We start from the raw sequence: 72,089 nt of genomic DNA, 5'->3' as shown, positions 1-72,089 counted from the left end.
CGCCTAGCAACTATAACCTTTCAACCCCTTACTTATCAAGAGTCTAACTCTGCCTTAATAGTATTCAAAGACTCCGCTTCCACTGCCTTTCAAGGAAGAGTTCCAAAGACTCACGACCCTATGTGAGAAAAAATTTCTCCTCATTCCTGTCTTAAATGGGCGACCCTTCATTTTTAAACAGTGACCCCTGGTGCTAGATTCTCCCACAAGAGGGAACATCCTTTCCACATCCATCCTGTCAAAGCCCTTTAGGATCTTATATGTTTCAATCAAGTCACCTCACCTCTCACTCTTCTAAACTCCAGCGGATACAAGCTTAGTCTGTCCAACCTTTCCTCATAAGGCAAGTTGTCTTAAATAAGGAGACCAATACTGTACACAGTACTCCAGATTGGTCCCATCAATGTCCTATATAACTGTAGCATAACCTCCCTACTTTTGTATTCAATTCCTCTCACAATAAGTGATAACATTCTATTAGCCTTCTTAATTACTTGCTGTACCTGCAGACTAACCTTTTGGGATTCATTCTAGGACACCCAGATCCCTCTGCATCTCAGAGCTCTGCAATCTCTCACCATTTAGATAATATGCTTCTTTTTTATTCTTCCGACCAAAATGGACAATTTCACATTTAATCACATTAAATTCCATTTGCCAGATCTTTGTCAACTCACTTAACCTACCTATGATCCCTTTGTAGCCTCCTTGTGCCTTCTTCACAACTTACTTTCCTACCTATCTTTGTGTCATCAGCAAATTTAGCTACCATTACATCCAAGTCATTTAAATAAATTGTAAAAAGTTGAGGCCCCAGCACTGATGCCTGTGGCACACCACTCGTTAACCTAGACGGGGGTTTTGGGGATTGTCTACTCTCCCAAAGTATGTTGCTCGAGTCTGTAGTTTCTTAAAAGCATTACTCTATTTAAGGCTAGTATTACACATTTGGACCTTTGCACAAAGCTGGAGTTTCTCCTACCTCAAGATCTCTCTTACTTCTCAGTCATGTGATCTGACATCATTATTACGTCAGCATCATGTATGCTTCTGATGTTAACCCTTTTCTCTACTCACTGTTGTAATGTAGCAGATAATTTGTGCACAGCAAGCTCCCACAAACAGCATTGGGATAATGATCGGATTACCAGGTTTAGTGATGTTGGTTGAGGGATAATATTGGCCAGAGCACCAAGGACAACTCCTCTTCTCTTTAAATGGTGCCTTGGGGTTTTTTTCTGCCCACCTGAGAGAGTAGGCAGGTTCGCAGGTTCAGGTCTCATTTAAATGATGGTACCTCTGAGAGTGGAGCACTCCTTCAGTCATACACTGACCCTGCCAGCCTTGGCTACATGCTCAAGGTCCTGAAGTTGTGCTTGAACTCACAACCTTTTGGCTCAGGGCAGAGAGTGCTACAAACTGAACCAGGACTGACACACATATTAATGGTGAAAACTTTTAATCTTCCTTTTTTCTCAACTCAGACTTCAAAACACAGAGATGATAGAACTGTCGCCCTGTATGTATATTTGATCAAGTTGCTTTTGCTGTGCCAAACAGCTAAGTCATTAAATATTAGTGGAGCACTTTCTGAATTTCACTTAGAAATGTTCATCACTGGATTTTTTTTTATTCATTCATGACATGTGGGCATTGCTGGCTGGGCCGACATTTATTGCCCATCCCTAATTGCCCTTGAGAAGGTGGTAGTGAGCTGCTTTCTTGAACTGCTGCAGTCCATGTGATGTAGGTACATGCACAGTGCTGTTAGGGAGGGAGTTTCAGGATTTTGACCCAGTGACAATGAAAGAACGGCGATATATTTCAAAGTCAGAATGGAGAGTGGCTTGGAGGGCAACTTCCAGGTAGTGCTGTTCCCATGTGTCTGCTGTCCTTGTCCCTCGATGGTCGTGGTTGTGGGTTTGGAAGGTGCTGTCTAAGGAGCCTTGGTGAGTTCCTACAGTGCATCTTGTAGATGGTACACACTGCTGTCACTGTGCATCAGTGGTGGAGGGAGTGAATGTTTGTGGATGTGGTGCCAATCAAGCGGGCTGCATTGTCCTGGATGGTGTCAAGTTTCTTGAGTGGAGCTGCACTTATCCAGGCAAGTGGAGAGTATTCCATCACACTCTGACTTGTGCCTTGCAGATGGTGGACAGGCTTTGGGGAGTCAGGGGGTGAGTTACTCGCCACACAATTCCCAGCCTTTGACCTGCTCTTGTGGCCACAGTATTTATACGGCTAGTCCTGTTCAGTTTCTGGTCAATGGTAACCCCTATGATGTTGATTGTGGGGGGAATTCAGTGATGGTAATGCCATTGAACGTCAAAGGAAGATGGTTAGATTCTCTCTTGTTGGAGATGGGTGTTGCCTGGAACTTGTGTGGCACGAATGTTACTTGACACTTGTCAGCCCAAGTCTGGATATTGTCCAGATCTTGCTGCATTTCAATATGTACTGTTACTCCAAAATAAAACTTTACAACTAGAGAGTGACCAGACATTATGACATTTTATTGGCTTGTAACTGGGATTGCAAGCTAAGTAAACCTGCAATTTGTTGAACTTTCTGAGGTTTTAATACTGTGTCTGTTAATGATCTTTTGTTAATAAACAGTTGTAGATTGAATGAGGTCCCAATATTAAATTGGAGACACGTCAGAAATGGTGGGGAGGGGAGGTGGTGGGCTGTGTTGCCAATATTGTGTGGGAAGCCCGCAAGGAAGTTCAACGTGTCTGTCAGTGAGTTTTTAATTTAGCCAGCTCATTAGCATTTTACTTCTGGACTTAACTTCCAATGCATGACAGTGGAGGTGACGAGGAACTGCATTACTCAACTGCAGTGTTTAAAAACTCAATCCATACGTGGAATATAGAGAAGCTGGGGGCTGGAAACAGAAGAAGACAAACTGTGACAATGGATTCGAGATGGGCAAAGATTGCACTGTGCTTTAACAACACCTTGTTTGACGTGCTGCTGGAGTCAGTGAGGAGTCGGGGAAGGAAGTATTCCCCACCAACGGGAGGAGGAAGCCTGTTACTGACACCGAGAAGGTGTGGCTGGAGCGGGGTGAGGAGGTCAGTAGCACAAGCATAATGCCACGCTCCTTGATTCAGCACAGGAAGTGGTTTAATGACCTAACCAGGTCAGGAAAGGCGAGCACAGTTGCATGTTCACCTATATCTTATTGTGCACATCATCCCACCCCCATACTCAGCCTTCCCAAGCCTGTTCCATCACGTCACTCCTCATACCCACTTACCTTACAAGTGGAACCGACATGCTCCTTTTATGTGCTTCCTTATATCCTCATGTATCCACCCACTACTGCCACTCCCCCTCATCCTTATGCAATTTCATGCTTCTCCCTCTTAGTCACCCTCATCAAACGCACTCCAACCATTCATTGGGTGCTTTCCCATTCTCCCTCATAGGTCTTTTGTTTCTTTTTTTGCAGCAGAAGGGAGCACAGAACACGAGGGAAAGGGAAAGAACTAGAGATGAGGCTCCATAGCTTTCCCAGCTCACGAGTACAAAAGAGGAGAGGCTGGAACTCAGTGGAGTTTCAGCATTCCTGGCCATTGGAGACGGGGAGCTGCAGAGCAGACCTTCCAACTACCTAGGGACCCAACTAAATATTAGTGACCTGCATATCATACGGCACTTAATCACATTGATGTATTCAGCAGGGGGTGAAATATGATCATCTTTATAATGATTAATTGCAACATTCTCACTTTGCGAATACTAATTCATATCGCTTATCTCTTTCAGGACCCTTACGCGTGCTGCAGCAGTCATTGGAGGTTATAAATGATGAATCCTCAGGAACTCACTCCTTCGGAGGGGGCACTATCATAGGACTCATGCTTACCATGCCTCAGCACAGTTATTTGCAATTTTGGTGGGACCGAGGAGACAGATAGGCAAGTTTTCACCTGCTGGCTCTTGCTTCACCAGTGAGCCAGAACAAAAGGTGCTGGCAGGGACAGCAGTGGATAGTTGATGTCGGAGGACATAGTCCCATCCAAGCTCTGCTCAGCTGGAAAACAGATGCTGCAGCCTGGGGACCATCAATGGAGAATCATTGAGCAGCAGCAGTGAAAGCTCAATGCCCTGGCAGGTCTTCCAAGCCTGTTGACCACGATTGAGGGGAACGTGGAAGAGTCTACCTCAGGCACGAGTGGGTTGTTGTTGCAAGGCATGGTGATAACGTGTCCTTCCATGGATAGAGTGGCCAGCCCTATTGAATATCAAACACAGCAATCAAATGAATCCAGGAAGACCACAACCGCAGCCATGCAGGCTCTGGATGCCAAACTGTATGCCACTTTACATAGAATGAGAGATACGCTGGCTGTGGCATTACAATCCACGTTGATCCACACCAGGCAGAGTGGCAACAGTAAAATGCGGCTGGGCCATTGGAGGGATGATGGGAGTAGGGGACATGGAAGTAGGAACTCCATTCAAAGCATACCTACTTCTCACTTGCTAACAGCTCCCCACCCCCTGCCACAGGCCCAGTCACTACCCAGCATGCTGCCCCCTGCACAGATTAAATTAAATTGGGGCCCTCACAGCCCCCAAAACCCACAGGCTGTTGGCCAGGTGTATCTCAGCAGCCAGGGCAGGGATCTGAACAGCCTGACTCTGCTCAAACCACAGAGGCTGCACCATGTAGAAACAGAAGGAAAAGAAAGAGTAAAGCTTTGCGTTTGCACATAGGTATGAACATAGATATGTCATAAAATCTAATGTTAAGTTTCTCTTGTTTTATTCAAGCACGTTAATATTACTGAATGGAACCCCTTTCCTGTCCTGCCCATTCTTAGTTGCTGGGTGTCAAATCGCACTTTAGTTTGCTTGATGATGAATGGGAAAACATGAATTGATGGGGGCCGATGTGGTGGATGTACAAGGGGTGGTTGGTTGTTTTCAGGACTGCCTTGATTCAGTGGTATTGGTGGGCTGGGTCGAGTGGCTGTTGCATGTCCTTCTGACATCAGCCCACTGGTCCAACCTAGGTGAACTTTGCATTCATGGGGGCATCCCTGGCATCTGGGTCAGTGCTGCCAGCAGCTGGTGAAACTTTGCCCTCGTCACCTTCCTCCTCCTCCTCGGAATCATCCCAAGAGGAGTTGAGGTCTGTATCCCGATCCTCCTGCAGGTCCAAACCTCACGGCTGCTCAATGTTGTGCATAACAGGGCATGCTACGGCAATTCTGAGGGCCCTGGCTGGCGGGTACTGAAGGGAGAACCTCCAGATCTGCCGAGGCACGAGGTCCACCGATGGCTCGTTTGATCATCCATTTGATGGCCATGTGAGGCCATTCATTGTAGTGCTTCATTGGTCAGGTTGCTGACGGGTATCAGTTTTAGAGTGGGTATCCTTGTCTCCCAGCAGCTGTTGATGGAAAGGGGAATCGTTGGGCAGCAGCTGGAAATGTGCAATGTCCTGACAGGCCTTTCAAACGCACCGACCATGATTGCAGAGAAAATGGAGGATTCACCTCAAGATGAAAAGATAAAATGTTTGCAGGTCTGAAGATGCCAGGAAATTGGACTGCTGCAGGATGAAAGCGTTAGGCCAGACCCCTGGGAACCTCGCACAGACCTGCAGGAATGTCTTTTTGTGGTTGCACACTAGCTGCACATTGATGGAGTGGTGCACATTGATGGAGTGGTAGCTCCTGTGGCTGACAATCACTTCTGATTGATCTGGGGGTGCCTGGATTGCCATGTGTGTGCAGTTACTGACACCCTGTACCTGTGGGAAACCAGTGGCACAAATGCAAGCAACCAATCACTCTGATTGTTATCATCGCAGGAAAGGTTCACTCAATTTCTGAAACAAAAACAGAATTACCTGGAAAAACTCAGCAGGTCTGGCAGCATCGGTGGAGAAGAAAAGAGTTGACGTTTCGAGTCCTCATGAACCTTCCGCAGAACTGAGTAAAGTTAGGAGAGGGGTGAAATATAAGCTGGTTTAAGGTGGGTGGTGGGGGGATGGGGAAGAGAAGTTGGGGGTGGGGTTGTTGTAGGGACAAGCAAGCAGTGATAGGAGCAGATAATCAAAAGATGTCACAGATAAAAGGAACAAAGAGGTGTTAAAGGTGGTGATATTATCTAAGAGAATGTGCTAATTAAGAATGGATGGCAGGACACTCAAGTTACAGCTCTAGTGGGGGTGGGGTGGAAAGACTGACAGGGCATTACAGATTTAAAAATAATGGAAATAGGTGGGAAAAGAAAAATCTATATAAATTATTGGAAAAAACAAAAGGGAGGGGGAAGAAACGGAAAAGGGGTGGGGATGGGGAGAGAGTTTAAGCTCTAAAGTTGTTAAATTCAATATTCAGCCCGGAAGGCTGTAAAGTGCCTAGTCGGAAGATGAGGTACTGTTCCTCCAGTTTGCGTTGGGCTTCACTGGAACAATGCAGCAAGCCAAGGACAGACATGTGGGCAAGAGAGCAGGGTGGAGTGTTAAAATGGCAAGCGACAGGGAGGTCTGGGTCATTCTTGCGGACAGACCGCAGGTGTTCTGCAAAGCAGTCGCCCAGTTTACGTTTGGTCTCTCCAATGTAGAGGAGACCACATTGGGAGCAACGAATGCAGTAGACTAAGTTAGGGGAAATGCAAGTGAAATGCTGCTTCACTTGAAAGGAGTGTTTGCGCCCTTGGACGGTGAGGAGAGAGGAAGTGAAGGGGCAGGTGTTGCATCTTCTGCGTGGGCATGGGGAGGTGCCATAGGTGGGGGTTGAGGAGTAGGGGGTGATGGAGGAGTGGACCATGGTGTCCTGGAGGGAACGATCCCTACGGAATGCCGCCGGGGGGGGTGAAGGGAAAATGTGTTTGGTGGTGGCATCATGCTGGAGTTGGCGGAAATGGCGGAGGATGATCCTTTGAATGAGGAGGCTGGTGGGGTGATAAGTGAGGACAATGGGGACCCTATCATATTTCTGGGAGGGAGGAGAAGGCGTGAGGGCGGATGCACGGGAGATGGGCCGGACACAGTTGAGGGCCCTGTCAACGACCGTGGGTGGAAAACCTCGGTTAAGGAAGAAGGAGGACATGTCAGAGGAACTGTTTTTGAAGGTAGCATCATCAGAACAGATGCGACGGAGGCGAAGGAACTGAGAGAATGGGATAGAGTCCTTACAGGAAGCGGGGTGTGAGGAGCTGTAGTCGAGGTAGCTGTGGGAGTCGGTAGGCTTGTAATGGATATTGGTGGACAGTCTATCATCAGAAATTGAGACAGAGAGGTCAAGGAAGGGAAGGGAAGTTTCAGAGATGGACCATGTGAAAATGATGGAGGGGTGGAGATTGGAAGCAAAATTAATAAAATTTTTCCAGGTCCCGACGAGAGCATGAAGCTGTACCGAAGTAATCATCGATGTACCGGAGAAAGAGTTGTGGGAGGGGGCCAGAGTAGGACTGGAACAAGGAATGTTCCACATACCCCATAAAGAGACAGGCATAGCTGGGGCCCATGCGGGTACCCATAGCCACACCTTTTATTTGGAGGAAGTGAGAGGAGTTAAAGGAGAAATTGTTCAGTGTGAGAACAAGTTCAGCCAGACGGAGGAGAGTAGTGGTGGATGGGGATTGTTTGGGCCTCTGTTCAAGGAAGAAGCTAAGGCCCCTCAGACCATCCTGGTGGGGGATGGAGGTGTAGAGGGATTGGACGTCCATGGTGAAGAGGAAGCGGGTGGGGCCAGGGAACTGGAAATTGTTGATGTGACATAAGGTGTCAGAGGAATCACGGATGTAGGTGGGAAGGGACTGGACAAGGGGAGAGAGAAGGGAGTCAAGATAACGAGAAATGAGTTCCGTGGGGCAGGAACAGGCTGACACGGTCGGTCTGCCGGGACAGTTCTGTTTGTGGATTTTGGGTAGGATGTAGAAGCGGGCCGTCCCAGGTTGGGCGACTATCAGGTTGGAAGCTGTGGGAGCAAGATCTCCAGAGGAGATGAGGTCAGTGACAGTCCTGGAAACAATCGCTTGATGTTCAGTGGTGGAGTCATGGTCCAGGGAGAGGTAGGAGGAAGTGTCTGCAAGTTGATGCTCAGCCTCCACGAAGTAGAGGTCAGTGCGCCAGACAACAACAGTACCACCTTTGCCCGTGGGTTTGATGACAATGTTCGTGTTGGACCTGAGAGAACGGAGTGCAGTAAGTTCATGAGAGACAGATTAGAATGGGTGAGAGGAGCAGAGAAATTGAGACGACTAATGTCACGCCGACAGTTCTCAATGAAAAGATCAAGAGAAGGTAAGAATCCAGAGGGAGGGGTCCAGGTGGAGGGAGAATATTGGAGGTGGGTAAAAGGATCCGTTGAACGGGGAGAGGACTCCTGCCCAAAGAATTTTGCTTCCAATCTCCACCCCTCCATCATTTTCACATGGTCCATCTCTAAAACTTCCCTTCCCTTCCTTGACCTCTCTGTCTCAATTTCTGGTGATAGACTGTCCACCAATATCCATTACAAGCCTACCGACTCCCACAATTACCTCGACTACAGCTCCTCACACTCCGCTTCCTGTAAGGAGTCCATCCCATTCTCTCAGTTCCTTCGCCTCCGTCGCATCTGTTCTGATGATGCTACCTTCAAAAACAGTTCTCCTGACATGCCCTCCTTCTTCCTTAACCGAGGTTTTCCACCGACAGTAGTTGACAGGGCCCTCAACCGTGTCCGGCCCATCTCCCGCGCATCCGCCCTCACGCCTTCTCAACCCTTCCAGAAACATGATAGGGTCCCCCTTGTCCTCACTTATCACCCCACCAGCCTCCTCATTCAAAGGATCATCCTCCGCCATTTCCGCCAACTCCAGCATGATGCCACCACCAAACACATCTTCCCTTCACCCCCACCCCGGCGGCATTCCGTAGGGATCATTACCGCCGGGACACTCTGGTCCACTCCTCCATCACCCCCTAATCCTCAACCCCCATCTATGGCACCTCCCCATGCCCACGCAGAAGATGCAACACCTGCCCCTTCACTTCCTCTCTCCTCACCGTCCAAGGGCCCAAACACTCTTTTCAAGTGAAGCAGCATTTCACTTGCATTTCCCCTAACTTAGTCTACTGCATTCGTTGCTCCCAATGCGGTCTCCTCTACATTGGAGAGACCAAACGCAAACTAGGCGACCGCTTTGCAGAACACCTGCGGTCTGTCCGCAAGAATGACCCAAACCTCCCTGTCGCTTGCCATTTTAACACTCCACCCTGCTCTCTTGCCCACATGTCTGTCCTTGGCTTGTTGCATTGTTCCAGTGAAGCCCAACGCAAACTGGAGGAACAGCACCTCATCTTCCGACTAGGCACTTTACAGCCTTCCGGACTGAATATTGAATTCAACAACTTTAGATCTTAAACTCTTTCCCCTATCCCCATCCCCTTTCCATTTCTTCCCCCTCCCTTTTGTTTTTTCCAATAATTTATATAGATTTTTCTTTTCCCACCTATTTCCATTATTTTTAAATCTGTAATGCCCTGTCAGTCTTTCCACCCCACCCCCGCTAGAGCTGTACCTTGAGTGTCCTGCCATCCATTCTTAATTAGCACATTCGTTTAGATAATATCACCACCTTCAACACCTCTTTGTTTCTTTTATCTGTGACATATTTTGATTATCTGCTCCTATCACTGCTTGCTTGTCCCTACAACCACCCGCCCCCCTCAATTTCTCTCCCCCCGCCCCCCCACCTTAAACCAGCTTATATTTCACCTCTCTCCTAACTACACTCAGTTCTGTTGAAGGGTCATGAGGACTCGAAACGTCAACTCTTTTCTTCTCCACCGATGCTGCCAGACCTGCTGAGTTTTTCCAGGTAATTCTATTTTTGTTTTAGATTTCCAGCATCCGCAGTAGTTTTTTGTTTTTATCACTCAATTTCTGGCCTTATCAAACAAGTCATTAATGATCTGTCTTATGCATTTATGGGTCACTGACTATGCGATCCTGAATAATCCTCTGGCAGAGTTTCTGAAGGATCCGGAGGTTAAAATGTTGAGGGCAGTGGTAGCTTTGGCTATCGGGTCCAACAAGCAGCAGTTCCTCTTTTAGGAGGTTGCAAATGTTTGCCAGCACCTGGCATGATAGTCTGAGTCAACCGAGATACGGCTATTTAGACATGTCAAAGAAACTCCACCTCTGCCTGTACCCCTCCTGTTTCCTGTGAGCAGCTCCTCTCTAGTGTTCTTTGTGCAGCTCCCCACTCTCTACTGTTCTCTCTGCTTTTCCCCTCTCTGCTGCCCCCTCTCTGCTACTGTCCTGTCTGCTGCCCCTTCTCTGCTGCCCCCTCTCTGCTTTTCCCCTCTCTGCTACTGTCCTCTCTGCTACTGTCCTCTCTGCTGCCCCTTCTCTGCTTTTCCCCTCTCTGCTGCCCCCTCTCTGCTGCCCCCTCTTTGCTACCGTCCTCTCTGCTTTTCCCCTCTCTGCTGCCCCCTCTCTGCTACTGTCCTCTCTGGTTTTCCCCTCTCTGCTGCCCCCTCTCTGCCACTGTCCTCTCTGCTTTTCACCTCTCTGCTGCCCCCTCTCTGCTACGGTACTCTCTGCTTTTCCCCTCTCTGCTTTTCACCTCTCTGCTGCCTCCTCTCTGCTGCCCCCTCTCTGCTACTGTCCTCTCTGGTTTTCCTTTCTCTGCTGCCCCCTCTCTGCTACTGTCCTCTCTGCTTTTCACCTCTCTGCTGCCTTCTCTCTGCTGCCCCCTCTCTGCTACGGTCCTCTCTGCTTTTCCCCTCTCTGCTTTTCACCTCTGCTGCCCCCTCTCTGCTTTTCCCCTCTCTGCTTTTCACCTCTGCTGCCCCCTCTCTGCTTTTCCCCTCTCTGCTTTTCACCTCTGCTGCCCCCTCTCTGCTTTTCCCCTCTCTGCTTTTCACCTCTCTGCTGCCCCCTCTCTGCTACGGTCCTCTCTGCTTTTCCCCTCTCTGCTGCCCCCTCTCTGCTGCCTCCTCTCTGCTGCCCCCTCTCTGCTTTTCTCCTCTCTGCTGCCCCCTCTCTGCTACTGTCCTCTCTGCTTTTCTCCTCTCTGCTGCCCTCTCTGCTACTGTCCTCTCTGCTGCCCTCTCTCTGCTTTTCCCCTCTCTGCTGCCCCCACTCCTTCGCTCTGCTTTTCCCCTCTCTGCTGCCCTCTCTCTGCTGCCTCCTCTCTGCTGCCCCCTCTCTGCTTTTCCCCTCTCTGCTGCCCCCACTCCTTCGCTCTGCTTTTCCCCTCTCTGCTGCCCCCTCTCTGCTGCCTCCTCTCTGCTGCCCCCTCTCTGCTTTTCTCCTCTCTGCTGCCCCCTCTCTGCTACTGTCCTCTCTGCTTTTCTCCTCTCTGCTGCCCTCTCTGCTACTGTCCTCTCTGCTGCCCTCTCTCTGCTTTTCCCCTCTCTCCTGAGCCCCCCCTCCTCCTCTCTGCTTTTCCCCTCTTTACTGCTCCCCTCTCTGCCATCCAACCACACATCTCTAAAGAGTAGCTGTTGATCATATTGCTTCTCCCACCTGCACACAACCAGTGAAAGCTCCCCCCACAGGATGTGTCAGTGACATTTGTCCATGAGCTAGAAGGAACAGGAAGTCTTGTTCCTGTTGTTAGGAAACATCACCTTGGTGGTAAAATCAGGGCACTACCACTACTTTAGTACGACGTGTAAAGCTTAGTTGAGTTTGGCTATCCACTCGATGGCCTCTGGAGACGCTGAGTGGAGAAATGAGGTGTTTCTCACAACAGATCTTAGTGAACAGGTTGATGTGATGTATTCCATGGTCTGAGTCTCAGGGCCACAATCGCACTTCAGGATGTCCCACATCTTCCACTGCGGAGCAGGTGGCCTCATTGTCCATGTTCCATGCAGATTTGGTTGAATGTTGTCCACTGTCTTTGAGGGGGGTCAAAGTCAGGGAACTCTACTGCTGGGTCAGTGATGGGAAGTTGTTTCTTTATATTACATTCTTCTCTTCGACATAAACATATCAATCATATGACACAGACTGATAAAACAATAATATGGTAAAACAATAAAGTGCGTTATTTATTTGAGGATAAGACTATATACAAGTACTGCTAACTAGGGGGCTGAGTGTATGTATCTGACTCCCATTGTTGCTCATTGTAGACTGAATACAAGTCATGTGACTAGTACATCACATCCTGTCGAGGTGGTAGTGATTGACAGCAGTTTAAGACATGCTCTCTTAAAGGCGCATATATATCATATCACAACATTTTGTGCTGCGTGCATTCCATTATTCCATCCATCTGGAGGGAGGGTTGATACCAGTTGCTGTTTCTCAGCATGGCCAGTGTGATTTTAAGCTTGTTCTTTATAGGTTTTTCAAGTCTTTTTGAATGGGAAGGTTAGTGTTGCTCATGACTTTTCCATCTCATGGAGTGCGATGGTTCTGCAGCCAATAGCGAGTGGGGCAATGTGGGACAGCAGCAGGAGCCATGCACCCGGAGTGGAGTTCAGAATCTCTGACACTGTCCTCATGGCAGTGTTTAGCTGCACATCCACGATCTTTGGACCATGAGGCAGGGGAGTATTCTGGAGTAGAGTAGACTAGGGTCGCTGTTCTGTTGCAAAGTGTTGTGGCTGTGCTCCCCCACGATCTTCCAGTGAGGTTCTGAACCAGGTTGACCCCGCTTTTTGCTTTTTAGTAGTGTTGATGAGATGGGGCCAATAGGTGAGAGTCCTGTCCAGGGTGACACCCAGGTATTTTGGATGGGGGTCATGGACAAGTTGCCTTTCGCAGAAGGGAACAGAGTTCTTTCCTGGCAAACACAACTGCCTTCATTGGATTGGGGCAGAGGTGCCAGGTCTGGAAGCAGAATTCCAAATGGTCTGGTTTGCTACCGAATGGCCTACCTGTTTGCTTTAGCCTTAATGCCTGGATCAGTAGGGCCAGATCATCAGCATTGATAAAGTCCTGGGCTTGGTACAGGTCATGCCTGGTGTATGGATGATGAAAAAGGCCAGTGTGAAAACTGACCTTGTGACAGATCATTGTTAAGTGTCCGTGTTTGGCTGGTCTTGTCACCAAGTTGAACTCAGAACTTAAGGTTGTTGAGAAGCCTAAGATTTTTGTGGCATTGATCGATTGATTAGCGTTTGGGTGAGAGAAGGGATCTAGAACATTGCAATGGAGACCTTTAACAGACCCTGAAATTAATGAAAAGCCCTTGTAAATGACATGATCCCAAGGGCAGCAGATAGATGGGAACACCACCACCTGGAAGTTCCCCTCCAAGTTTCTTGCCATCCTGACTTGGAAATGTATCACCATTCCTTCACTGTCGCTGGGTCAAAATCCTGGAACTCCCTGCCTAACAGCACTGTGGGTATATCCACACCATATGGACTGCAGCGGTTCAAGAAGGCAGCTCAACACCACCTTCTCAAGGGCAACTATGGGTGGGGAATAAATGCTGGCCTAGCCAGCGAAGCCCACATCCCATGAATGAATTAAAAAAAAATTGTACATTCCCTTCAAAGTTGGTGCTGGATTTTATGTGTTTAGATCAATAATGAAAACAAAATCAATCATTGCAGTTTTCCATTCAAATCAATGTGAAACTGAATTAAAAGAGAGTTTCCATTTATATTTCACACCTTCAGGATGTCCCAATGCACTTTATAGCCAATGAAGGACTTTTTGAAGTGTGATCACAATTGCAATCTAGGGAATCACAGCATCCAGTTCACAAACAGCAAGGTCTTACAAACAGCCGTGTAATTATAAGCAGATCATCTGTTTGACTGAGAGATAAATATAGGGCAGGACACTTGGGAGGGCTCCTCTACTCTTCCTCCAATTAATGCCATGGTAAGTGTGAGAATGGTCTGTGTGAGCGACATATCCATTAAAGCATGAATACAAGAATGCTCATCTGGTAAAAGACATCCTTGTCCTTATTGCCTGGGTCTCAAGGCATCACCTGAGCGGACGAAGAGGAGAATATGCTGTGGAAGTTTGAGGAAATAGTTGGATTTTTTTTGAGAGAATTTACCAGATTTTACTTCCCTGGGCTCCATTCAGGCAAAGCAGGTTACAACAAAACGAAGAAACTGAGTGAAAATACTGTGACTGCCTAACAATTATACGTCAATCAGACTTCTATGGTAGATAATTCAATGAGGTAGTCATGTCCTTGTGCCTTTATTTCTTTTTATTCATTCATGGGATGTAAGCATTGCTGTCAAGGCCAGCTTTTTATTGCTTATCCCCAATGGCCTTTGAGAAGGTGGTGGTGAGCCACCTTCTTGGCCTGCTGCTGTTCTATGGTGTTGTAAGTGGCGGGGAGGGGGGCATTCCAGGATTTTGACATAATGACACTGAAGGAATAGTGATATGTTTCTAAGTCAGGGTGGTGCATGACTTGAAGGGAAACTTGCAGGTGGTTGTGTTCCCAAGCACCTACTGAACTTGTCCTTCTCGGTGTTAGACGTCATGGGTGCTACCAAAGGATCCTTGTAAGTTGCTGCAGTGCATCTTGTAAATGGTGCGGGAGAAGATAGCACAGATGCCCAGGCATAGGCAGAGAACTGGATGCATTTGTATGCATTGTGCCAATTTATAGATTTGGATTGGAATGTGCATCTTCTGATGGTTTTTATTTTTGTCCTGTCTATATGATGGTCAGTGATAGAGGAAAGGTAAGGAGTGTGGGTCTGTTGGCGAATGGAGTGATCTGGCTGTGGTCACTGGTATTGCTCATGAATGATTTGATCATGGAGAGCCTTACAGAAAGGGTATGTCCGTATTGTAGCCTCCTTTCCTCGTCCTGTTCCTTCACTTTCTCCTCAGCCTCTCACCTGCCAGGCAGTGTCATCAATGGATAATTCATGTCGCTCAAGAGCCATCCTTTGACTCGCCAATGTGGGTCACACAAAACTGGCACAGAGGACTGTCACAGAGTGAAGGATTTGTGACTGCTGGCAGAATAATGGGCATTCACCCACAAAGACGCACTGCCCATGGTCACACACCAGCTGTATGTTGAGGAAGTGGAATCCCTTTCCGTTCATGAAAATGGATGAGCTCACATGAGGTGCACACAAAGTCAATGTGCGTGCAGTCAATGGTCCCTTGTATCATGGGGAAGTGTCCAATCTGTGCAAACCCTTGTGCTTGCTCCACCTGTTTGTCACTTACAATGAAGTGAAGCCGTATCTATTTATCTAGGCAGCCCCTTATATAGCAGAACATGGCAAACTGGGAGATGTTGTATATAACTTCAGCAGCAGCCTCAAAGGAGTCAGGTGCATACAAGTTAAAAAAACATGGCCACCTTGGCAGCCACAGGCAATACTGCCCTTGCCCTGGTTTGCAATTATAGTTTGGACGCTGTAGTTGGCAGATTTCAATCATAATCTCTCATTGCTGGGCCTCATTGAATTTGAGATAAGAGAACTGCTCCCTAAAGACGCTTGGTGGGCATGGCCTCCTGCTGAGGTACCTTCTTCCCCCACTTCTTCCTCCCTCTCCTAGAAGCTTGTCCTGCTGTGTGACCTCAGTTCATTCTCCCATCATGTTCAATTTTAAGAGGAAGGCCTACCAGGTCACCTATGTTTGGAGGGAATTTTCTTTAAGCACAAGCTTTCAAACCAACCAAAAATTGTTTCAATACCAGCCGAGCAAGTAGACTAGTGAAAATTTAGGCAAGTATAGGAAAACTTCAGAAAGGCACACGCTTGCACCAACATCTAGAAGAAATAATCCAACAACTAGGTTGTGAATTGTTCACTATCTCATTAAGTGGTGCTTTTTGGGAGTGCGAGTGCTCTTTAACATCATGTTCAGCTGTGTGAGTGTAAGACAGGGTGCTGGTCAAAGCTTGGCATTCAAAAATGACAGTACTGGCATAAAAACTGTGTTGCATACCGACTGGCTTCATAATTTGCCTGCTCTGCATGCTGCCGCTTGTTCGTTAGGTGCCCGGATGCAAACCTCTTTATTAAGATGCTGTCTGCCACACTTCCAGTCAGTAGCACTTTTATACATCTTGCACGTCATTTTTGAGCATCAGCAGGTGGCATTGTGCCTAAAAACAGGTGCTACAGCCCAGTTCCACCACCCCCATCTTGAGTCATTCAGGGAACTCGAGCTTTGAATGTACTTTGTTGGAATGTGTCTACTCTGTACCTTTTCATATCTTTGAAGCCCGCGCTTGTTATATTTCAGTTGTTTCAATTTTTGATTCCAAACTAACTGGACCAGAGCCATTTTAACTGGCTGAAATGAGTTATCCTCCAGTTAAGTATTTTTATGCTGGTTTGTCAGTACTCTTTTCCATTACATCACCAGGTTTAGAATTGTTATTACTCCTGTTCCCCAAAACCTCTTTGACCGAAACATGTTACTTGCTTCACATGCCCCACTTCATTCCCAAAACTAGGTACAGCACTACTTCCTTTTTTGTTGGGCTGAATGTACACTGACCAAGCATGTTCTCTTTTCCACAATTCAAGAATGCCTTCCTCCCTTTATATTTTTGCTGTCTCAGTCTGTATTAGGAAAACTGAAATCTCCCATTATCATTTCTCTATAGTTTTGCATCTTTCTATAATTAGACTGTGAATTTGCTCTTCTGTCTCTTTCCCACTATTTGTCGGCCTTTAATATAACCTAATAGATATAGTGGAGTAATAGCTAGTATATTGTTGCTTAATTCTAACAAAATTGATTGTCTTTAACCCCTCAAAAACATTATTCTTTTCCAATGCTATGGTTGGCTCTAATCATTACTGCCCACCACCCCAACCCGCTCATTTTAAAATTCAGAATCTTTTCTAAATACCTGCCGGCTTGTATTATTAAATTCTCAATCATCCCCTTCTTTGATCCATAATCCCTAGTAGCAACTTGTTCCTGCAGCTCACCTGTCATCTTCAGCCAGAAGCGCTGAGTGGATGATCCATCTAGGCCTCCTCCTGAGGTCCCACCATCACAGAAGCCAGTCTTCAACCAATTTGATTCACTCCGCGTGATATCAATAGTTGAATGCGCTGGACACAGTCAGGACCCCTCGTCTTTACAACATCCCAGCTGTAATACTGATGAATTGTGCTCCAGAACTAGCTACTAGACAAACTGTTCCACCACAGCTAAAGCACTGGCAACTCCTCGACAATGTGGAAAATGTGAACAGGATATGTCCTGTTCACAAAAAGCAGGACTAATCCAACCTGACAAATTACCATCCCAGCCTACTCTCAATCATCAGCAAAATGATGGATGGTGTCAGTGACAGTGCTATCAAGTGGGATAGCTCAAAAATAACCTGCTCACTAAATTCTAAGTATGGGTTCCACCAGGACCGCTCGACTCCAGGTCTCATTGCAGCATTAGTCCAAACATGGTCAAAAGAGCTGAATGATAGAGGTGAAGTGAGTGTCTGCCCTTGACATCAAGGCAGATTTTGCTCAAGTCTGACATCAAGAAGCCCAAATAAAATTGAAGTCATCGGGATTCAGAGGGAAAAATCGCCACAGGTTGGAGTCATACTTAGTCTGAAAGGAATTTGGTTTTGGTTTTGAGGCCAATCATTTCAGCCTCAAAACATCACCGCAGGAGTTCCTCAGGGTAGTTTCCTGGACCCAACCATCTTCAGCCGCTTCATCAATAACCTTGCCTCCATCATAAGGTCAGAGGTGGGGATGTTCGCTGATGATTGCACTGTTCAGTACCATATGCAACTCCTCAGCTAGGGATGCATGCTCATACTGTGCTTGAATGCAAGAGCTGGATAACATTCATGCTTGGGCTGCTAAGTGGAAAGTAGCACTCGTGTCACATAAGACCTAGGCCGTGACAGTCTCCAGCAGGGAATCTGACCATTTCCCCTTGATGTTCCAGGGTTGGCAATCCTGCATCAGGCTCTTCTGTGGACCCACAGAAGACAATGAAATCATTTACAGCTTGGACACACTCAAAACAATGGAGGAGTCTATCACAATATGATATGGTGTACATACACAACATGCACTACAGCAGTTGAGAAGGCTGCTCACTGCCACCTTCTCAAGTGCAATTAGGGATTAGAAATAAATATTTTCCTTGCTAGCAACACTCAGGTTGGACTCATGGACAAATATACATTTTTTTAAAAAGTATGCTCTGCATATTTATCCACAGGTAAACTAATTTTAACTCCAAACTAATTCTAGAATACCCTGCATTTGTGTGATTTCTGATCCCTCCCATTTCTAGATTGTTTGCTCTGGTGCTTTGCCTCTCACAGTCTTAACTGCACCTTGTTTGTCCTGTTAAAATGTTTCATCCTGGTGCTCAGCACCTGCCAAATTAGTTTGCGTCCTCCCTGTTGTAATATGGGTTCTTTAGGTATCTCCATGATGAGATCTTGAGACTTGTATATTTAAACATGAACCGTTTATTGATAGTCTTTAACTTCTACGCAGGCTGGTTCCAGAGTCTTCTCTCTAGACCGTTCTCTCATTCCTCCACCATGTGACTCTATACATCATAGCTTGGGTGATGTAAATCAGTTATTAATCAGGAAATGGGAGGAACTCGGGAAAATTAAAGCCACCAGGGAAGTGGTACTGAGCAAATTGTTGGGGCTGCAGGCTGACAAATCCCCGGTTTGGATGGGCTTCAACCTAAGGTTTTGAAAGAAGTGGATTTCCCATGCTCGCCAGCGTCGGGCATGTTCAGCGGCGTGAGCGGACAATATGGCGAGAAAGCCAAATATCGATTTCACGACGTCGTGAAACCAGTTTGCGATTGTCCGCTCCGCATGGCGGGCCATGTTTCCCGCCATCAGACATCGGGATCCTCATGGTAATAGATCAACATATCATTACAAGGCCAGCTGCCGGGCTCATTCCCCACCCCCCTCCACTGGTCATCCGCTGGTCGGCAGGAAAACATGTCCACATGTTTCACAACGACACATAAGAGACGTGCACCTGGCGGGCTACACTTGACTCAGGACTTCAAGGTTTTAGTGGGGTTTACAGGTAGGTCTCTGCCTACCAGGTCAGCCATATGTGGGTGACCTCTCAATGGCTGCAGGGGAAGGTCTTTCTTGGAAGGGGGAGAAGTGGTCTCAAGCAGGGGAAGAGGCTGCAGGGTGAGAGCTGTACTGGGGAAGGAGGGTATCCCAGGGTGTATGTGAGGACACATGTTAATCTGTGCAAGTAGCCTCAAGTTGGTGATGCCTGAGGAGGCAGTCTCCAGAGGAGATGAGGCCAGATGGAGATGTGAGGGTGTGTGTATGAGAATGGGTGGTAATGTCCCTTGAGCTGGCAGTGAGTCAGATGCCAGTGAATGTGTGAAGGGCTTGAGCGTGTGAGTTTAGACTGATGAGATGGTTGCCATACCCTGGTTGCACAGATGAGATTGTTCATTATCTATCTGCATTGGATGGCCAACCTCTTCTGTGCAGCATTGGCACTGACCACCGCTGCTACTGCCTGCCATGCTGGATTGGTGATGCCGCTGCCTGTGCCACGGCCAGAGCGGGAGCAGAGGACACCGCAGCAGGCCTCCATGGCATCCAAATGGCATTCCAGTGATGCATCATTAAACGTGGGGGCTGCAGTGTTTTTGCACTGCAGTAGTCATGGACTAGAAGCACTGAGATGTGTGTGCTTGGCTTAACTTAAAATACGGCGCCCAGTATGATGAAGCGGCGAGGAGAAGGGGGCCAGTGAGTGAGGGTCCCCCTACCATGGAAATGGCGTGTTTCTCAGGAATGCATAACTAACGTAGTGGGTTTGGGACGATACAGCAGTAAACCCCCCCCGCCCCACCCCCTCCCGGCTGGCAGGTAAAACATTGTTTTAGCTGCCTGTTTGGGGAGAAGGCAGGAGAATGGGGTTGAGAAACTTATCAGCCATGATTGAATGGCGGAGCAGACTCGATGGGCTGAATGGCCTAATTTCTGCTCCTATGTCTTATGGTCTTATGGTTACCACACCTACCGCCAATCTGAGACGATTCCGCCCATTGGTTTTAATTTTCCAAAATTCACTAGATTCGCGGAAGATTCCATTGGATTAGAAAATAGTAAATATAATTCCTTTATTCAGAAAGGAAGGGAGGCAGAAAGCAGGAAACTACAGGCCAGTTAGCTTAATATCTATCATAAAATAATGTTAGAAGATATTATTAAAGTTATAGCAGGGCACTTGGAAAAAATCAAGACAATCAGAGTCAACATGATTTTGTGAAAGGGAAATCACATTTAACCAATTTATTGGAGTTCTTTGAAGGAGTCACATGTACTGTGGATAAAGGGGAACTGGTGGATGTACTGCACTTAGATTTCTAGAAAGCATTTGATAAGGTGCCACATCAAAGGTTATTGCAGAAAATAAAAGCTCATTGTATAAATGGTTAACATATTGGCATGGATAGAAGATTGCCTATCTAACAGGAAGCAGAGAGTTGGCAGAAATAGGTCTTTTTCTGGTTGGCAGGATGTGGTGTGCCATAGGGATCAGTGCTGGGGCCTCAACTTTTTACAATTTATATAAATGACTTGGATGAAGGGACTGAAGGTATGGTTGCTAAATTTTCTGATGACAGAAAGATAGGTAGGAAAGTAAATTGTGAAGAGGACATAAGGAGGCTGCAAAGGGACATAGATAGATTAAGTGAGTGGGCAAAAATCTGGAAAATGGAGTATAATGTGGGCAAATGTGAAATTGTCCATTATGGCAGGAAGAATAAAAAAGAAGCTTATTATCTAAATGGTGAGAGATTGCAGAGCTCTGAGGTTCAGAGGGACCTGGGTGTCCTAGTGTATGAATCACAAAGGGCTCGAACGCAGGTACTGCAGGTAATTAGGAAAGCTAATAGGATGTTATTGTTTATTGCGAGGGGAATTGATTACGCAAGTAGGGAAGTTATGCTTCAGTTGTACAGGGCATTGGTGAGGTCACATCTGGAGTATTGTGTACAGTACTGGGTTCTTTATTTAAGGAAATATGTAAATGCGTTAGAAGCAGTTCAGAGAAGGTTTACTAGACTAATACCAGGAATGGGCGGGTTGTCTTATGAGGGAAGGTTGGACAGGTTAGATTTGTATCCATTGGAGTTTAGAAGAGTAAGAGGTGGCTTGATTGATACCTTTAAGATCCTGAAGTGCCTTGACAGGGTGGATGTGGTGAGGATGTTTTCTCTTGTGGGAGAATCTAGAACTAGGGGTCACTGTTCAAAAATAAGGGGTCTTCCATTTAAGACAGAATTGATGAGAATTTTTTTCTCTCAGAGGGTACTGAGTCTTTGGAACTCTTCTTCTAAAGGCGGTAGAAGTAGACTCTTTGAATATTTTTAAGGCAGAGCTGGATAGATTTTTGCTTGACAAGGGGGTAAAAGGCTATTGGGGGTAGGCGGGAATGTGGGGTTGAGGTTACAATCAGATCAGGCATGGTCTTAGTGAATGGCGAAGCAGGCTCGAGGGGCTGAATGGCCAACTCCTGCTCCTAATTCATATGCTTGTGTGTATGAATGCTTAATGCTATTCTCCAATCCCGCATTAACCCTTGCTCAGCCGAGACCTTTACATTACAGTGGCCTGCAGGCACATACAACATCATACAACACCCCACTTTCTTCACCAAAGAAAACTTTCCTGCCTTCCAACGGGGTATTACAATACAATCTTTACTTGCTATCCTTTCTACCCCACCTCAACTTTCTGACTTTATAAATTCAAATGGTCTTGAGGTTTGACAGTTCTTCCACATCTCGGTCTGTCAGGTTTGGAGGAATGGTAGTAGTACTCTGTGTTTCTGGCACTTGGCTATCTCCATTTGATTCACTTTTGGTGCTCCTTTGAGTTTCTTTATTTACTGATTTTTTTGGACATTGTGTGTTTGTCCCATTCCTTCCAAAAGGAATGTGCACTCCGTTCAGTTCTAGAGAGGGATTTGAATTTTCTTTTTCTGTGGTTTCCGCCATGTTCTTGCTGGACGTCTCTGTTTCGCAAAAGGAACCTCCGTTTCCACTTGTCTCACAATTTCAGCCAAATATTTGTTTGCTGTCTTATTTTCAAATCATAGTGTAAGCCTACGAATCTTTTCATTCAGCTCAGCTTTTTCTTCTCCCAGCGCCTTGCGCTTCAGTGTCGGATTTACATTTTCCGATCTCATTTCTGTCTTTTCTTGTCCTGTCTGCAATAGAACTTTATCCTTGTCCTTCATTTTGGTTTCACTGTTAGTCAGGTCCCTCTCTGGTGAAGTGTTAATTTCTTCCAGCTCAGCAACTATGCTACTCATGGGTCCATTATCTTCTCACAGTTTGGAAAGTTCTATGGCTTTTCCTTTCAATGTCTCAACATTTTTTCATTCAACTGCTTCATCAGCTCTTCAGCCAATTTCTTGTAGCTTTTGGCTTCTACCTGGAATATAAAACATTGCTGAGTCTTCTCTGCCAACTGCTTCTTTGGTTTATTCAGAGTGACTTTAAAGTAATTTCTTTTCTCTTTGTAATTTTCCCGAGGGATAAACTTTGTCCTAAGGAATTCTTGTAGCATTTGAAGGTCTGTTAACAGGTTTTCCTTTTCTTTGTGAAGTTTGCTTGCTTCATCTTGAGATTTCCTGTAATTCAGCATAGTTTCCAGTTCCTTCTGTTCTTTTTTTTTCTGCTGTTTAAGACTATATTCATTTCTTCATGTTGCTGAATGACTACACATTCCTTTTGAATTTGATCTTGAAGGACAATCAGTTGTTCTTTCAACTGTTTATTTTCTTGTTGACCTCTTTCTAACTCACTCTGGGCTTCAGTGCATTGTTTTGTGGCTAAAGATGATTCCAATGCATCTTTTTCTGAAGTAATATTCAACATCCTTATTAGCTCCTCATGTTTTTCCATGGCTATATATTGATCCTGCAAGAAGTCTTTCAGGGTTGCAACTTCCTTGTGTGCCTTTTCTGCCTACTGTTTTGCCTGGCTGTACATCTGGTTGAGTTTTCCCAGCACCTACTTTGATTTGCCAACTGTGGAATTGAGAGTTGTTATCTCCTCCTGTTGCTTGTGTCATCTCTGAAATGTATTTGTTCAGACCTCAAACAACTTGGTTCATTGAAGACTTCAGTTTACCATGCGTTTTCAAAGGTATATACTCAGCTTGAATCGTGCACTTCAAATCTTCCAGTTCAGCTTTGATATGAATATTTTCTTCTAGAACAGCTTCAATTACACATTTTGCTCCTTTTCAGTTACCTCAGATAGCTTTCCTTCATTCTTAGCCATTTGCTCACTCTGGGGTATTTTGGTTCCTTCTCTCTGGGGTTGTCTGTTGCCCCCCCTCTGGGGTGTATTGTTGCCTTCAGTGTTTAATTGGGAGTTGCCTTCTTTCTGGGGGTCTCTTGTTGATGCCCTCAGTGCTTTATTGGGGGTGTGCTATACCTTCTTCTAGGGTCTGTGCTCTCCACAACTTGGAGTTTAAAATAGCTGTCAAAGCCATTTAATATCTCACTAAATGTTATCAAGTATGGATCTATACATTGGCTGTGGAGTATTTCACCAGCAGATGAGCAAAAATGAATAATAACTTAATCAACTTGTACTTCTTCTGGTTCCTTATTTAATTTTGTAATTCTCCTGCAAACTAAAGATTGTCTTCTTCAAGGCTCTCACTCTTGGGTCTGGCTTAAACCTTTCCATAGCAAAAATGCTCCTGGTTCTTCTAATTTTCTGTTCATGGCTGTTTTTGTTTTCTTGTAGTTACAGCTTTAAATTTTGTTACCTCTTTAAGACTGCCAGTGCAGTAACTTTTTTTTTCACTTCAGGCTATCTGCAGCCATCCGTTCTGTCACTCTGATTTTCTGATTTTGGCAGGCTCCCCAGCGATTGTGGCTACTGTTTTTTTTAAAAAGAAACTTTTACAAACTCCTGCACTTCTCTCTTTCTCTTCTTTTTGAACTCTGCAGGTCCTGTTTATTTTGAACTTTTGGGGCTGTTGGCAGCCTGCTGCTTTTCTCCCAGTAACTTTCCTTCAGGATCCCCGTGATCGTGGGCTGTCATTCAAACATTTAAAAAAAAAATCAAAACACGGCAGATTTTATTTTCTGGACAGTTCTTTTTTCAAACTCTACAGGTCTTTTTGAACTTTGCACTTCGCGAGTTTCGGCAGGCATGCTTTTTTTGAAAGCCGCAAGCTGTCAACTCTGCAGGCTTTTTAAAAACTCTCAGTGCCGTTTGTTTTAAACTCTTGAGAACAGCAGCAATTCTTTTCTTCTTTACTGAAAATCACTTAACCTTCACCGACTGAAAGGGGTTCCCTGTCTCCGAAACTCTACAGGCTTTTTGGTTTTTCTTTTTACTGTGCCCTGCGGGATTCTGTCTTGACTCTGCAAGCTGATTTGTTTTCCTTTTAAGCTTGCAGCTGCCTTCCAGCTTCTCTATGGATATGCCGAGTTGTGGGACTGCCACCTATTCTATAATGTAAGTACAGTGTCCTTTTTTTATAATTTGTGCTCACCGTTTCATGAACAAACCAGGTCCATTGACTCTGCGTCACTCAGGGTCTTACAATTTTTGTCTTTGCCATCTAAGCAGTTTTTTTCTCTGCGCCACTTAGGGTTCTTGCAATAAAACTCCACTCATTCTGGTGGATTCCTTAACTTTTAAGGCTGAAAAGAAGCTTCTACAATTGTTTCTTCAAGTTTTCTTCTTAGGTTCCTCTAGTTTGGCTTCAGCTGCTTTCAGCCTTTCATACCTTAGGATACTGTTCTGGGTTCGTTGTTTAAAATGCTGCCGCCTTTCAGATCGCTGCTGATGTGATATCTTTCAGGGGCTCCCACGCTGCCAGCCAGGGTGTAATATGGGTTCTTTAAATGTCACAATGGTGAGATCTTGAGACTTGTATATTTAAACATGAACCGTTTATTATTAGTCTTCAACTATTTACAGATCCAGGTTACTGTCATCTGTGGTGCTGTTCCCTCCATGCAGGCTGGTTCCAGTGTGTTCTCTCTAGACAGTTCTGTCAGTCTATTACCATGTGACTCAATACATCATACTGTGGGTGGTGCTATTCTCCCGTCCCACATTAACCCATGCTCTGCCAAACACCTTTACATTACAGTGGCATGCAGGTACATACATAGAAACATACATAGAAACTAGGAGCAGGAGTAGGCTATTCGACCCTTCGAGCCTGCTCCGCCATTCATTATGATCATGGCTGATCATCCAACTCAATAGCCTGCTCCCGCTTTCTCCCCATATCCTTTGATCCCTTTCGCCCCAAGAGCTATATCTAACTCCTTCTTGAAAACATACAATGTTTTGGCTTCAACTACTTTCTGAGGTAGTGAATTCCACAGGCTCACTACTCCCTTGTGAAGAAATTTCTCCTCATCTCAGTCCTAAATAGTCTACCCCGTATCCTCAGACTGTGACCCCTGGTTCTGGACTCCCCCACCATCGGGAACATCCTTCTTGCATCTACTTTGTCTAGTCTTGTTAGAATTTTATAGGTTTCTATGAGATCCCCCCTCATTCTTCTGAACTCCAGTGAATATAATCCTAACCGGCTCAATCTCCACTCATATGTCAGTCCTGCCATCCCAGGAATCAGTCTGGTAAACCTTCGCTGCACTCCCTCTATAGCAAGAACATCTTTCCTCAGAAAAGGAGACCAAAACTGCACACAATATTCCAGGTGTGGTCTCACCAAGGTCCTGTGTAATTGCGGCAAGGCATCCCTGCTCCTGTACTTGAATCCTCTGGCTTTGAAGGCCAATATACCATTTGCCTTCTCTACCGCCTGCTGCACCTGCATGCTTACCTTCAGCAACTGGTGTAGGAAGGCACCCAGGTCTTGTTGCACATTCCGCCCTCTCAATTTATAGCCGTTCAGATAATAATCTGCCTTCCTGTTTTTGCTACCAAAGTGGATAACTTCACATTTATCCACATTATATTGCATCTGCCATGCATTTGCCCACTCACTCAGCTTGTCCAAGTCACACTGAAGCATCTCTGCATCCTCCTCACAGCTCACCCTCCCACCCAGCTTTGTGTAATCTGCAAATTTGGAGATATTACATTTAGTTCCCTCAACATTGTACAGTACTCCCCACAGCCCAAATTAAACTCCACATGAGGACACTGTCCCAGCTCTAATGAGGTGCAACCTGCCCATCTTGATCAGGTCCCTCCTGGTCCCAATGCCTCAGGAATCTGAAACTCTCTCCCTTGCACCACATCTCTAGTCACATATTAATCTGTCTTATCCTACTATTACTATGCACACTAATACTTGTTAAACTTCTGTCCCAACTCCTAAAGCTCTAAACATTAACTTTCTATTGTTACAGGCGGGGGAGAGATGATAGGTAAGGTTCCTCTTCCTTTTGTTAACCTATCTCTTGACCAAAGACAGCATGTTTAATTGTCAGCGACAGGCAAGTGACAGTTTTTGTAAGTTTTAAAAGAGAGACAAATGTATATTGTTCAAAATATATACGCAACTACACCCATGCTCACACTCACACAGGGGATGATTGCAATTGTAAAAGTAGCATGTGTTTATGTTTTATGATTAAGAGTTTTTTGTTACCCGTGATGAAGACTTGAAATGATGCAGGTCTGTAATCCTTCTTCTCCACTGAAAAAAAGCTCTGGTAGTTTAGAAGGATGGATTTTCTGTTGTTTTGTATTTGCCATAGCAGATTCCTCTTACTATACTCCAGTCAAGCTGTAATTGCAGAGCCCTGGTATGGTTCCTCAGGTAGAGAGTTCAAGGCCAACTCGGGTGTCGGCCAACATGTGGCTTAACAGCAGGTGTTCTTAGGCAGGGCCCTTTGTTGGCATGGAGGTTTCTGCCTGTCTGACCAGAATTTGTAATATTAAAACCCGTATTCGAAATCTTGTTCATCATGTGACCAGAGCATCTATTTCCATTGTCCTCAAATAGTTTGATGGTCAGGCCATTGTCAGACAATGGCGTCTGAATATCACTCATCCACATACCACCTCAATAAAATATAACTTTTCTGGATTTCAAGTTTGGAGTTGCAGAGGCTGCAACAGCATTGTGAACCCAATCTTTTCAATTAGTTGGAGAAATGCAGCCATTATCACAGGAAGGGCCATTTGCATTTTAATAATTAACTTCTCCAGGATTTGTCCAGACATGAAAATTAGCTCAGCTCCAGGTATTGGCAAGAATAAAATGTCACCTGACCTCTTGACCCCATCTTGCATTACAGGAAAGCATCCATTTTCAGGTTTATACTTAGATTCATATTTATAGTTCATAAGTTCATGTTGTATGAGCATGGCAACATGTCATTGGTTCCCATTTGGACCATGCCTTTTGGCTGTTCCCCTTTCCCTCCTCAAAATATTCTGCACTCTCTCAGCGATACTAGAACAGATTATCTGGTCATTATGTCATTGCTGTGCACCAATTGACTGCTTCTTTTCCTCCATTACAATGACTCAATTTCTAAAGTGCTAAATTAGCTGTAAAGCTTGGAGGTGTATTGAGGTCATGCAGGTTGAGATATAAATGCATGGCTTTATTTATCATCTTCAAGTGTTTGTCATCTTCAAGTATTTAACACTTCAAGTGTTAACTCTATCTCTCCACAGATTCTGCCCGACATACTGGGTGTTCCCAGAATTTTCTGTTTTTACTTCAGATTACAGGCAACCATAGAATTTTACTTTTTGGCCTGGTATTAATGCTGCTACTAGAGCTGTCTCTCAAGGTGCAATCAATCCTGTGCTCTGAACAAATTGCCACTTTATGATGGCCCTAATGAGTGGATATAAATCATTAATCTATCACTGGTCTCATGACAATATTTCAACGCTCCCCATGGCAGGTCTGTTCCAGCAGCAAAGGTGGATCCAGCTGAGATGGTTTTGCTTTCTTGAATTCTGTAACTGCAAATTGTTTCTGATCAGTGTAATAAATCTTCATTGACTAGCAGTTTGACTTTACTTCTTTCCACTGAAGTAAGTCAGAATTCAGAAAGGAGCCCTTTTCCATATAACTAGCGCTAAAATCAATGGAATTGTTTCAAAACAATTCTGTGTCCCCCCCCCCCTCCCCCGCAAAACAGCCTCGCTTAACTGATTAGGATTGAGAATTGTATTTGATTTCAAACGAAAGGCTTATGCAAGGCCTTTCTTTCTGTCAGCTGCGGCTTAGTTGGTAACACTCTTGCCTTTGATTGGTTCCTGGTTCAAGTTCCACTCCAGAGACATGAGCACGTAATCCAGGCTTGCATTCCCAGCGCAGTACTGGGGGAGTGCTGCATTGCTAGGTGTGACGTCTTTCAGGTGAGACGTTAAACCGAGGTCATGTCTGCCATCACCAGCGGATATACAAGATCCCATGGTCCAGTTCAAAGAGTAGGAGAGTTTTCCCCAGTGTCCCGGCCAATTTAATCCTTCAACTAACATAATCAAAAAGATTACTTGGTCATTATCACATTTCTGTTCATGGGACCTGCTGTGTAAAATGCAACTTCAGGACCCCCAAAGTGTAAGGCGATATATAAATGCATGCATGTACTCAAGTTGGTGCTCATTGAGGCAAAATACTGTTCTGATAGCCATTTTACTTGAATTTTTGGCAGATTTGAATGGTGTTTATGGTTAATAAAATGAAACAGCCTTCATTAATGAGAGAAAAATAGTAAAACAGTCAGTTTACTGTAAATTCAAATGGAATATTAGTGAATCGCTTCTGCCTATTGGAATAGAGGACTTTGCTGGTTAAAACACTCAGCTGTCTCTTCACTCTTTATTTTTCAATCTATGTTTTTCGAGATATGTCTCTCATAAACTGCAACCTCATTAATCCCTCTCATGCAGACTGAGAGTTTGAAACATGTACTAATACATATTTCACTTTTAAGTACCAGTAAATTTGGCTGGAAGATAAGAAACATTTCAAAACCTCTCTCCTAAAGAACTAGCAGCGGATTCTTGCTGCAATTGGAAATTTCCTCGGAGGGATAAAGGAAAAGAAAATCAATCATTCTGGAGGAGATACTAGAAAGGCACCAGGGATGAAGGAGTTTAATTACATTGAGAGACAGGACAAGGTAGGATTGTTCTCCTTAAAGCAGGGAAATTTTAGGGAGATTTAATAGAAACATTCAAAACCATGAAAGGCTTTTGATAGAATAAATAACGAGAAAATGGCATTAAATTTGCCCACACTTATGGAGGTGGCTTTAGAGGCAGGGTAATTTAGAATGTAATGCGTCGCATCAGCTCCCAATGTATTCTCACTGCCTTGTGCCTCTCCCAGAGGCAAACACACAGGGGCAATGGCTACCCACCTGGCAGCAGAAAGATCTCACAACAGCACTGTGATCATGACAAGATCATCTGCTTTCATGATGTTGGTAGAGGAATAAATACTGTTCGGCACACCAGGCAGACTGCCCTGTTCTACTTTTAGGTGGTGTCATAGAACCTTTTATGTCCAGTTGAGGGAGCAGAAAGAGCCTCGGTTTAAGGTCTCAGCAAAAGTATGGTGCCTCCAACAGTGCAGCACTCCCTTGGTACAATGCTGAAGGAGCAAACATTAACCCCTAAACAGTGTGAACCCTTCAAAATGGGTGGGTTCAGATCAGGCGAGTTGATCAATGTAAAAAATCTCAAATCCAACCCCAACCACCTACAGCCCATCCATTTTTGGGTTTAACCGAGCTGGGACAATGAGTGACAGGTCAGCAGCCTCTGATTTAATCTGCTTTGTAGGTTTAACAGTGGCTTCGGGATGCCTGGCAGCTGAAGGGAAGCATTGAGGACAGCTTTGCGAAGAAGAGCCTTTCTAGCACTAGCCAGGAGGAGCAAGATGGCTTTTTGCCTGGTTCCTCATGCCCCCTCCATCAGAAGCCCATCCCCCACCCCGGGCCCATGGATCGAATTCTTCCTCCAGCGCCATGAGGTGGGTTCAGACCCCACCCCACCCACCCCAGCCCCGCCCAACCCCGCCCAACCCCCATCCAGCCTCACCCCTCCGGTATCAGCTGCAGGTTCCCTACCTGCTCTGGACTCCTCCCTGTCTGCCTGGAAGCCAAACCTGTCAGTCAGGCTGACCTGCATGTTGGGAACATGCCAAGGAGAAAAGTCACACGCAAGCGCGATAACATGCAGGAAATCATGGAGTCATCCAAACTCCAGCCCAACTCCTGGCTCACGCAAGCCACCCGTGGGCTGAAGAGTATGTCCTGAAGGCTCTGGCATGGATCTGCTTCAAGAGACGAGTGTGTTACCAACAGGGCCGCGGCTGACACTGTGAAACCATTGAAGCTGCCAGGGGGAAATACATAAAACAATTTCTCACCCTGAGGAGACAGCAAACAGTTTACAACTGCAAACAAGAGGTCCTGATTCACAGCAGCAGTTCATTACTACATGAACTGTAAAAAAAAATTCCACTATTAACACAGAGACAGAGAGACTCATTTGAAAGGAAGGATTCCAACCTATTGATCCAAAATGAAAAGTGAAGTGGGGGGGCCTTTCAAGATAGTAATTCATTTTTAATTCATTTTCAGGCCAGAATCTATTGCTCATTATTGGAGCTTTGATAAAACTGAGTGCCTTTCTCAGCCTCCTAGATGCAATTGCCTTGATGTGGTTCCGGAGTAACATATAGGCTTTGACCAGGAAAGGAGAGCAGGTTTCCATCTCAGAAAACAGTGAACCAGCCGGACCCCTACAACAATCCAACAGCTTCATGGTCACTTTTACTGGTGTCAGCTTTATACTCCAGTATGGTTTTAAACTGAGCTAAACCTCTCCAATGGCCCTAGTTGGTGGGACCTAACTTATATTTTATGGACTACTAGTTCAGTCACACAATCACTATACACATTTGGCAAAAATAAGTACCATTTTCTAATTACAGCAGTGATCAGCAGTCATGAAGGAACTGAAACTCGAGTTCAGCTTCTGCTGAATCATGGATCTATGGGCAAATGAAAAGGAAGGAGAGATAGGTTAGAGAAAGGGGGTAAAACAGTTAGTGAATCTTAAAAATTGTTTGAATGCAAGCAGTAACATGGAGGAACACAAATCTACAGTTACACTGTGTAAAATTTTGCTCTGAAAAGAAGTTGTTATTATCTTCAAAGAGTTCCTCAGAAGAACTGATAGGTCTCAACATTTCTAGCAGCAACATTCTACCCATCGCCTGAAGGAATAACTGAACTAGGTGAGAGGTAGTTATACAGAATGGGGAATGGGATTATGGGCGGAATCTTACTGCTGATTGGTCAGGCTATCATGTTTGTAATAGGTCAGTACATGTTAACATTCTTAAAGCTGATTGGTCAGTGCATGTTAACATTCTTGCTGCTGATTGGTCGACTGTATGAATGGGCCAACTCTAAACTTATCTCATCCATCATGCACTGGCATACCAGACATGTCAGGGAGGCTATGGAGATCCACCAACACCACACTGTCCCCCTTCTCATCAGTGACATCTGGCTATCCATTCTTAAGAAACACATTACCATCAATGCTGCACAGTCAACCAATCAACAGCAAGAATTGACATGTACTGGCCAATCAGCAGCTAGAACGTTAACATGTACCGGCCAATCAGCAGCAAGAATGTTAACATGTACTGACTTATTACAAACACAATGGCCTGACCAATCAGCAGTAAGATCCTGTCCATGAAGTATATGAGTTCTTTCAAGGAGCTCTTGTGAGGTAACAGCTGGTCTTTTACATGGTGTAACTGGGCATCTGATGAGTGTCTTTCCCTCAACAGCCACTGCCATCCTTGTTGGTGCTGCTAAGCAAAAGAGCTGGTGGCCTCTAATTGGCTGGCAGCTTTTGGTGGCTGGGACTTGCTTCCCTTAGGGTCCTGATCCTGTGGAAGGCCTGCTGGTGACCTCTCAACTGCCTGATTGACCTGTAATATGGTGGGCTTTCTCAGGGGAACACAGCATGAGTGTCTTGCCAGCTCTCCAGTGGCTGAGGCCCTCGTTGCCTCCGTAACACTCCCCCCATGTCGCTACTGAATCTTCCATACCACTATTTATTCTAAAATCAAAGAACATTACAGCACTGTGGTAGGTCATTTGGTCCATTGCGCTTGAACTGGCTGTTTGAAACATCTTTTAATTATACCTGCTCCCCTTCTCTTTCCCCCATAGCTCTGTAAGCTTGTAGTCTTCAAGTATAACCATATTTCAGTAGTAGCACTCTCACCCCTGAGTCAGAAGGTTGTGGGGTTTAGCTCCAATCCAAAGATTTGAGCACATAATCTAGACTGATATTTCACTACACCATTGAGGGAGTGATGCACGTCTTTAGGCTGAGATGTTAAACTGCGGCCCCCGTCTCTTTCAGATGGACATAAAAGATCCCATGATACCGGTCAATTAAGAAGAGCAGAAATTCCTGGTGTCCTGGCCAATATTTACCCCAAAATCCACACTGTTAAAAACAGATTATCTTGACATTATCTCATCACTCCTTGTGGGAGCTTGCTGTGTACAAATTGACTGCCACATTTCCTACATTACAACAGTGACTACACTTCAAAAGGAATCCAGTTGCTGTAAAATATTTTGGGACAACCCAAGGTTGTGAAGGGTGCTATATAAATGCAGTTTTTTTGGAAGTTATTAATTCTGCTTCCATTTTATTTTCATGCAGTGCATTCTAGACCAGAGCTAGATGCTGCATTGACATAAAGATCTGACGTTTCTCCTCTGGTCCTTTTGCACGGGTCTCTGCGAGGCTACTGGCTGGAGCACTCTGGAGCACTCTGGAGCACTCTGGAGCACACTGGAGTACTCTGGAGTGCTCTGGAGTGCTCTGCCAGTATGCTGGTTCATGTCACCAAGCAAAGTGAACCCATTGCCCAATGTCTATGGGTGTGGTGTTGATAGACACACACTGAGAAGTCAGTGCCTGCGACTGAGGTGCTGATGTTCATTGCAGATGTCAATTGGTATGACATTAGAGGATCCAATGAGATTCCGATGAGCAGAAAAACACAAGGGGGCGGTTGTAACTCACAGTGGAAAGGTAGCGCTGGTGGAATTAAAATCAAGGTGCCATTTTAACCTGGGTCTTCATCTGGGTTGCAGAGAGCTTGCCTTGATCAGGCAGTGGGCCCTGTCAATCTACAAAAATCTCCTGGGCACATCTGGAAGGCAGGTTACCTTGGGTGCATCTGCTGTGAACCAATGCATGTCCCTTGACACGCAAAGGACCCCACCCCATTGTGGCGCAGTTTTGAGGGCCTGTTGGACTTGTTAAAATGGCCAAGGGAAAGAGATCCCCAAAAGATATATATGTTTGGATTGGCTAGCTAATTGGGCAGTTGTTTCATGGCTCCTGCCATGATTCTATGTTTTATGGGGTTGCAACCCCCCCACACCCCCTCACGCCCAGCCTGTTGGACAGCCTCCAGGCCTGTCAGAGCGTCCTGCCATTTCTCCTCAGGGCCTCCCAATGGGACTTTACTCGCCTTTCTCCTCCAAGGGCCTGCTGATCTCCAAGGTTGTCCGATGGGGCTGGAGACAGAAAGCCTTAGCGGTAGGCCCATAGTGGCACTGCAGAACCTGAATAAAAGGCATGGCCTCAAAATGTCACGTTGAATCTTCTGACTGGAAATGAATAATAATTTGTAAACTTTTTTCTTACCTCGAGGAACATCTATTATGGGCAGGTTGATTTTTGCAGCCCTGTTAGCGTTTGCTTGGCTCGCTTTGATAAATTGGATTGTGTTCACTGTGGTGGAAATATTGCACTTAAAAGGCAAACATCAGGAACAAGCCTCAGAGAATCAAGAGCTGCGACTCCTTGTACCTTCGGCTGTGCGGGCTAATGCAATTCTCCGGCTCTTTGTTGCCTGGGAAGGGTCACAGTTCACAGAAAAAGCAAAGGGAAAACCGAAAGTGGAACAAACGTTTTTCCCAGGATGCGATGCGAAAGCTTTGCTTGCTGGAAGATTGTATTGGGGAGACGCCTGGAGCATTGATTGCTTCCCAGGAGGTGAACTTGGGAGTGAAGTGCTGCGGAAGAAGACATATTAGGAGGTAATAGTTGGTGGACACAAAAGCCCTTGGGGAGCCATCTTGCATTAGAAGCACCTTCAATTTCTCCTTCAGCACCCAGTCATAATAGTGTCAGCTACGGCTCAGTGAGTTAGCACTCTGCCTGCTCCGAGTCTGATGGGTGAGTCTGAAGACCCATAACAGGGATTCAAGCACAAAACCTAGCCTGGCATATCTAGCGCGGCGTTGGCGGAAGTGCTGCACTATCAGAGGGTGCCATCTTTCGGATGGGATGTTAAACTGAAGCCCCCGCCTCTCCTCTCAACTGGATGCAAAATATCCCATCGAGTTATTTTGAAGAAGAGCTGGGCAGTTCTCCAATATTTGGCTAATGCCGCCCTTGACAAAATTTAGTCCCCCACCGCGCCCAGTAAAAGAGATTATCCGGTCATTATTGCATTGCTGCTTCTGGGGCCTTGCTGTTCAAAAATTGGCTGCTGCTTTTCCTACACCAGTAACTACGGTCAGGATTTAATGGTGGACGGGGTCCTCTCACTCCCTGGATCATGCTCCCACTTTGCTCGTAGCCATTTAATGCAACCTGCCAAGAGGCTGGCAGCTGTCTGGTCCCAGCAGCGCCACCAGGAGTGGTGGCCACTGCTGGGACTGCACCCAGTCCTCAAACTGCAATCATCAATGGAGCTGGATGCAAAGGTTCCAGCGAGGGGGCGAGGTGGTGGGTAAAGGGTGGGGAAACGGAGGGGGTGGGGGGAAGAAAACCTCGGAGGGGGTACAAGGTGCCTGTAGTAACTCGGTGTATTGTCCTTCCCTCCTGTCAATCACTCATCATGTGATGGGATTACTGAGGCTGCGACCAATAAGCTTATTGTTAGGGTAATCCTGTAGGCGGGGCTTCCAACAAAGAGATCGTGTCCATCCTGCAGGCACCTCTACATGTCTCCTAAATAAAGTTTCGCCTTTTCTTCACTAAACCTGCTGCCCCATCAAGTTATTACATTTGGTGACGAGGATAAAACCGTCTTCTTCTGTGTACTTCGGCCTGGTTGATGTGAGTAAAACGAAGTTGAACAATACTTCCCAGTCATGCCGCTGTTTGGACTAATCGATTTGTACGATGCTAACATTGAAGATCAGAGTCAGTATGTCGAGTGACTCACGTTCTATTTCGTTGCAATCGAGATTATTGCTGAAGAGAAATATAAAGTGATCCTGCTGAGTGCCTGTGGAAACAAAACGCACAACCTGATTCATACCCTGACTGCCCCAAACACGCCCAGTTCTAAGTTGTACCACGAGTTAGTGAAACTCGGGAAATCGCACTTTCAACCCAAACCGTCTGTGATCATGAAGCGCTTCAAGTTTAATTCGAGAGTTCGTGCCCCGGGAGAGTCCATTGTTACCTTTGTGGTGAATCTGAAACAGTTAACCGAATACTGGGAGTTTGAGGATGCCTAGAATGATGTGCTGTGGGACAGACTTGTGTGTGGAGTCAAGAACGACACCTTCCAGCCCCGCTTGCTAGCTGAATCCAATATCGATTCCAAGCACGCGCTGGAACTTTCTCACACTATGGAAAGTGCCGGGAAAGACTGGCAGGCTTTGCAACATGTGGATAATGGCGCCGTACCCCATGTTGGGTGGGAACCTGCCGCTGAGCATGGCAGGATAAACAGAACAGCAGATTTTAAAGGAGATTCTATGCCCACTACACGAAGACTTAGGAAGCCTAATGGTAACACGTCAGCTAATAAGATACACATTTACTACAGGTGTGGAGGAAATCATGGAGCTGACGTTTGTAGATTCAAAGAGGCAGAATGCAATTATTGCCACAGGAGAGGACAGCTGGTTAGGCAGCGCAGAACACAGGACAGGCAAACAGCAAAACAACAAACCAATCTGATTGAGCTAACCGATACAGCAAAGGCCATGGCTGCTATTCCTGCTGTATACTCTGTATCATGTGACTGCTGTTAAATCTGAGCCCATTACAGTGGCAATACAAGTGAAAGGCAGGCAACTGCAGATGGAGGTGGATACCGATGCTTCAACTACTGTTGCTGGGGACCACACGTTCAAGTCTCTCAGTGAAGGGTGTCAGCCATTGACATTGGAGCGGACGCCCGCCAAGCTGAGAACTTACACTGGAGAATCCATTCAGGTCGAAGGCATTGCTGCTGTCCCAGCCTACTGCAAACAACAGACAGCCCAACTGCCTGTGATAATCGTAAAGGGGGAAGGGCCCAGTCTTTTGGGTCAAGATTGGCTGCAGAAAATAAAACTTGACTGGTCAGAAATATTCTATTTGAAGTCCAATGGAATTCTAGAGCCCTTGAAGAAATATGACACTGTTTTTGAAGACGAATTGGGAAGACTGAAGAGCATGCAAGGTAAAATGCACATCGATCCCCAGGCAACACCACGTTTCTTCAAGGCCAGGCCAGTGCCTCACTCACTAAAAGAAAAAGTGGAAGCAGAGTTTTGCAGGTTGGAAAACCTGGGAATAATTCAGCCTGTCCAGTTTTCTGAGTGGGTCACACCCATAGTCCCAGCTGTCAAGCCAGACCAGACCATACGTATACGCAATGACCACAAACTGACAGTCAATTGAGCAGCAAAGTTAGACAAATGCCCCTTTCCTAGAATTGATGACTTGTACACCAAGTTAGCAGGAGGCAAGTCGTATAAAAAACTAGACATGAGCCATGCCTATCAACAATTGGAATTGGATAGCACATCAAGAGAATACATGACAATTAATACCCATAAAGGCCTCTAACCAATACCCAATTACCTTTTCCAGTTTCATCAGCGTGTGCTGTTTGTGAGCAAACCATGGAGAGTCTCCTGCAGGGACTTCCACGTGTAGTTAGATGACGTTCTCATCACTGGACTGACCGAAGCTGAACATTTAGCCGACCCTGAGGAAAGGCTGAGAGGATTTATGGACGCAGGCGTGTGTTCGAAGTAAGACAAATGCAGTTTTCAAGCGTCAGACCCAGGTCACAGAGTGGACGCTATGGGGTTTCATCCTGTGGATGAAGACAAGGTCCAAGCAATTAAAGATGCACCATCACCCTCTAATGTGACAGAGCTTAAATCTTTCCTAGGTATGATGAATTACTATAGCTGTTTTTTTACCTAATCTGTGCACTGTACTGGCGCCACTACATTTGTAGCTGAGGGAGAGCCATCGCCGGTCATGGGGTCCACAGCAAGAAGAAACCTTTGTAACAGTGAAGAAACGGCTTCAGTTATCATGCTTGTTGGTACATTATGACCAATCCATTGTATAGGAGCCATCCTACCCCATCAAATGGGGATTGATCAGAAAGACCCATTGGCTGCGTTTCATGAACACTTTCCCAAGCTGAAAAGGGCTACTCTCAGTTGGAAAAAGAAGGATTATCGGTTTTATTTGGTGTCAAGAGGTTTCACCAATACCTACACGGGCGATGTTTTACAGTTGTGTCTGACCATAAGCTGCTGACAGGTTTGTTCAGCGAAGATAAAGCTATTCCGCCTGTAGCTTCAGCGAGAATCCAGCATTGAGCTTTGACGCTATCAACTTCTTCGTACCAGCTTTAAAGGTCTGGACAGCTCTGTCGACGAGACCATTGGATGATGGATGCCAGGGAGTGACCAGCAACACCAGAAGCTACCTGTTTCAGCTCCTCTTCACTCATGGGAATGGCCTGGTCGACCTTAGGTTAGACTGCATGTTGACTATGTGGGACCGTTTCTAGGCACCATGTTCCTATCAATCATGAAGAAGTTATGTGGAGGTACTCTGGAGTCTCGCCTTACCAGGTTTCTCCTAAATTACCATACAACACTACATACACCATGGCCTCAACACCGTCAGAGCTACTGATGAAATGCATACGCATTTACTCTTGGTGTTTCCAAATCTAGAGGGGAAGGTAACACAGAGCCAGAACAATCGAGAATTTAACCATGACCTACACAGCAAGGCTCATACGTTCTCTGTAGGCGACCCTGTGTACGTGGGTAATTTTTGAAGTGGACCCTGTTGGACTCCAGGAGCCATCTTTACAGAGACTGGTCCATTATCTTTTCAAGTGCAAGTCGAAGATAGAATTATAGGTAAACACGTAGATCATATTCAGGCTAGAGCAACATCCCAATGAATGCAAGATCAACCTGTGATTGATGTTCTGAGGCGTGTGATTGCCCTAGAGCTGATATTCCAGACGTATCTAACAAGTTGCCAAATACAGAACTGCTCAGTTCCCACGATGTATCTCCTAGTGCAGATCCAGATCCCGTTAATCCTGTTAAGAAACCTCCTTTGGTAGAGCTATGCCACTCACCACCGAGCTCCTCAGAGGCTTGATTTGTAACCACCAGAGACTGTACAAACGTTTGCTGGTTTTTCTGAAATTTTCCTATTGTAAATGTAAGAAACAGAAAGGTGCAATAACTAGAAGTATTGTCCCTCCCGGCTGTCAATCACTCATCATGTGATGCATTTAAGGGGGCTTCAGACACAACTGTAAAACCTTGTGGGTGGGGCTTCCGATGGAGAGATCGCGTCTAATGTGCAGGCACCTCTTCATGTCTCCTAAATAAATTTTAGCCTTTTCTTCACCAAACCTGATGCTCCATCAAGTTATTACAGTGCCCTTAACTGAGGGGCCACCCCATTTCCTGCCAACAGCCCGAGCTGATGGTCTTTAGACTTGGTGTTGAGCTCTGCCCACCGCAGGTTAAATCCTAGAGGAGAGGGAAGAGGCCCTTAAGTGGCTGTTTATGGGCTTCACCAAGGGTGCTGGGACTCCCCCAGCGCAGGGGCAATTGCAGGGGTGGGTGGGTAAGTGCTGGGAATGGCCCCCATGGTATTGCACCTAATTTTACGCCCTCCTGCCTGCCAACCTCTCCCACCCCACCCCGCCCACCCCAGTAAAATTCAGCCCTACACTTCTAAAGTACTTCATTGCCTGACAAGTCCTGAAGTTATGCGGAAAGCTATATAAATGCAAGCCCACTGTTCCTTCTCAGACGAGAGATTGCAAATGCTATGAGGTGATTCATAACACCATGGGTCCATCTAGTGTTCAGTTAATGAAGTGCAAGTACTGCACACACTGGGATTCTTTCTGTGGTGAAGACAACTGTAAGCTGATGAATTCACCAATCCTTCTAAGCCCTTCTTTTACTCTTTCATGGGATGTGGGCATCGCTGGCAAGGCCAGCATTTGTTGCCCACCCCTTGAACTGAGTGGCTTGCTCGGCCATTTCAGAGGGCATTTAAGAGTCAACCACATTGCTGTGCTGCCAATTTGCGATAGTTTCATGGTCACCATTACTGAGGCTAACTTCTAGATTCCAGGTTTAATTAATTGCATTTCAATTCCATCAGCTGCTGTGATGGGACTTGAACCTGTGTCCTCACAGCACTGGCCTGGGCCTCTGGATTACCAGCCCAGTGATGTTACCACTATGTCACCATCACCCCACTCATATGTGAAATAACATCAGGAATATTATTAATATGTTCCTATGCTCTTTTGATTATATCAGTAAAATAAAATAATTGCCCAATTAAACAATCCAGTTAAACGAATTGACAGTCATTAAAGGGGCACTGTAACAAAAATACAAAACTTTAAAGGAACCTTATCTAATTAAATTAAAATGTTGTAGTGGGGGCTGATGAAGCACTCCAGTCCCTGTGGGGCCTCAGGCAGACCAGTAGACACTGTGTGCACCCCCTCCAGGGACAGCTGGGTGTGAATGGAGCCTCGGCAGAGGGACAGACAGTCGGGCTGGGCAACCCTGTCAGCTGGCCTGCTGTCTGGACCTACTAATGAGCACCAAGGCCAGCCCAGGAACAGGCCCCTCCGCCCGGCCCCTCTGCACCAGGTGGCCAAAGATCGGGAGTGTGGGGCTGAAGTACAACCGGAAGTTGAGGAGCAGCCCCCCTCAAATAACGAAAGAGAGGCTGCAACCTTGCACAACCCATGTCCACGTGGAACACGCACTCCTCAAAGCCACAGAAAATGCAAGCAACCTGGGAGCCCGTGAACCATGGCAGCCTGTGGTTGTACTGATCTGCTGCGATAGCCTCCATTGCCAGAGCCCTGATGGAAAAAGGGGAGGAGTCCCACACAGAGAGCCCTCCACTAGGGACCTCGCCACCCTCTGGACGGCAGAAGGGAGTGCCACAGCCTTTGGGGACGGTTGACGAGGACGAGGAAGTGAAGGGCGTGCAGCAGCAACAGACCCAGACAGGAAACCCCTCCTTGCTGAGCGAGAAAGGCACGGAGGGAATTTCCACAAGGCGGCTCAGATCACGGGGCTGGAGTTCCCGAGGGAGGTTTCGGGACATGGGGGCCGATGTGAAATTCCGACCCAATGGGGGTCAGTTCAGATGGGAGTCCACCGCACGCTTGTGCCACCTCGATTCCTCGGGGGACGGCTTCCTGAGCAGCGGCACTCTCATGGTAGTGGCCACTCCTGATGGGAGAGAGCTCCTCTGGTGTGAGGCAACCACGTTCCAGACTTTGATCAGTTCCCGGTAAAAGACAGGCAACTCCTGCAAAGAAGCGCTAGACCTCCCAGGCTTATAAGCAGGAGCTGCAGGTCATAATTGAGACTGTGCACCTGGCGGAAGAAATAAATCACCAGCGTACACCATCGGGGAGGGGGCTCGATGTGATGGTGTCACCACAGGGTCTGGAGGTGGAAAGTCGCCACTTGGGTGCGAAGGCACACCGCTATCTGAACCTCCTCCCTGAGGGGGGGCGATATAGTCTCCCAGCAGCAACCCAGTGCGTCCTTTTGTCCCAGAAGAAGTCAATGAGTTTCTCCTGTAGCCCTGTCCTGTGCCCTAGGCAAGCGGTGACTTTAGCCTCAAACTCTTGCCAGTTTGCCGACCAAGATCCCTCAGCAGGGCTAAGATAAACTCCCTGGTAAAGCAGGTGGGTGGTGCTCCAGGAGAAAGGCCTGAGCTCCTCTGGTAGGAAATCCATCCGCCCACTGAACAACCCGGAGTCTGGAACATTTGGTCTAGTTGATCCTGGCGGAGGACATCGCAGAGTAGATTTGTTGGCACTTGCACATCCTCCGCAGGTCAGCTGGGTCCGTGGGCATGAGTGTTATGGCAGGCGGATAGAAAATGCCAAGCTGCCCAAATCCCAGAGGGAAACTTGAAGCAGCTGCCACAACTATTTGCAATTTGTATTTATTTCGAGATGCGGGCTTTGAATTCAGTAAAAAGAAACCAACAAGTCTCATAGGTTTCTTACAAAACTAAATTAAACCTTTATTAATAGAAGGAATGATTTTAAGCACATTCATAGATCTAGAAAATACTACTATGATAACTTCTATATCCCCTAATTAATCTAACCCCTAGTTACACCTCTGTCAAGGCAACAGTAAGAGACACAGATTTTAAAAGACCAAGGCAAAGTGACACACAATACTCTGAACAGTCAAATTCAAAGTGAACTTTTCTCAGCTTCAGTTCCTTGTAGACAGCAGTTTGAGGCTTAGATGCCGGAAGCTTTTCACACTTGTGTTAGACCTTGGAATGCCTTCCCTTACACACAGCCTTCTCTCCTTTATACATATTTCTCCCTTTGAATGCAAATTCCCATTGTTTCACTGTGTCTTTGGACTTACACCTCTCTAATAATAAAAATCTATCATAGTACCAATTTTACCAGTAATCTTTGGGAAAGATAAACATACTGGGTGGTAACGTTCATACCCCACAGCGTTGGATTTGGGGGATACCCCAAAGATGCGCTGGTGAATCCCTCTGGCAAGTTCCCCGGCAAGGATTTGCACGGCAGAGAAGTGATAACTTCCTCTTGACAATTGCCCTGTGCTGGGAACCATCCAAAAATGCGATTTAAATTGCAAACTTTGGATGGTTCTGCCGGGGTTAATTCAATAGTCACCCAGAAAAAGTTAGAAGAATTAAAACCTCTTCTAACTTCTGAGTAACTATTATAAAGATCCAGACCAAACCCATGGGACTCTGCCCATCCCCCGCTTCCAGACACCCCCACCTCCCCTCATCGGATCCCCTCGCACCCCCCCTCTGGACCCCTCTAACCCTCGCCAGACCCCCCCACCCCCCACCAACCACCCTAACCTCCAAACCCACCCCCCCCAACCCTGACCTCTGGACCGCCCCCACCCTGACCTTGGGACCCACCCCGACCTCCGGACCCCTACCCACTGCCCCAACCTGACCTCTGTACCCCACCATCTCCCCGACCTCCAGACCCCCCACCCTTCCCGACCTCCAGACCTCCTCACCCACACCCCGACCTCCGGACCCACCACCACACCCCATGACCTCCAAATATCCCCACTCCAACCTCTGGGCCCCCCACCACGCCCCCCAACCTCGAAACACCCCCACCCATGACCTCCAGACCTCCCACGGCAAAATCCGGACCACCGACCCCCCTCCACCCCGAGCTCCACACTCCACCCCCACCACATCTCTGGGACCCCCCCCCCTCCCTTGAATACCCCCAACCCACCTCCCAAAATTCCCCATTCTGACCAGCCCCACCCCCCAAATCCTATTCACTTACCTTAGGTATTTACCTTCTCCCTGGCCTGCAAATTTCCCAGCCCTTTAAACTTACCTGCTTTATGGCAGCAAGTGCTGTAAAAAGGAGGCGTGGCCTCCTTGAATATGCTGGAGCCACACTTTGCTGGGGCCTGCGAGTATTCTTTCGATCCAGGCCCTAAGCAGCTCTGGTGAATGGAAATGGCAACGCAGTTTTCAAGACCAGGTAAGTAGGCGTTTATCTCTTCTAATTCCTGGGGGCCAGCACTTTCCGTTGATGGTCAGAAGTTACGGCTCAATGTTTCTTAACTTCTCCTGGCTAGGTATAATATTTCACCCCCTCTTTTGAATTCAAGCTAGCCTGGTTTATTTAAAAATGCAAACGTTCCCTTTACACCTTACATCCCCCCTGTTTCATAAGCTGAGAGGACGAGTGGCCTATGCAGAGTCAGTCCTGACAACCTCCCCTGCAAGAGGCGCAGGAAAGGCTCCACCCAGACAAAATACCGCTGGCCAGACAGGAGGCAGCCCTGACGCACTCCTCTACCAAAGCGAAGGGACGCTGTCAGGGACACGTTAACTTTAATTAGACACTCTGCGGCAGCGTACGGAAGTCGGCTCTGCACATCCTGGCACTACAGTGAGGAGATGCATGTGTAATGAAGGCACCCAGGAGCACGATGCCTCCTCCAACAATACGGATATGGTGGGAGATGATGAGCAGACACAACAGGATGAAGATCCCAAGAGACAGCAGCCAAGGCACAATGAGACCACCATCTGGAAGTTCCCCACCAAGCCGCTCACCATCCTGACTTGGAAATATATCGCCGTTCCTTCACTGTTGCTGGGTCAAAATCCTGGAACTCCCTTACTAACAGCACTGTGGGTGTACCTACACCACATGGACTGCAGCGGTTCAAGAAGGCAGCTCACCACCATCTTCTCAAGGGCAATTAGGGATAGGCAATAAATGCTGGCCCAGCCAGCGAAGCCCTCATCCCTTCAATGATTGAAAAAATGTGCAAGGGAGGGGCCTGATGGTTCCATGCCTGCCCCTGGGAAGCGAACTGAGAGTGGCCGTGGTATGAGGAAGAATGAGAATGACTGAGAGCAGAGTGAGATGGTAGGCTGGGAGAGTGAGGGTCGGGCAGTAGTGGTCGAAGGGACAGCGAGAGTGGTTGATGGGGACTCAGAGGCAGACACGGGCCCTGGGGGTGAGAAGGAGGAGGTCGGGGAGGTGAATGTGCTGGGTGTGGGACTTTTGGGAAGGAAGGGAACTTGCACGTTCACCTGGACATCCCCAAACGAAAAGGGTAATGGCTGGTAGGTCATGGAGGGGAGGTGGAAGGTTATGCCAGGAGGTCAACTGTGATGGAGGAGAAGAAATATGTGACTGGAGGAGGTTAAAAGATGAGTGAGTTGATGAAAATGCTAATCTGGACCATGCTGTTAAAATCAAAAGTGAAACAACAACTCCTGGTGGGTGAGATCAGGTGCTGCATGGGAGTGTGATGTGCAGACACTATGGGCCCAATGGCCTCCTTCTGTGCCATTAAAATTCTGTGATTCTGAGATCAGTGGGTGGGCGGAGATGCAGCTCAGATGGACACTGAAAGCCAATCCCAGCAGGCAGCATTGAAAATGCTCAGGACATTGAGGTGAGTGTGATATGTGAAGGATCCACATGTGTGTGAGTGTGCTTGCACGAGGCTCCGAAGGGCCCTTCCACACACACACCTTTCCCTCCCAGAATCACTCGGGGGCCGGCTGCTCCCTCTGTGGTGACAGAGAACGAGGCTGAGGGACTCACAGGCAAAGGGGATTCGGAGGGAGAGGACAGCCTCTGAGATTCCTGAGTGGATGGCCCAGGGGTGTCCAGCTGTGGTACTCCTCCCTGCGGGTACCCGGGGGCCCCAGCCTGACTCCTTGAGGGGAACGAACACCTGGAGGGATGTCAAGGTGCCTCATTTCCCTCTCATGTTGCCACTGCAGGAACTCACCCATGGCTCCGGGGATGGAGTGCAGGTCTGCACACATCTCTGCGCTCTGCTGGACCAGGGTTTCCATGGCACCCACCATTGTCCCCATGGAGACGTCCATACACGCACATTTGGGCACCACTGCATCAGAGAACAGGTGGACACACTCCTCTGTCTCGCGAGCAACTCTGTTGAGGGCTCCCAACAGCTCTGTGTAATGTTCCCCCGCCTTCTGCCAAGTCTCCAGGATCAGTTGGAAGGCCAAATCCAGCTTCATCATCTGACTCGGGCCTCACAGATGCCTCTCCCCCAGCAGTCCTCCAAGTGCCGGGGAGCTCAGTAGAATCTGCCTCCTCCTGCTGTGGACACGTGTCTGTGCAGTGACCACCAGTTTGTGAACCCGAGCCTGCTCTAGATCTAGGTCCCACTGGGGTGTGTGTCTCTGCGCTGGTGGAGGGTGTGGGTAAGCGCTGAGACGGGTCTTCCAGGCTGCTTATTTCCAGCTCTTCAATAGTGGGGGTAGGTGTGTTCGTGGTTGGAGGTGAGGACCTGGATGGAGCTGAGGGACTGGCTGGCTGAGGGTGTCAATTGCTTGGCAGAGCTCCCTATGAACCAAAGTAGAGATAATTAGTGCCTGTCAGCAGAGTCAAAAGCCGGAGAAGGAGCATTTACATTTGCATTGCAAGAGGGATGATGTGGTGCAGGATCCTCACGAGGGTGTTCACCACCATCCTCACCATCACCACAGGCACAGTCCACATCCTCACCAGTCAGCGCAATGGCACGTTGCTCAAAGTGAGTGAGGGGCTAATGTGGGCCACTCAACCCCTGGTCTGGGACCTCTCCCTGCTGATGTGAGCAGGCTTGTCCTGCATGAAAACAGGGGAAGAGAGTGTGAGCAGGGCACATGGCACTGCATGGAATGTTTGGTGGGCGGACCCATGGACAGGATGAGGACCCGAGCTCCAGAGGATATGAGCCTGATGGAGATGTGAGGGTGTGTGTGAGAGTTAGTGGTGTCGTCCCTTGAGATGTGAGATCCCTGTGGGTGTGTGAGTTTAGAGTGATGAGAAGAGTGAACTACCTGGTGGAATGGATGAGATCATTCATCCTCTTTCGGCACTGGGTGGCTGTCCTCTTTTGCAGAGCATTGGCACTGACCACCGCTGCCACTGCCTCCCAAGCTGGGTTAGTGAGGCTGCTGCCCATTCTGCAGCCTGAGCTGGGGTAGATGACATCACAGTGAGCCTTCACGACGTCCAAAAGGTGCTCGAGGGACGCGTCATTGAACCTGGGGGCTGTGGTCTTTTTGCCATTCAGGGCCATGTCTTCTTTGCAGCAGTCATGGCCTGGAAGCAATGAGAGGTGTGCGCACAGCTGGACTTTACATATGGTGCCCGACGGGCTGAAGCAGCGAGGTGATGGCGTGGCGGGAGAATGAGAGCCCGCCCGCCATGGAAACGGTGTTTCCTGGGAATGCACCATTAATGCAGCGGGTTTGGGATGATACGGCGTGAAAAGCCACCATCGCGGCCGGTGGGTAAAACGTCGTTAGTGCTTATCTGGCATGTTTCTGCCCCAAATATGGCTGTCTCACCATGTGACTTGTACAAGTTTAAAGTCCGTTTCCAAATAAGGTGAGCGCTTAGGTCAATTATATGTCCAATGTTGCGGATTTCAAACCTTGAGAATTTTGAGACAGCCAGTGTGTTTGTACTTGAAAGACCCATTCAATTGATACTAGCTTTTGAATTAGTTTGAAGAAGGCATTGAATTAACATCAGTCTAGAAAGTTCCTTCCTGTTCCCTTCTGAGACAGGGGACTGGTTTCAATCCAAAAGAAAAGTCGGGTGATCCTCATGTGGCCATCTTTTTTGCAGTCTTTTGTGGTAGGTTTTTAAGATATAAAAATTAGTTTGAAGTTCATTTTGAAGTGGATCTATGGAAAATGGACACTTTACTTTTTAAGGACAGGGTGGAGAATGGCTGATCTGCTTTTAAATAAAATGGAGTTGAGAGCTCAAGTGACCTCTTTTCAATCCTGCCAACACACATGGAACCACACAAGGCTGGAAGTTAGCCCGCTTGTGCGGACAGGGCATTAAAATGCAAACCACCTTTTGGAGCATTTCATTGAGAAGGCATTAAAATGTAAAAGATCGTTCCATAAGACCATAAGACCATAAGACATAGGAGCAGAAATTAGGCCATTTGGCCCATTGAGTCTGCTCCGTCATTCAATCATGGCTGATAAGTTTCTCAACCCCATTCTCCCGCCTTCTCCCCATAACCTTTGATCCCCTTACCAGTCAAGAACCTATCTATCTCAGTCTTAAATACGCTCAATGACCTGGCCTCCACAGCCTTCTGTGGCAATGAATTCCATAGATTCACCACTCTCTGGCTAAAGAAGTTTCTCCTCATCTCTGTTCTAGAAGGTCTTCCCTTTACTCTGAGGCTGTGCCCTCGGGTCCTAGTCTCTCCTACTAATGGAAACATCTTCTCCACGTCCACTCTATCCAGGCCTTTCAGTATTCTGTAAGTTTCGATCAGATTCCCCCCTCATCCTTCTAAACTCCATCGAGTATATACCCAGAGTCCTCAAACGTTCCTCATATGTTAAGCCTTTCATTCCTGGGATCATTGTCGTGAACCTCCTCCGGACCCTCTCCAGGGCCAGCACATCCAGTGGATTGAATGGCTGCCATTGCCCAAGTACCTTCAGAAGCTCGTTCACAATAGCCCTATTGAATTGGCTGCAGAATGGAATTCCAGAGAATGGGTGTGAGAAGAAACCTATTCTATCACAAGGAGATGCAAAAGGATGAAATTCAAGTCATCAGAAACCATTTGTGTGGGCAATAGAAAACAGTTATTATGGTCGCCTGACAGAAACCAGGTTGTGATAAGGAACATTTATGAACACACATTTTGAGAACTATCAGTCAGTCTGGGCAGACAGTGAGACACCAGCAAAAGAATGACCCTGCCTAAATCCCGCCAGCAGGCAGAGAATTGGGGCTAGCTTTTACCTTGACTGGAGTGAAGCCAGAAACCTATTGCTGCTAGCGGTGAGCCACTGCAAATCCATAATCGTAAACTTCCAACTTACATTTCTTCAGTGAACCAAAATGAAATGATCAGGCCTGTAACATTCCAAACTTCCATCTCAAAAGAATCAAGTTTAACAATGAACCTTTGGACTTTTAAGACCTGAGTGCATGCTACCTCTATTGTAATCACAGTTTCTCATCTGTGTGCTTGTTTTGTGTGTATATGTGGGTGGGTGTTTTCGAGAGTACATTCAGGTGTTGAGAAATAAACATGTATCCCCCTTTTTTTTTGAACTCACGAGAAAGCCTGTCTTTTATCTGTTCTTGAGAGTCACGGCACTCGAAGGGTTAAACGCTTTTTTTCTTAAAAAACACATCTATCTGTTGACAGTCATGAATTGGAAAAAAAGGGGAGCCCCCCTCACCATTTCTCCCCTGTCCATAACATTGACATAAGCCTTACTTACACCTACTCAATCCAATAAATCTTTCAACTCCTGCGGGCCTATTATTCTGTCCTTGATTGCCACTTTCCTGGAGGCATCATCACAAGAGGTGGAAAAATGGGGAACCATCCTACCACCTCTCCCCTGCCCATAACAGTTTTGTGACTCGTGTCTGTGATTTGAAACATTAGATAACAAGTCAATTGGAAGCAGGGGGTGAAACCGATCACTGAAATTGTTTAAAAATCCATCAGCCGGTTTTCTCACAGTTTCACCGTCTTAAGTACTTAAGATGGTCACATTCGATACCAAAGCATTTGTAGAACAGGGTGACGTAACTTGGGCTTCATGAAGTGCATTAACTGCTGAGGAACTAAGAGCTGTGTTTAAGCGGGTAGGAGTAAATATAAGGCCAAAAGCAAGGAAGCCCGAGATCATTAAAATTCTAGCTAATCATTTTGATATTTATTCAAACACAGGAATAGAATCAAAATCTGACAGAGTAACATTAGCAAGAACTCAAACAGATGAAGAATTTGCAGTGCGAACGATGGAATTAAAGTTCTAAAGGGAAGAAAGAGAAATGCAAATGGAAAAAGAGGAATGAGGAACGCAAAAGGAGAGATCAAACAGTTTGAGCTGGAAGGAAAAAAAAACTGAATTGAATAATAAGGATGCCACTCGCGATTCAAACACTGTTTCTGATTCAGAAAAGAGCTTTCATCATCTGAAACACTTGCACCTAGTGCCAAAATTTAACGAGGAGACAAGTCGAACTTTTCTCTTTTTCTTTGAGAAAATTGCTAAGAGGTTAAAATGGCCAAAGAGTCTTGGACCCTCCTTTTACCAGGTGAATTAGCTGGGAGAGCCTGTGAAGCTTATTCCATCTTGTCAGAGGAAGGCTTCGTAGATTACAAACGGATTAAAACTGCCATGAGTTAGTACCTGTGGTATACCGTCAGGAATTCAGAAATTCCCGAAAAAGGCCTGCCCCCCAGGCCTGCATTCAATTTGAGAGTGAAAAACATGGCTTTCGATTGCTGGATGAGACCTCTGAAATTTAACCCCTCTTATGAGAACTTACAGGATGTAATTCCACTGGAGGAATTTAAATAATATCCCAATTAATATTAGATGCCACATTGAGGAACAAAGGGTGAGAGATGCTGCTATAAGGCAGGTGATTATTAACTCATCCACAAACTCTTTAATCAAAGAAAACCCTTCCCTAATAATTAGGGTTGCCAACCCTCAAAGATTGGCCTGTGTTATGACGTGGCAGATGATGTGTGCCAGGCAGACCAAATCCACAAGGGGAGCTTGGCCACGCTGTCACAATGCTTTTGCAATTTATATTTATTATGCGATGTGTGCAATGAGTTTAGAAGTAATGAGTCCACTAAGATCTCTAGAGATTTAAAAAATTAAATCAAAATATTTATTAACAAAAGAAAAGATTCCAAGCACATGCGTAAGGCTATAATTATTTAATATAACAAATCCTAAAATTCCTAATTAACCTGATTCCCAATTACACACCCCCTTTAAGGCAACAGTCCAAAATAGATTTTAAATTTAAAAAGCAAGCCAGCAAGTTACCACAACCTCCACTCAACAGTGAAATTCCAAAGGTTTTTCTCCAACTTTAGTTACTGGATGCACAAATGGCTGGAGGCTTCCTGAAGGCTGCTTCACGCATTCCTGTTAGATCTTACATTGGCCTCCCAGCATAGCCTTTCATTCTCCTTTATATATGTTTCTCTCTCTATAATCTGTAAATTCCATTGTTCCATATGTCTTCAATAATGTATGTTTCCCATAATATAAAAACTTTCATGTTGTCAATATTGTCAGCAACCTTGTGGAAGAATAAACATACTGCTTGGCCTTGCTTACCTGGCTAGTTGTAAACATCCTAACATCCCTTTGGAATCCAAACAACTCCTTCACTTATCTAAAAATGCAAATTCCCTCCACATCTTATATGCTAAGACAGATTCCATGTTTACTCATTAGCATTTCAAGTGCATTTCTACACCTAACTTCTTCTGATAATTTCAAGCTTGTAGTCTACCTGACTCCAGTGTAAATGAATCATGCAGACAGAACCAACTACACTCAACCGATTTTACAATAAACCAGAATAATATTATGAAAATGATTATACTTTGATAATGCCTGGAATCTCCAGAAATTGAAGCTCAATCTTCAGCACACTGCTGTGTGCAACCCAGGAGAAAAATCATCAGGACATTAAAATAGATTGTTTCCCTTTGTCATTTTCTTTGAACATTTCTCCTTATCAGATATAAAAAATATTGAAAAAGGGAAAAAAAGGACTGTTTGGCTGACAGTCAAATGTCATCCAATTGGGTAATGAATCTTTTTGCTTTCCGATTAGTGTAGGAAGGTAGTGTATCCCAAAGGCAGATGTGTTGGCTGACTAATGGCTGGAGTGTGGTTGGGGAGTTGGTGGTGGTTGGGTGGAGTCATGTGGTGAAACCTCCAGGAATACATGTAATCACAGTTGGCAGCCCTACTAATAATCCCCGGAGGTCTGGGAGGGGCAGGAATTGGGATGATGATAAAAGATGGTCTAGTAGTGAAAGGGGGAATAAAAAGGCGGACTTAGGGAGCCCTCCTCAGGTCAAGAAGGAAGGTGCAGAGGGTAGGAATAATTCGTAAAGCCTGTGTTTTCACTGCAATACAGCAGGGCGCATTAAAGCCAACTGCTGGAGGCTGAAGGGGAAGCCAGTGGGTTTTATTGCGGTTCACAAGGCCAGTACAGGAAAGGGCATCCTGACAGGTGGCACAGAGGACAAGTCTGTGGCCCTAAACACAGTGATTGACCCTTCCAGGAATACCGCCATGGGTGCGGTAGAGTCAGACAAAATCCCCGAGGGTTACTAGGGTTTTGTGTTTAAAGGAAAGGTGTTCCCATACCCCTATAGTGAAGCAAGCAAGACCATTCTATTACTCAGGGATACAGGGACCACCAAATCACTAATGTTGGATAAAGGCATGACCTTCCCACCAGAGAATGCAGTGAATGCGAAGGTTTTAGTAAAGGGTATTGAGGGTGGGTTCGTGCCCAAATCCCTGTATTGGGTCCAACTAGAGTGTGATCGAGTTTGTGGTGGGGAAGGTTTGCCTTTGGTTGAGGCAGACTTGCTTCTGGGTAATGAATTGGCTGGGGTTAGAGTGGTATCCCCCCCTGTAGTGTTAGATAAACTCAGTGAGGTCAGGGAGATGGAACAGTTACAAGAGGAAGTCCCTGGTATCTTCCCTGACTGTGACCTCTGGTAACCTGGTCTATGGCTAAGCAAGATCCACTTGAGGGAGCTGAGCCAGCACTTCATACAGATGACCCAGTAGTCTGGCAGTCTGAATCGTTCTTTGAAGATTTAAATGAACAGAAGGAGGTCTTCAGCAGATCTTCCTTGGGGCAGTGATGGGGAAGTGGCGACCTCCTTGACGACCTGCAGAGGAGGAATGGACAGATGTTCACCAAACTGTAATTCCTTCTGGATATCATTGGGAAATCCTGGGGATTGCCCATGAAATCCCAATGGCTGAGCAGATGGGTATCTGAAAGGCCCAGGCCTGGATAAGCCTGCACCTCGATTGGACTCACCTCCACATTTTGCAGAACTCGCCATACCGGTCAGGCTGTTGGGAAACCACAGCCAGCAATTACGCCTGCCCCAATAACCCCTGTACGAACATTCGATGAACCTTTAGCAGCGACCAGGTAGATTGTGTGGGACCCTGACCGAAAACTAAGGTGGGCAGTCAATACCTCCTACCCATTATGGATATTGCCACCCAATTCCCAGACGATATGCCTAAGGAAAATGTCGGCCAAAGCGGTGATTGAGGAGCTGAGCCAGTTTTTTACCCATTAGAGACTGCCTCTGATCCAATTGGTTCAGGGCTCAAATTTTATGTCTCATATATTTCAGGAGGCTATGCATAATCTCAGCATTGATCAGTTAAAATCCTCAGCCTACCATCCACATGTCACAATATCACCAGACCTTGAAAACCATGGTCAGATCCTATTGCTGTCAGTACCCCCACAATTGGGAAAAGAGGTCTGGGGGGGCTTTCTATTATTTGCAACTAGAGATTCTCCAAATGAATCGATGGGCTCTGGTCAAACTGGCCTGTGGACATGAGAGGATCCTTAAATTGATGAAGAAAAAATTCCCGGCTCAAAGGAAGGAAACCTCATTGTTAGATTACGTGTCTGCATTCCGTGAGTGGGTCATAAATGCTGTGGCTAAAGAACATCTTAAAGCCTCTCAGGCGGCGGACAGACAAACATTTAAACGAGGGGATCAGGTCCTAATGCTGTTGCCAGTACCGGGCAAACATCTGGATGTCAGCGTTAGTGGCCCATACTTCATGGGGAAACAGATCAGCGAGGTCAACTACCTGATCAACACCCGCCGACCACAGGAAAAAACAATGGCTGTTCCACATAAACATATTAAAAAGATATTATAGCCGGGAACAGAACAAGCTGGTAAATGTATGTCAGGTAGTGAGGTTAGATGAGGATACAAGGGAAAGTGAGGAAGAACTAGGCGAAGAAGGAGACCTAGAAAATTCCCAGGTTGAACCCCTTACCCTGAAGCTAGCCAACACAGAAATAACCCTAAGAAAGTGTGTATTCTTTCACTTCAGAAATAACTTAGAGAATGCGCATTTGTTCATACCAACTGTGCCAAGAATAAACAGTATTGGATCACAACAGATGTGCCGAGGACAGCGTGCATTATTTCATAACAGCACTCGGGAAATTGTGCATCAGTTCATACCAGGTGTGCTTTCCCTGTCTCAGGGCTTGTTTGGGTGAAAAATACACGGCGCAGTATTTATCTTTCAGGAGCCTAACTCTGCAATCTTCTGATTAATTTTGGAGATCCCATGAGTGACTCTTGTTCAACTCTGCAGCAGACGAGGTACACAGGCCATTTTAAAGCCAGTGAGAGATTGAGGCGTTAATCACTCAAAGCCACCTCTACTGAAATGCTTTAGGGATGTCCTCAAGGCATCCTTGAAGAGGTCAAACATCTCCACTGACTCATGGTGACTGACCAAATGGGGGAAGGTTCCTTTGGGCAGGCACTGAACACAGGGACTTCACCGGGAACATGAAGAGGTGAATTCAAGGCAGAAGAGAGAGTGCAAAAACATCCAAGCAACTCATCTAACTAACTGTAATGACTTGACGTACCAGACAGGTTTCAACAAGAAACAGACAAACTATATTACAGAGAGCTTTTCTGATGCTACATGCTTGAACCAGGTCCTCGACAAGAAGCCCCGCCTCCCGGATTACCAGCGCTAAGGGCTCATTGGTCGGAGCCTCTAGAACAATCACGTGACCCCTGATAGACAGTAGGAGAGGCTGTACCTTCAGTTACTACATTTCCTCCCCCTTTAGTTTCTTTACAGTATCTATTTACAGAGCATATTTGAATATCCAAAAACATATTCTTATATACAACTCAGCTGATTAAAGAATAAGCCTCTGAGGTGCTTTCCTTATTTGGTTAGAGCGGCGTAGCTCTACCATTTGAGGTTTTTCCACAGGATCGACCATGATCAGGAACTGCAGCACCAAAAAAATCATTTAAAAAGTGGCAGTTCAGGGTTATGCAACGCTACAGAGACAGCAGGCATGTCTATTCTAGGTCGATCTGTCACCTCAGGGATTGATGGTTTGACATTAATCACAGGCAGAATAATTAGTCATTGGAAGGTCTCTCTATTCTGAGGATGGTCCGCATGTTTTTGAACAATTCTGTCTTCTACTTCAACCTGGAAGGACAAGGGACCAGTTTCTGATACAATAGTTCCAGGAACCCAACATGGTCCACTTCCAAAATTCCACATGAAAACTGTGTCTCCTACAGTGAATCTGTGAGCTTTGCTATCAATATCGCGATTTGATCTTTGATTACTCTGATTCCTCTCTACCTGCCCCTCCAAGTTTGGAAACACCAGACTTAACCTTGTACATAGGTGGCATTTCAACAATAATTCAGATGGAACCCATAGTTGAATGATTATCATATGATAACTGAGAAGGAAGTGGGAAAGTTGAGTTTCTAGAGTACCTTCTGATAACCTCTTCATTCCAGATTGGAAAGTTTGCACAGCTCTCTCAGCTAAGCCATTTGATGTGGAATGATAGATATGGGGCTGCTTTAATATGTTTGATTCCATTTAAACTCATGAATCTCTGAAATTATGTACTGGTAAAGGCTGTACTGTTATCAGAAATGATGACTTCCGGTAGGCCATGTATGCTAAAACATTGGTGCAGCTTTTCAATAGTTGCGCTCGTTGTCAGTGATCTGACTTCACACACATCCATCCATTTAGAATGCGCATCAATGATCAATGAAAACACAGTACCTAAGAATGGTCCAACATTATCAATATGTAGTCTAACCCAGGATTGACCAGGCCAGTCCCACAGATGCAGTAGAGCTGAAACAGGGAACTTCTGTTGTTGCTGACAATGGGGACAGTGCTTGACCATGCTTTCAATGTTACTGTCAGTGCCTGGCCACCAGACATAGCTTCACACAAGCATTTTCATCTTCGATATGCCTGGATACGCACTGTGAAGCTCTGTCAAAAGTGGTTCTCTTTCTTGCGAAGGGACAACAACTCTTGATCCCCACGACGAGATTCCATCTTGACAACTTAACTCTGTTTTCCGGGCATGGAATGGTCTCATCTCTTCAGGTACAGGTGAATTTGACCACCCTTGCAAAACAAGATCTCCGACTTTCGACAAAATTTTGTTTGTCCAATTTCTAATTTGCTTCGCACACACAGGCAAAGAATCCAATAAATTCAGCACAAGCACAACTTCTTGTGGCACTGGAGCATGTATAATGCTATCTGGTAACGGGAGATGACTGAGTGCGCCTGCATTTGCAATATGCATGCCAGGATGGCGCTTAAAGGTGTACTCATGCACAGATAATGTCAGAGCCCAGTGTTAAATTATCGCTGATTGGCAGAATGGCTTTATCCTCAATGAATAAACCCATTAATGGTTTATGGTCTGACACAATGGTGAAATGTAGCCCATGCAGGTACTGGTGGAATTTCTTCAAACCAAATATCACTGATAATCCTTCCTTTTATAGTTGGGAATTACCCTTCTCGGGTGCAGAGGGGCTTCTGGAGACATAGCCAATGGGCCTTTCTGATCCATCTTCCATCCGATGTGAAAACACGGCTCCTACACCATAAGGAGAACATCACATGTTAATACTGATTCTTTAGATGGGTTGTCGTGTAACAATAAACACGATGAATGTAATGGCTTCTTAACTTTCGCAAAGGCTTCTTTTTGTTGTGAATTCCACGACCAACGATGATTCTTTTTTAACAACAAGTGTAATGGTGCCAACACTTTTGATAAGTTTGGCAAGAAGCGGCTATAGTAGTTGATCATACCCAGGAAATACTTGAGTTCGGCGGTTACACTGGACGGATCTTTGATTGCCCTAACTTTCTCTTCTACCGGATGCAAACCCATGGCATCCGCCCTGTGATCCAAGTAAGTAACTTCTGGCGCTTGGAATGTACATTTTTCTTTCTTTAATCATACACCGGCTTCCATGAATCTTCTTAGAATCAACTCTTCCAGGTTGGCCAAGTGTTCAGTTTCAGTTGACCCTGTGATCAGAACACCATCTAAGTATGCCAGTACTCGGGGAAATCTTTGCAAAAGACTCTTCATTGTCCTTCGGAAGATTGTGCATGCAGACAATACTCCAAAGGGTAGGCGTGAATGTTGATACAGACCCTTGTGCGTGTTGATGGCTACATATCCTCCAGATGTGCTATCTAGCTCCAACTGTTGGTAAGCTTGGCTCATGTCCAGTTTTGTATTGGATTTGCCTCCAGCTAGCTTGGCATATAAGTTGCCTATCCTCGGGATAGGATATTTGTCTAGTTTGGCTGCCTTGTTCATGGTCAATTATAGTCCCCACAAATGCATATAGTTTGGTCAGGCTTCACCACTGGGTCTATGGGTGCTGCCCATTCCAAGAATTGGACAGGTTGGATGATGCCCAGCTTTTCTAACTGGCACAGTTCTGCATCCACCTTCTCCTTTAAGGCATAAGGCACAGGTCTGGCCTTAAAGAAATGGGGTGTTGCCTGAGAATCCACATATATTTTTGCTTGCAAGCCTTTTAACTTCCCTAATGCATCACAAAATATACTGTTGTATTTCCTTAACAGTTCAGGAACCCCTCCTGTTCTCAAGTGAAATATTTCAGACCAATTGAGCTTGAATTTTTGTTCTGAGTCTCGGCCCAGATGATGAAGTCCTTCACCTGGAAGCTGGGTTGTCTGTTGCCATACGACACAGGCACTGTGGCGATGCCATTTACCTGTTTGGATTCTCCAGTGTATGTCTTCAATTGAGCAGTTGTCTGCTCCAGATTCAGTAGCTGGGTACCTTCATTTAGGTAATTAAATATGTGCTCTCCCACCACTGTGGCTGAGGCTCCTGTAACTACCTCCGTTATTCGTGGCATCCCATTAACTTGGATTGTGACAATGATAGGTTCGGTTTTTACAGCAGTGGCGTTATACAGGGAATAGATGTCGGTATCGGCAGCTTCAGGTTCTGTTGCATTATTCAATTCTATCATATTGCTTTATGGACTTTTTGATTTCGCCCTGCATTGCCTTACTACGTGACCTTTCTTATGGCAGGAACGGCATTCTGCCTCCTTGAATCTGCAGGTGTCCGGTCTGTAATCACCCCCACATCTATAACAGATTAACCTCAGAGCTGCTGTTGAAATGTCCATCATTTTGCCATTCACACCTCCTCTAGGCACCTTTCCTTGTCCCATTACACTTGCTTTGGCCTTAAACCATCAACCATTTTGTCATTCAACCTCTCCTCCCTTCCACTCCATCACAGACTTTCCCTTTTGTTCTTTTTCCCACCCCGAGCCCCTTTTCCTTGCTTAACATCTATTACATTGCTAACATCTCCCGGTTTTGATGAAAGATCACCGACCTAAAATGTTCACTCTGTTGCACTCTCCACACATGTTGCCTGACTGCTGAGTATCCATATAGACAACACCCATGGCATTTCTTCATCAAGCTTCTCTGTTACTTCATCAAAAAATTCAATTAGATTAGTCAAGCATGGTTAGCCTTTTACTGATCCATGCTGGCTCTCCTTAATTAACTCAAATCTATCTAAGTGTCGGTAGTATTTTCCCCCTGATTATTGTTTCTAAAATCTTACCCATCACCAATGTTAAACCGACCTGTCATTACTAGGACTGCCCTTACACCTTTCTTGAATAAGGGTGTTACATTTGTCAGTCTCAAATCCTTTACACATGCCCCTTACCAAGTGAAAATTGAAAGATTATGGCAAACACTTCCACTATCTCCACCCCAATTTCTTTAAACAACCTGGGGTGCAAGCCATCCAAACCAGGTGACTTGTACACCAGTACCTCCTGCCTCTCAATTTTTACCTGATTCAATACCTCTACCATCTCCATTTTGACTGACATTTTTTCAGCATCCTCTTCCTTAGCAAGTACCAACACAGGGTACTTATTATGTATTCTAGCCTTGCTCTGCACCTCTGAGCATACATCACCCTCTTTGTCCTGAATAGACCCCACCTCTTACTATTTACATGCCAGTAGAAGGTTCCCTTTTGTGTTAACTGCCATTCTATTCTCATATTCTCTCTTTACCAGTCTCATTTTCCTCCTCACTCTCCCTCTCAACTTATTGTATTTGGCCTCGGTCTCACTTGGAGAATCGATCTGACATGCATCATGCACCCTCTCTTTTTTTTGCTTTTATTGGATTCTCTCTCTCTCCCTCATCCTCCAAGAAGATTTGACTTTGGTTCTGCTGCCTTCCATCTTATACCTAGCCTGTACCTAACACATCTCCTTAAAGATCATCCATTGTTCCATTACAGTTTTTCCTGTCAATCTTTTGTTTCAGTTTACTCTGGATAGATCCACTCTCATCCCATTGAAGTTAGCCCTGCTCCAACTTGGAAGTTCAACTTTAGATCGTTCCTTGCTCCTCTCCATTACTAATCTAAACCTCGTGATGTGATGATGGCTCTTACCCAATTGTTCTCCCAGATACTTGGTCCACTCAGCCCACCTCATTCCCTAGCACTGGACCCAGCAATGCCTCCATTCCAGTTGCACCAAGAACATACTGGTCAAGAAAGTTCTCCTGAAACCATGTTCAATGTTCAGCATTATTCGCAACTTCTCAGACACTGAAGCAGTCCATGTCCAAATGTAGCAAGACCTGGACAATATCCAGGCTTGGGCTGACAAGTGGCAAGTAACATTGACGCCACACATGTGCCAGGCAATGACCATCTCTAACAAGAGAGAACCCAACCATCGCCCCTTGATGTTCAATGACATTACCATCACTGAATCCCCCACTATCAACATCCTGGGGGTTACCATTAACCAGAAACTGAACTGGACCAGCCATATAAATACTGTGGCTACAGGAGCAGGTCAGAGGCTAGGAATCGTGCGACAAGTAACTCATCTCCTGACTCCCCAAAGCCGGTCCACCATCTACAAGATACAAGTCAGGAGTGTGATGGAATACTCTCCACTTGCCTGGATGAGTGCAGCTCCCATAACACTTAAGAAGCTTGACATCATCCAGGACAAAGCAGCCCACTTGATTGGCACCACATCCACAAACATTCACTCCCTCCATCGCCAACGCACATTTGCAGCAGCGTGTAGCATTTACAAGGTGCACTGCAGGAATTCACCAAGGCTCCTTTGACAGCACCTTCCAAACCCACAACCACTACCACCTAGAAGAACAAGGGCAGCAGATAGATGGGAACACCACCACCTGTAACTTCCCTCCAAGCCACTCACCATCCTGACTTGGAAATATATCACCATTCCTTCACTGTCGCTGGGTCAAATCCTGGAACTCCCTTCCTAACAGCACTGTGGGTGTACCTACACCACATGGACTGCAGCAGTTCAAGAAGGCAGCTCACCACAACTTTCTCAAGGGCAACTGGGGATGGGCAATAAATGCTGGCCCAGCCAGCGAAGCCCACATCCTGAGAATAAAAAAAAGCATTGAACTGCTGATTGCTCTGTGGGAATGAGACAGCAATGATACATTGTAGTACAGGATAATGTTATCTCTCTGGTACTCAGACATTAGTGATACATTGTAGTACAGGAGGAAGTGTATCTCTAATGACACCAAGGCATAAGTACAGTTTTGAATGTATCACTATGGCAATGAGGTAGTGATGATGCATTGTAGTACAGGACAGAGAACATACATATTGGACAGAAATCATGATATTACATATTAATATAGCATAGAAAATGCCCATATAAGATTGAGACAAAAATGATACAGCAGAGTACAGTGTCTCTATTAAACTGATTCAGTAATGATACATTGGATGAGATAATATTTTGCCCTCTGGGACTGAAACAATTAAGATACATTGAGGTATGGGAGCTGTGACAATAATGATACATTATAGTAGAGGATAGAGTTTATCCCCGTGGCGGAACGGAGATGATCATTCATCCTCTTGCGGTACTGGGTGGCTGTCCTCTTTTGAAGGGCGTTGGCATTGACCACTGTTGCCTCCACCTCCCAAGCCGGGTTAGTGCTGCTGCTGCCCATCCTGCGGCCAGAGCGGGGGTAGAGGACATCCCGGTGGGCCTCTGCGACATCCAAAAGGTGCTTGTGGGACGCGTCACTGAACCTGGGGGCTGCAGCCTTCTTCAGTTTCAGGGCCATGTCTTCCGTGCAGCAGTGGTGGTCTGGAAGCCCTGGGATGTGTGCTTGTAGCTGGACTTTAAACATGGGATTGAGAGCACAATGATATGTTGTCATCAAGGATGGAGTGCATTCCTATGGATTGTGACAGTGATGGTGGTTTTTCTTGCCAAATCATCCCAAACCAGCCATGTTATTTATGTACTCCCGGGAAACACGCCATTTCCATGGTAGGTGGCCTCTCATTTGCCCACCTGCCATCACCCTGCTGCTGCATCACGCCGGGCACCATGTTTAAAGTCCAGCTACAAGCACATATCTCAGGGCTTCCAGACCACCACTGCTGCACGGAAGACAGGGCCCTGAAACTGAAAAGTCAAATAAGAATAAAACTGGTTGGATAACCTGGCATTGGATGTGATGGAGGTACAGTCAAACTTGCAAAGTCCTTGTCACTAACAGCTGCCCCAAAATGTGGTGATGATCCAAACCACACCTGGTATTTCATATTACAGAATACATCATAGTGCAAGATAGAGTGAGATGTTATTAGACTGAGATGTGGCACAGGATGGTCTGTTGCCCCTCTGGGACTGAGGCAGTAATGATATGTTATACCACAAGATATAGAGTCTCCCTATTGGAACGAGGCACCAATACTACACTGTGAAATAACATCGAATAGAGCTATTTGGGACTAAGATATTCATAAAACTTCATAGCCCACGTTAGATTGTTTCTCATTGGCACTGAGATGACAATGACCCAGAACATCCGATCTCTGGATGGTCGTACCCTGGGGTTACCCCCCACAAGGTGCACTGGGGAACCCCTCAGAAGTCCCCATGCACTGACTACACAGGGATTTCCTGGGAGACTTGGGTTTCTGATGGACAATTACCCTCCAAAACTCTGTATATAAGGCAGAGGCTTCAGGTGGTTCTGACTCACTGACCAGAATAGTTATCCAGGAAAAGTTAGAAGGATGAAAACCAGTTCTAACTCTTGGGTAGCTAGACTATTCACCACCCGACTCCCCACTGGTCTCCACTACTATCCCCCCACGATCATGTGACCACCCATCAGCTGACCCGACTATGGGCATCGATTCCCCAGCCTGACTATGCCCCAACTTGACTACCCGGCCTTGACCACCTGATTACCCCTCGACCGCCCCAAATATCCCTTGACCTCCTGAACACTCCTGTGACCATCTGACTACCCATGACTAACCCTGACCCGACCACTCCTGTGACCCCCCCAACCATCGCCGACCCTCCCGACTACCCCCAGCCCACCAAATACTCTCCCAAACCACAACCCCCACTGACCCACCTCATGCCCCCTTACCTGCCACTTAACCCACTTAACTGCCACTCTATACCCTCACCCAGCCACCTGCCACTCTACCCCTCGCCAACTTACTTCCCACACTACCCTCACACAGACTTACCTGCCTGCTTCTCCTCTCACCCACATACCTGCCTCGCTATCCTCTCACTCACTTACCTGCCTCCCTACCCCCTCACCCACATATATGCCTCCCGACCCCTTCACCCACATACCTGCCTCCCTACCCCCTCACTCACTTACCTGTCTCCCTACCACCTCACCTTCTTACCTGACCCCTATACCCTCACTCACTTACCTGCCACCTTATACACTCACCAACTTACCTGCCACAGTATCCCCTCACCCATTTACCTGCCACCCTATCCCCTCACCCACTTACCTGCCACCATACCCCTCACCCACTTACCTGCCACCCTACCCCCTCACCCATTTACCTGCCACCCTACCCCCTCACCCAGTTACCTGCCATTCTATCCCCTCACCCACTTACCTGCCACCCTATCCTCTCACCCACTTACCTGCCACCCTATCCCCTCACCCAGTTACCTGCCACCCTATCCCCTCACCCACTTACCTGCCACCCTATCCCCTCACCCACTTACCTGCCAACCTATCCCCTCACTCACTTACCTGCCACCTTATCCCCTCACCCACTTACCTGCCAACCTATCCCCTCGCTCACTTACCTGCCAACCTATCCCCTCACTCACTTACCTGCCATCCTATTCCCTCACCCACTTACCTGTCACCCTATCCCCTCACCCACTTACCTGCCACCCTATCCCCTCACTCATTTACCTGCCACCCTATTCCCTCACTCACTTACCTGCTATCCTATTACATCATCCACTTACCTGCCACACTACCCCCTCACTCACTTACCTGCCACACTACCCCCTCACTCACTTACCTGCCACCCTACCCCTCACTCACTTACCTGCCACCCTATCCCCTCACTCAATTACCTGCCACCCTATCCCCTCACTCACTTACCTGCCACCCTATCCCCTCACTCACTTACCTGCCACCCTATCCCCTCACTCACTTACCTGCCACCCTATCCCCTCACTCATTTACCTGCCACCCTAACCCCTCACTCACTTACCTGCCACCCTACCCCCTCACCCACCACCCTATTCCCTCACTCACTTACCTGCCACCCTACTACCTCACCCACTTACCTGCCATCCTATACCTTCACCCTCTTACCTGCCACCCTATTCCCTCACCCACTTACCTGCCACCCTACCCCCTCACCCACTTACCTGCCACCCTATCCCCTCACTCACTTACCTGCCACCCTATCCCCTCACTCACTTACCTGCCACCCTATCCCCTCACTCACTTACCTGCCACCCTATCCCCTCACTCATTTACCTGCCACCCTATCCCCTCACTCACTTACCTGCCACTCTACCCCCTCACCCACCACCCTATTCCCTCACTCACTTACCTGCCACCCTACCCCCTCAACCACTTACCTGCCATCCTATCCCTTCACCCTCTTACCTGCCACCCTATGCCCTTACCCACTTACCTCACACACTCAGCTTCTCCCCATAGCTCCTTAAAGTGACTTTGGGACATTTAACCTGACTGGAATCTGGCAGCTAGTGCTGGAAAATGGGGGCACGGCTTGGATTCTCCTGACGATCCCGCACTACGAGAAAGGACTCCCAGAACAGGGATGCTCCACATTTCTTGGGAGACCTGTTTTGAAAGTCCGGGCAAGAAATGTGGAGCTCGGGAGCAAGATGAGTAAGTAGAAGTGGAGCGGCAATCTGAAGCTGATTGCCGCTCCTAGAAGATTCGGTCCAAAGTCTACATTTTATTTCAGAATGCACTATAGCCCGATGAGACTGAGACATTAACAATACGTTGTAAAAAGGGTAGAATGTTTCCTTATGGGAATTGACAGTAATGATACATTAGAGCACAGAACAGGGTTTATTGCTATGAAATTGAGAGGGTAATGATACACTGATGTACAGGATATATTGCATCACTATGGGACTGAGCTAGTGGTGTTACATTATAATGCAGGTTTAGTGTATTCCTGCAGGATTGAGATTACAATCTACACAATAAAGAGCATCCCTCATGAAGTTTTCTTTAAAAGCCTATTATCACACACTTTATTTCCCCTCTGGGGAACAATGGGGAGGTGGTGTAAGGATTTCCAGGCTGAATTATCAGCCCATTGAACCATATCATGGACATTCCTTCCATGGCCAACAAGTCCTGACCAGCACCCAGAGCTTCTGGTCTAGGAGCAGGGACGCTCACACTGCATCACAAGACCTCACCTAATGGCCTGAGATGGTAATGTTCCATTGGAATGCAGGCAGAGTGCATTAATGTTGGACTGTGACAGCAATGTTGCAGGACTAAATCGAATGTTTCCTGAGATACGGAGACAGTAAGATTGCATTGCAATGGAGGTTAGAGGGTATCCCAATAGGGTTGAGAAAATTTGAACATATTGTAGTACAAAATAGTGTTTATCACTGTTGGATCGAGACAGCAGAGATACCTGGTAATACAGAATAGTTTGCAAATCTATGGGACTAAGGCAGTAATGTAGCATTTTGGTAGAGGATGAGATGTATTCCTAATGGATTGCAACAGTAATGATGCTTTGAAATAGAGAATAAAGTGTGTCCTTTTGGGAGTGATGATGTAACAGTACTTTTTGGTCATGGATTGAGTGCATCTCTATTGCACATTGCACTGAGACAGTCATGGCACATTGTATTACAGGATAGTATGTTTCCTTGTAGGATTAGATTATAATGGAGATCTTCTAGGAGTCAGCAAGAGAAAGGGAATGGTTGATCAATGGAATCTTGCTTGAATCTCCTTTGGTCTGGAGGAGGATTGGGTGGAGGAGATGAGGCCAGGCAAGCAGCACAAACTGTTAGAGAAGCGAGGGACAGGAGGGCAAGGTGGGCTCCATATCTGTGGGGCCTTGCTGCATGCTTGGCAATCTGGTGATCATAGAGACCAGCCGTGACCATCAGCAATTGTGCCAGAAGGTCGAGTTCATGAGCTACAAGAGGGGCAGGAGTAAAAGGAGGATGAGGAGGTTGAGGAGGAAGAGGAAAATGATGGGGATGGGGGAGCACCAGAGGATTCCAGGTTAGTGGCCCAGAGGAATGCTCAGTGCCATGTAATTGAAAACCGTTTTTGAGAGATGTCTTCCACCATCAGACTTCAGAAGCTTGTTGCCACAAACTTTACCTGTCCACGACTGAAGATCCATCAAGAGGTCCACCATCCATAGTTAATCCTTTCAGCCTCTTCCCTATGATGAACACAAAGAAAACAGCAATGAAAACATGACAAAACCAACAGCACTTACAGATAATAAATTATTCACCTTGGTGTTTACCACTAGTGGCTATTGAAAATGTTCTTGCCTTCTACAAAGTGCAGCCCCAGAGACAGCAGCAGGTGAGGTGGCTGGCTGCTGAGATTCTGAAGAGGGCATATCAAATAATCTCATGCAACACATCTGGGTTGGTTGCTTCAAAATCTGTGGGATCTCTCTTGGTCACAATTGCCCTTAATGTGCAGTGTGGTGCATTCAACCACAGTTTGCCGGTTAATTCATATTTACCTCACATTAATTCTGAATGTTAGAATATAAAATAGATATTGTAGATTGTTCTATTTTGCTGAGCTTATTTTGTTTGTTTAAAACAGTGGAATCTCATGGCTTTATTCTCTTAGTAAGTACCTGGGATTTCAAACTTTGTCTACTTTAAACAAAAAGTTACTGGTCCCTGACTGGATTGTAACATAGAGAACAGGGGCCAGAATATTGTGCCCCAACAAAGTTAGGAATTGGTGTAGGAATCAACAAAACTGAGCCCAAGGGATGAGAAATTTGAATCCCACCCCCACCACCCACCCCCTCAGAAAGAGCCCCACACGAACTTTCCACAGGCAGGAATAGGTTTGGGTTAAGTTTGGGTTGTGATCCCACTCGCGCGTCCTGTGATGTTGAGGTTGCCATTGACAGGCCTGTGGGAAATTTGTTTGTCATCTCCTCTAGTGTTTTCGTTGGGTCAGACAGGTTCTTGAAACCTTTTGAAAACTCGTCAGATAAGAGAGTTTAGAAACCTTGAGGGAAGCCTGCTGAGGAGTCGGGAACATCCTGACAGGAAAGTGTTCAATCTTTCGGCAACTTGAAGACGATTTTTGAGACACACTTTCTTGACTTTGTCAAGACTTCACCATCACAACTATCAACATTTATCTCAGATACTCCCTCAGGACTTCACCTGAGATTGCTGGGCCAATCTATCTATTGGACATCACATAGGAGTCACCAGGAGACAGGGAGTGATTGATCATGGGTGTTTTGCTAGGGGTCCCCTTGTTCTGCCTGGGGAATTGGAGGTGGAGAAGAAACAAGGCAGAGCAGTTGCTGCTGCTGTGGGAGAGAGGGGGGGAGCTACCATGGCAGCCACATCGCAGCACATTCTCATTCCATACAAGTTGCAAAGGCTGTAGTGGAAATTGTGATCTCAGTTATCAGGCCCTGCATGATGCTGGGTTCCACAGGTTGCTGGATAGAATTGACCAATCTCTCCATACGTAAGAGGGTGGATCCCAGGCCCCACATCAAGCCACAGACCAGGCTGGAGATAGACTTCTCCAACCCTCTATGCACAATCTGCTATTGCATTTGGTCTGTCAAACCCATCAGCCTTCTCTTGACCCTATGAGACCCTCATCGGACTCCTCTAATTCAGAGGAGGTGATGGCATAGTGGTATTGTCTCTGGACTGGTAATCTAGAGACCCAGGGTAATGTTCTGGGGACCTGGGCTCAAATCCTGCCATGGCAGATGATGGAATTTGAATTCAATAGATATCTGGAATTAAAAATCTAATGATGACCATGAAACCATTGCTGATTGTTGTAAAAACCCGTCTGGTTCATTAATGCCCTTTAGGGAAGGAAATCTTCCATCCTTACCTGGTCAGGCCTACATGTGACTCCACTGTAATGTGGTTGACTCTTAAAAATGCCCTCTGAACAAGGGCAATTAGGGATGGGCAATAAATGTTGGCCCAGCCAATGATGCCCACATCCCATTAACTAATTAAAAAAGAACTATTATGTAATCTTGCTCTGTGTAACAGTGGCACTGTTGTTATGAGATTACCCCTGGACAAGCCTGATCCCAGAGTGGAACCCAGCTTGATAGATCCTAACTTTTATTTGTCTGTTTAGGTACATGGAGAGTAGCTACTGAACAGAGTCACAGGAGTCAGCCAATGAACTTTTGAAAAAAGAATAAAACATTTACTCAGCAAGAAAAGATGAACTATATTACAATACTCCTTCACCCACAACTATACATTTACATATATAAACAGATTTGTAAGGACAACACAAGTTACAAAAGCTATCTTATATTCTAATGTTCACAGCAAATACACAGTCCATGTACCAATAGGCACCCTGTGGTCAGACACATCACACTCTGAAACCAAGTGACAGATGCCACCTCAATAAGATGCTATGGGTCTCACATCAACTCCCCACCCAGAGCCTTGTCACACTGTGAGCCAACTCATCTCACTGAATTCTGTCTTTCACATGAGGGTTTCGAGAATCCACTCTCCAAGACCCCACTTTGGAATCTTCTCCCAAAACAATGCTTTCTCTCAGAAACCTCAGCCACCTCTAGGGCTTTGAACTCTCCTTCTGATGTTCCCATTCCCTGGATCACCACATGCATTCAAGCTTTCTTCCAGGCACTCGCTCTCAGCAATTCAGCCGTTAACTGTACCACTGCTTCACATGCCCATAACAAAGAGTTACACACCTTCAGATGTCTCTTTGGACCTTCTTGCCTCTTGAAAGCTGTTCTCACTTTAAATCTGCTTCCTGCAGCTTTTGACTCTTTAAATTTGAAGCTTGGAACCTTTCTCTCTGCCCCTCACTCTTAACTTTACTTAACAGGACCTTTTCCAGGTTCTTTCCTTCCTTTGACTAGAAGGTCTGCTTGGGACTTTCCCTTTTTCTATCTCACTCCTTTGGCCTTGGGACCTATTGGTTCTTTGCAGCTCCCTCTCCCAGGGTCCAGTCTCTCTGGGGTCCTGGCTTCAAAGTGAACTTAAAATTACTGTTTCTTTAGTTTTTCTATTTGTCTGTGGAAGGGACCTGCCTCTCTGGACCCCTGTTGCTAGGCATAGCCCAATTCTCTACTGTTGTGTTTGTTTAACTTCTCCTAAGTTGTCGTAGAAACTTCATTAGAAATGCAAGCACCCTTTTAAAGTGTAACTAAAACTCAATTTGACCTTTCTTAACCCACAGATACAGAACTACAAATCAAACTTAAACATTAAAGCTAAAACTCATTCCTAACACCCAAAGATACAAATATAACCTACTTAAGCTCTCTCTATTTCCTAACACTGCAATGTCGCTACCACCCTGTATGTCTACTGCTCACTTGTGCCTTGTGCTTTCCACTCTGATGATCCCTCTTTGAACCTAGCTTCTAAGTTATGGGTGGCTCCACTCTCTCAGCTGGTGCCTGCAATGGTTGTAGCCATTGATGCAGAGCCTTCTTCCTCACATTCCTCCTTCCTATCCCATTTCTCTGAGGTTAGGGCAGGTATGAGGCTGTTGCACATCTTGAGCTTGCTCCATAGGGTGAGGTGGAACTTGCTTCTGAGGAGCGGCAATGTTAAAGCTGGAAGCGTGGTCACTATAGGTGAATTTGTTATGATAAGGCTATATTGGGGATGAGGATAGCTTTGGGAGGTTAGGGATCAGGAATAGTTGTGCATCTGTAAGGAAGCAGGAGCAGCCCCATATGTCTAGGCAAGTTGCCCCCTGCTCTGCCTCTGGCCATGAAGTCTCCCACTCCTCACCGGACCACATCTCCTAAAATGGGTGACTTCCGAATCAGCTCCTGGCGTTGCCTGTTAATTGCTGCCTTATTCTGGAAGACAAAGTGTGACATTTGGAAATGAGGGTATTGGCAAATATGTCTGGGTATGCGAGATGTTATGTGGCACAGAGCTGTGAGATATGTCTAGGGTGTCAGTAATGCTTGTGACAATTGTAATTGTGTTGAATGTATTAATGACAATGTGTTGTTATATAGGGGATGGTGTGTATTGAGGTTGTGATGCTGGTGGTAGTGCAGTTCCTGGGAAATGTGTTTGTGAGATGGGATCTTACTTGTGTCAAGTTATTCAGTTTCTTGCGGTCCTGGGGCCAGGGTTCCTGGTTGTCACTTCCTTGGTGTTCTCCTTTCACATGCACCACATTAGCTGCCTCTATGGCCTCTCCCCCCACCCTGTGGGTACATTCTTCTTTGTGACTCCTCCACCTCGACTTCCAGGGTTGCATCTCAGAAACTGGCATCCACTCTCTGAATCTCTATGCCATCCTTTGATGCTAGCTTTTCTTCCCATGAGCACATTCCACACCTTCAGGCTACATATACATCTCTGGGAAAATTGCATCTCATCTGTGCTTCAGTGCTAAACCAGCAGGTGTTGGTTGTAGTACCTACAGGCACGCTTACATCAAGAGAATCATCTGCTTGCCTGAAAATTGAATGTTAAATCCGCACTTTCAAACTGGTATTCCTTACGTGCATAGCAGCTATTTCACATCTTTCCTCACCCTTTGATCATAACATCCTCCATTCTCTTTATATGATGTGCTTTCCTGCTCCTGAGTTCATGAGGTGACTAAGGCACATATTGCATACTAGAGTGTGCAGGAGACACATGGGGGCAGGTCCAGTATGAGAAAGATGTACTTCAAAAGTGGGGAGATATACAGCTGGTAAAATGCATATTAAATCAATAGCCTGCAGGAAAGTGACTTGTGACATGGGAATTTAAGTGAGAGATATCTCCTGGTGCTATCAGTGCCCTAGAGCAAGTCTGCACACTTTGATAAATTGAAACCAACTGATAGAATGTACAGCCCTCATTTCACAGCTATCTTCAGGGTTTATGGTTGCCTTGCTAATGGCTATATCATTTACTGCCCATGTGGAGCAGCAGGTGTCAACCTTTCCGGTAGCAACAGGCATAGATTGAACAGTCTTAGCCTCTCTTCCTGTCTACCTGAAAGTCACTGAAGCACTTTGGGCTCAGTTCTTTAGTTTGCCATTAATGCTGTTGAAATTGTAGAGTGTTTATCACGGAATCTTTCCTCCATAATCAATTGCAGCTGGGTAGATGAAAGAGCTGGGAATGAGTTCAGTTGGACAGGGTGGTGCAGGGGACACAGGCCCAGCAATAGAGGGACCCCACCCAATCTTCCTTTCTGGTGATTTCAACTGGGCTTTGTTGGTGTTGGAGATCAATCATTTCAGCCCTTGGACATCGCTGCAGGAGCTCCTCAGGGTAGTGTCCTAGGCTCAAACACCTTCAGCTGTTTCATCAATGACTTTCCCTCCAAGATAAGATCAGAAGTGAGCTTGTTTGCTGATAATTACATAGTGTTCAGTACCATTTGCAATTCTACAGGTAATAAAGCAGACCATGCTCACATGCAGAGAGTTGGGAAAACATACAGGCTTGGCCTAAGTGACAAGTAACATTTGCATCACACAGGTACCAGGTATTCACAGTCTTCAACAAGAGAGAATATAACCATCTCCCCTTGATATTCAACAACATTATGGTCACCAGATCACATACAATCAACATCCTACAAGAAACTCAGCTGGACCAGTCACATAAAAGCTCTGGCTACTAGAGCAATTCAGAGGCTGGGTATTCAACAATGTGTGACTCATCTCCTGACTCCAGGGAACCCTTTGCTGCATCCAGAATGCTCAGGGGTCTCTTGATATCACGAGGAGGGAATAGAATTGGTTGGAGACTGGCATCTATGATGGTGGGAACCTCAGCAGAAGGCTGAGATAAATCATCCACTTCTGGCTGAAGATAGACGTCTCAGTCTTGCCTTTTGCATTCATGTTCTGGGCTTTGCCATTGTTGATAATGGTGATGTTCATGGGGCCTCCTCCTCCCGTTCATTGTTTAATTGTCCATCACTATTTAAGACTGGATGTAACAGGACTACAGGGATTTAATCCGGCCCTCAGTTGCAGGATCATTTAGCTTTGTCAAGAGGATGGTCCTTTGTTGTAGCTTCACTACATTGCCAGGCATGCCTGGTGCTGCTCTTGGTATGTTCTCCTGCACTCCTCATTAATGGCTTGATGGTAATAATAGAGTGATGGATATGCCTCAAAATGGAGTGTGGCTCGGACAGAGTGAGCATCTCAGAGTGTGGTTAGTGAGTGAGTTCAGTGAAGAGGGGAGGGAGGTGCTCCTTTTTTATCAACCTTTTCCTGGTTCTTACTTCGGTACAGAGAAAGAAGCTCATTGGTGAGTAACTACTAAGTTATTCTACTTATAACGAATAGCACGGGAAGTAAAGGTATGGTAGGGCAGTTCAGTTGAGTGGAATTTGCATCCTGTGGCAGGTGGGAAATCGTGGGCGTGCAATCTGTCTGAGACAGACACATCTGCAGAAAGTGTCGCCAGCTGCAGAAGCTTGAGCTCCGGGTTTTGGAACTCGAGCGGTAGCTGGAGTCACTGTAGTGCATCCACAAGGCAGAGAACTACGTGGATAGCGCATTTAGGGAAGTGGTTACACTGCAGGTGAGGAGCATACAGACAGAGAGGGACTGGGCAATCTAGGAGAACCAGGCAGGTAGTGCAGGAGCTGAATCAATCTTGCTCGCTAACCAGCTTTCCATTTTGGATACTGGTGAGGGCGATTGTTCCTTAGGAAGGCAGCAATGGCCAAGTCTGTAGCACTGTGGGTGGCTCAGCTGCACAGGAGGGGAGAGAAAAGAATGGAAGAGAAATAGTGATCAGGGATTCATTAGTTAGGGGAACAGACAGGTGCTTCTGCAGCCATAGATGTGACTCCAGGATGGTATTTTGCCTCCTGGTGCCAGGGACAAGGATGTCACAGAGCAGCTGCAGAACATTCTTCTGGGGGAGGGTGAACAGCCAGAGTCATTGTCCACATTGGTACCAATGACATAGGCAGGAAGAGGGATGAGGCCCAGAAAGCAGATTTTAGTGAGTTACAAAGAAATTAAGAAGCGGGACCTCAAAAGCAGTAATCTCAGATTGCTCCCATTGCCATGTGCTAGTGAGCATAGGAAAAGGAGGATTGAGTGATTGAACATGTGGCTGAAGAATTGGTGTAGGAGGGAGGGCATCAGATTTCTGAAGCATTGGCACTGGTTCGGGGGCAGGTGGGACCTGTACAAGGTGGACGGGTTGCACCTTAGCAGACTGGGACTAACATCCTCACAGGGGGATTTGCTGGTGCTCAATGGTGTCGTGCCAAATTGTGAGATGCAGGAGTTCTAAGAAAATGTGTTGGCCACATCATTTCTAAATTTACTATTACATTGTTTTCCCATGTATAAATCATCTGAGTACCCAAACGTCAGTAAAATTACCCTTTTTAAACAAAAAATATTAGTGTTGGTAGGCATTTTATTTCAAGCCATATGGTATTTTGAATCTTTAGTCTTTAGTATAGCGAGAAGTTCATTATACAACAATTCAATTATTTCATTCAAGGCTATTAAAAACACGAATTACAGAAAACTTTACTTACTTCTGACTGGGAGATGGTATACAGAGAGGCCACTGCTTTTCTTGATTTATATTAATAACCGAGACCTGGGTGTACAGTGCACATTTTCAAAATTTGAAGATGATGCGAGGCTTAGAAGTATTGTGAACTGTGAGGAGGATAGTGATTGACTTCAAGAGCATGTCGGCAGGCTGGTGGAATTGGCAGACATGTGACCAATGAAGTTTAATGTAGGGGAGGATGAGGGAGTGAATTGGG

This window comes from Cetorhinus maximus, chromosome 14 (assembly GCF_964194155.1).
Source record: "Cetorhinus maximus chromosome 14, sCetMax3.hap1.1, whole genome shotgun sequence".
Lineage (NCBI taxonomy): Eukaryota > Metazoa > Chordata > Chondrichthyes > Lamniformes > Cetorhinidae > Cetorhinus > Cetorhinus maximus.
The sequence above is the reverse complement of the archived record's forward strand: the minus strand, read 5'-3'. Positions refer to the sequence as shown.